This window comes from Dermacentor andersoni, chromosome 1 (genome assembly GCF_023375885.2).
Source record: "Dermacentor andersoni chromosome 1, qqDerAnde1_hic_scaffold, whole genome shotgun sequence".
NCBI lineage: Eukaryota > Metazoa > Arthropoda > Arachnida > Ixodida > Ixodidae > Dermacentor > Dermacentor andersoni.
Window position 1 is genome coordinate 191,838,954 of NC_092814.1, and position 72,089 is coordinate 191,911,042.

The window sequence follows — 72,089 nt, forward strand, 5'->3', positions numbered from 1 at the left end:
GCGCCGGCCCGGGCCGCTGTATCTTGAAAGCTATCTGTGACGGGGCCAGAGTACGCTGCGCGCTCTGTTTTCGCAGCTTAGTTCAAGTTGAAGCGATAGACACCACAAATATCATTTCGCGTGCTTCTGCTACAGCTCTTCCTCACTCTAGCGTTTTGACAACGAGTTTTCGCGGTCATCGAGTGAGATGTGGACATGCTTGGTCGTGCGCGGGTGACACCATTCTTGTTAATTTCATATGGCCGATAAAACCACTATCCTTACATCGTATAGCTGTCCACTGATTTGCTATCGCGATCGGTGCTTCGCCTTTCGCGTGAGACTGCGACTTTTTCTGTTTAACGTTGTTCAGTTCGTTTTGCCATTCCTATTGCGCTTCTGCAGAACAATAGGATCGAAGAAACAGAATCCTCGCAAAATAAAACGCTAGGGGCGGCGTTCTGTAGTGATTTCCTTTTCTTCGATTCTAATATTTTTTTTTATCGTTAGTGCCATCGAGTGGCCCATTATGTCAGAAATAGTGGCGGGTTCTTGAGATAAAAAAAATGAATAAGGGCAAAAATAATTAAAAATGAGAAGTATTGCAGTGTTTTATTTCAGTTTCCATTCATCCTTTCTTATGAAGCGCCGCGCCGAGCAGCGACTCCCAGAGACAACTGCTGCGCCGAGACCTACTTCTGCGCCACCCACGGGTCATCTTAGTCAATGACGGTGGCCGAATGGAATAGAAAATAAAAGTATATCTTTAAAAATGTGGCCTCCTGGTTCCAAGATCAGATACGTATTCTTTTCGAGAATAAATAATTGCGCTTTGCACATATTGCACTCGATGCAGCGTCCAAAATGGTGTGCTCATCAGTGCCAACTGGGGCATAAATGCATTTCGTCACCATATTTTGAGGACGCATTTCTCGATAAGTATGCAGGGCACATGATTTCAGATAAATTGATATTATTTGTCAGCTTCAATTCTTCAGTTGGGAATGGGCTCAATGCGATTAATTACAAAGCAAATTCCTGAAACTTTGTTAATTAACAAACATCATTGTGCAAGTTGCCTCGAAAATGGAATTTGCCTCTTCAAGTATGGTCTAGCTAATGAAGAGAAGTCGTAGTGCGGCCAAGCGCTTGCGCACCCCGAAATATTTCTTTTAGGCGAGTGTTTGTACTAAACACTACGTGCCTAACTGTCGCCTACTTTTTCATAGCCGTAATAATCCATAGCCAAAGCCGTTGTGCCAGGGAAATCAAACAGAACAGAATGTGCCCACGCGGGAATTGTCATGGCAGACACCGTACAGACGTAATCACGTGGTGTAAATAATGCTCTACCACAGAATACCTTTGATAAGCCTGTTTCGATTAACATCGACAATCAGGTAAGTAACGGTCCTACTTTCATTGCACAAATCTAATTACGTTCAAACCTGAACTGCCATAGAAGTTGTACGAGGTGCGATCTCCTCTAGCTAAGTATATAATAGGTGGAGTCAAAATTTCAGACTCGAGTGACGACTCCTCTGGGTAACAGAGACAAACCTTCCAGGTCTTGTTTTTGTGTGCGGCAGGCACCGGAAGCAAATGTGAGAGCCGGAAATCATCATTGCTGCCATGTTTTAGACATCACCTATTTCTTGCCGTCGCACTTTTACTGCCTTTTGTGAGACTTTTCCCGCAATAGCTTCTAGTCGACACACTCACACTCGTGGGCTTCTGGAAACCAATAAGCAGGTATACTAGCAACGGATCGGAATGTGCAACAATGCATCTTTTTACTGGGCGTTTCTGCATCACCCACCTCATCGGGCTTTCGAGGATCGACGTTGTTGGCCATGGTTCCATGGTCGCTTCGTCCAAGTAAGTGCTGTGTGCCATGAAAAAGCGATTTCTCGGAAATATGCAAAAGATTCTATTAAACAAACATTGTTCTTCCGTCTCCCGACAAGCCGCACCTTCCCTCGCAAGTAGAGGCTCGAGATGAACCTATCTGGGACATGTTATTCCCATGTCATTCGCACGAATTATTCTGATTTCGTAAGCCGAGTGCCCATTCGCACAGTGAAGAAAAACATTCAGCGGAGCGACCTGGATTCGCTACGCGCGAGCGAATTTACCTTACTCACGCTGACATTTTCGCTCTCGCGGTTTTCTCAGGGCAGCGTGCTTGTTTTCCGTGCCATCGATGCAATTCGATTGATATTCGTCGTGGGGACCTTCCGCGCCAACTATATTTATTTACTTACTCTCTTGAAGACATGCACTTATTATACTATAATCCTTAAATTAGCGTGCTATCTTTTCTGAATTCCTAACATTTCGCTTTTTCCGAAAGTGTTTAAGCGCCACTGTATACATGGTGCTCACTTTTACTCTCAAAGAGAGACTCGCTATATGAATGGAAGGGTTGGCTCCTCGATGAGCCAGTTCCTGCATACCGTTTACCTTTTATAATCAGATAGAGTATGTAAAAGAAATCGACGTTGAAAAGAAAAGGTTTTAATATGCTGCCCCGAGGGACGCCGAATTTCAGATAACGTTTAGATGAAAGAGAACTGTCGATGTTAAACTTTTTGTTCGTGGTATTTAAGATATGAACTAAAAATTTGAAGTGTCCTTCCCCTGACTCCGTACTTATTTAACTTATATAAGAGAATGTTATGGTCTAGACAATCGAAAGCCTCACTAAAATACACAAAGATTCCAAGTGTTAAGAGTTTGTTTTCAATATTCCGTAAAATAATTTTTTTTGCCTAATAAAGCTGATTCTGCAGAAAAACATTTACGGAAGCCGTAAAGGTTTTGTGTGTAAAGGTAAAGGTAAAGGTATTGTGTGTTGTTTGTCCTGTATCTATCGTTTTTTGAAAGAATATAGTCGTATGCCCCAAAAATTGTGCCCGAAATAACTGATATCAATGCTTCCATGTTTTTTTGTCTATCTAATAAGTGCAGAAAATATCATAGGAACTTTAGAACTATGTCAATCCGAAACCACCAACGCAGTGCATACCACTGATGTGAAAAATGTAAAGGCCATGAAATTAACAAGTTGAGGACAAATATTTTATTTACACATTGTCATTCAAGAACGTTGTTTACATTTTTGTACATATGCAACGGCCAGGGAAAAATCTCTATAACGCTGTCATTTATTCCAACGTATTACGCAGGAGCAGCTGTCACCGGTGTTGTATCGCGAGTCATTGCACCGAAATTATTGTTCCAACAGAGAGCACATATATAAAGCCGTTCTGCAACATATACGAGGGCGAGTCAAATGAAAGTGAGCCAATGCGAATATATGACAAACGGGGCACCTTATTTAAAAGTAGTATGCATGAGAATTTAGACATTCGTCCCGTTCACTAATGAGTCGGGTGATACCCGTCTCATAAATCTCCTTGGATTGTTGCTTCAAAAAATCTGCAACTGACTCTTTCACGTCATCGTCCGACACGAATCTGGTTCCCTTGAGCTGTTTTTCATTTGTCCCAAAATGTGGAAGTCGCAAGGCGACAGGTGTCAGTTGTATGGGGGATGTTGCAGCGTTTTCTATTTGAACTTTGCCAGTTTTGTATTAACCACATCAGCGACGTGGGCACGGGCATTGTCGTGAAACAATTAAAAATTAATTACGGGGTTGTACGCGCCAAAACCACTTTCAGATTATGAAGCGCGCCGTAGTGGAGGACTCAGGAAGTTTTGATCACATGGGGTTCTTTAACGTGCACCACGGGTGTTTTCGCATTTCGCCCCCATCGAAATGGGGCCGCCGTGGCCGGGATTCGATTCCGCGACCTCGTGCTCAACAGCCCAACACCATAGCCAGGTCGTGGAACAAGATGACCCCATTCGTCACTTTTCCACGTCGTTTGTTCTTGATTGCGACACGCAGACGATCTAGCGTTTCACAATGTCGGAAACGATTGATAGTCTCTCCGGCTTTAGCGAATTCTATCAGTAACGGCCCCTGACGATCGAAAAAAAGACACTCAACAACAACTTTCCGGCGGAAATTACGGTTTTGCTTCCTTTGGGGGTGGTGAATTCAAATATTTCCACTTTAAGCTTTGCCATCGTGTTTCAGGCTCGTAGTAGTGGCACCATAGTTCATCCCCGATCACAATTGAAAACAAGAAGTCGTCACCCTCATTGTGATACCGGATCAGATGAGTCAAGGCAGCGCAGAACCTTCTTCTGGCGGTGGTTCAACATCTTGGGCCTCCATTGCGCACACAAGAGTCGATAACCGAGATGTTCATAAATTACGGTGTGAACAGAAGCGTGGCTGATCTTCGCACGCTCTGCCGGTTCATCGATGATTATCCTCCGTTCTTGTCTCATCAGCTCATCAACCTTTGAAATTGTGTTAGGGGTGATTGCACGGTGACTTTGGCCTGGTCTTGGATCGTCTTTGCTACTTTCACGTCCTTCTTTGAACCGTTTGGTCCAACGCTGCACAGTGGCCAATGAAATGCAATGTTCAACGTACGCGGCAGCCCTACGGCAACTAATTTCTTTTAGGTAAGCACCTTCAGCTGTCAAATACCTCACAACACCAGGCTGCTCAACTTCTGCAGCGTCCATTACGTCACACAACCTTGTTAAACCCAATGTATGAGAGCATTAAAGAGCATTTATCCTCACACCTGCATGTCACTTTTGTAAATGGGAGATGCTTGTGGGCTACGCGCATGCCTCGCAGATAATGAACCGAACCATTATTGCGCGGGTGGGTTGGCTCACTTTCATTTCACTCGCCCTCGTACATTAGAAATGCGAAGATACAATGGAATGGTCACCTGGAACAACCAGGATGAAACGAAGCCACTCACAGGCATGCCCGAGCTCTTCTATACCGGGCGTCTCCCCCTGATGACCTTGAAGGGTGCTGCGACCTAACTGCTTTAGCAGTGTATGCTGACAATCTCGCACCATACAGAACAGCCAGGAAGGAGTACCCAACACCACATAAATCCCTCAATAAGTTAGAAGAGAACACTCTTAGGAGACTACAAACTAATACATACCCAACGCCAGCTAAGTTACTCCAGTGGTACCCTACACTATACTCCCCGCAATGCCCACAATGTGGAGAGGTAGCTAACCTCTACCACATGGTGTAGGCTTGCCAATTTAATCGCATAGTTGAACCCATTCCAAATCCCTCAGAAGAGCAGTGGGATGCTATTCTGCTCAGCGATGATCCTGACCGTCGGCACTGGCTGGTGGGGAGGGCCAGCGCAGCAGCAATAACCAGTGGACTACCGGACTAGGCGGCCCACCCACGAGTTCTACGAATATTCTGCAAATAAACATGTTTTCAATAGTCTCCAATAAATCTACGTATCTAAGCAAAAAGCCACTGTTATGATGTGTCAAACAAGGCAAATAAACATGTTTCGATATCACAGATTCACAGATCACATAATCCTAAGGCCCGCCCACCCTCCTTCCACTTCCCCCGATGTATAGCGCGCGACAAAAGGCGGCGTGCTTGCTCCCCCCTTTTCTCCTTTGAGCACACAAGACTGAGCCAACATCGTCGGCTCACCCATTCTAACCCCCCCCCCCCCCCTACGCTTTCCCTCGCACATACACCATGTGGCGCGATGTCACGATGTTATCCCCCTTGGACTTTATCCGAAACATGAGGGCGACGGCGACGGCAGGAATGCGCCTGGATTGTCCATATAACTGCTATCGCAATAATATAACAAGAGTATCCGGCAACTGAAGCGTCCCGTGGTCCATTACTTTCCGCAAAAGAAGTATCAAAATCGAACTTTCAGTATGCGACAATTCGCTGCGCCGCAACAATGTGTTCTTTTCTTCCTTTTGAGGGGCGTGGCCACCGAAATGAACAAACGCATAGTATGTTGGTCACAATCGAATGCCTACTTTGTGCACCTAATGTGGCTACCTTAGGAATATCGAAGAAAACGTGAGACGCTTGGTCCAGCGAGAGCCCATCCGTATCTTACACCGGCGAGACAATACTTCCCGGAGAGGTTGCGCTTAAACGAACGCGGTGCAATCCGTCGAGTCCCCACAGTGATGGCGGCGAGCGACCATTGTTTCTTTTTCTAGTCTGCTAGCCAGAAAGCGTCCAGAACTCTGGAAGGCGAAAATCCTCTCGGCCAGAGAAAACCGAACGCGCACCGAAGCGCGCCACGCGGTGGTCGGGGCAACAGCAGAAAAACACATGCGCTGTGGCTGGCTTTGGCAGCCCGCGGATAAGGTAGCGAGAAAAAAAAATTGGAGAGGCTCAATGTGTCCTCGCAAATAAAAGGCAAAGTAGAAAAAATAAATAAGAATGTAGTTACCTTGGCTGGTTGAGTGTCTTGACATGGATGCTTTGGCGTAGGTGAAAAAAATATTTTTTATTACGTGACATGACGGCACAAATGAACCACCACAACGTTTCGTCTCATCGGACCTCGCTGCGTGCTTTGTCAACTTGTCTGATAGTGGGCTGATTTGGCTTGTCTCGTTGCATGTTCTGATGTAAGATTTTAGAAAAGTCAATGAACCTTTGGTATCAAATGTTTATAACAACATTAAGCCCACAAAGTTCCGCAATTGAAAATCTAAAGCCCAACTTTGGAAAAATGTCAATGCACCTTTCACATCAAAAGTTTATGAGAAGTTTATACCCATGAAGTTTCAGAATTGACATTCATGCACTCCGTAGATTCCGCGACCTCCGCGATATGCCGCGACGAGCCCGCTAGCCATCAAAACGCCCTTGAAATTTTGTGCTCGGATAGGAATCCTTGGGTTATGTGACTCCAGGTGCATGGGCGTTGCCGCGAAATCCAGCCTGAGTTCGCAATGTTTGCGGTGAAATGTCTTTTCGAGCGTGAAAAAGACATTCTAGACAAAATCCAGAATGATTTCCGGCGCCGGGGGTTGCTTTGGTCGGCCGTGCATGGACAGCACGAAAAAATTTCGGGGGGGGGGGGGGGGGGGGGCTGAAGCCCCATAAACCCCCCCCCCCCCCTGGCTACGCCCCTGATATACATATAATATATATATATATATGTATATGTGTGTGTGTGTGTACATATATGTGCGTATATATGGACGTATACGCGCCACTTCTACGTGTGTTTGCGCGTGTACGCGTCGATATAACATGTCAGTGTACAATATAGTTTTGTATTGGTGAATGTATATGTACATTTTTTTCTTCTCGTTCTTCACAGCTTGGTGCGAGCTGTTTCTTTCTTTCTTTCTTTTTTTCTCGTGTTGCTTTTTTTTTTAATCGTACGGGTACGACATACACTGCTGTTTTGCCACTGTTGCCGCTGCCTAGGGCCTCAGGCCTCGTCAAGCTGTTCAATGAGCAGCTTTTTGTCTGGGGTCCATTTTTACTTGAGGAAAATAAAAACTGTTTCTGATTCTGATAGTGAAATGCGCGGGATATGAATCTAACGGGAGAAAAAAAAAACATTTCGATACACGATGCAAACAACACCGAGTGCGCGTGGTATGTGTGTGTCGTTCTTCTCTGTGTATTTCGTCTGAGCGCTGGCCTTAAAGATTTCAAACAGTGCGCGTTCAGTTCTGTGCGCAGAGAGAGAGAGAGAGAGAGAGAGGAGTATATTAACAAAGCTGAAGGCCCTTGGCTGCCCGGCGCTGAGGAAGAGGGAAGGAGTACTAAAAAATCAAATAGAGGTAAGAAGTTCGCAATATGTACGAAGCGCACGCAATCAAGTGTTCATCGTTCATTTAATCACGAGCGCTCATATATTATAGGATGGTGTATACCAAGAAGAGTAGAGCTTTTGTGGCTTTGTACGTTGTAAAGCCAGTACTTTCACTGTTCGTCTTTACTCTCATATAACTTCAAACTTCCCTTTGTGATGCGTGTTTTTTTCTTTTCTCCCGAAGTTTCCGCCGGAAATCGGTTTTCTGGTTTGCGGACCACGCCAATTCGATTAATTGAGGGCACCGATATTCTTTTATGCAAGCTGAGGGGACTTAGGACAACATGATTTAGGCTAAGAGCCATCGTCTACGGGGATGTTTTGCAATAATGAGATGTATGAAGCGCCGATACATTTAAGATAATAGTCTACGGGGATGTTTTGCAATAATAAGATGTATGAAGTGGCGATATATTTAAGATAATTGCCTTCCCTTTTTGCGCATCGATCTTGCACGCAGCAGCGCACAAACTTTTTCTTTGATTACTATTAACGCAAGCAAGAGCTCGTTTCAATTACAAACAAGCATCATAGGAAACTGACGATTTATCTGATAACATACTCGTTATTTCTGTAACATGTCTGTAGCGTTTGTCCGTTGTTTCACAACCGCGTCCAAGTATATGATTGCACCGAACGCCTCCGCATGCAATCAAAGCGCCGTGTACTGACTGTGAACTGGGTACCTGAGGGCTGGAGCTGCCGTGGAACAGTGGTGATGCGATGCAACTATTAGCAACATCAGAATTTTATTTTGTGTTTTCAGGTTTACGAAAACTATTTTTTAGTGTCATTTCACATATGCGGCAAGTAGCTTTTGTGAAGAAAAGAGCTCTTAAATTGGAAACGCAATCTTGGAGATCAATAAACAGGGTCAATCAATTTTATTTTTTTAAAGAAGGTAAACAGTTCCAAACTAGGTCGTCGTGTTGACCGCGTGGTCGTCTTCGTCCAGTCAAGGGCGCTATAACGTAAAACTATTCCAATATGTTTTTATTCCAACCTCCTGACGTCAAATTTTCATAACCGTCGATGCAAGCATCGGGCAGTGACCCGCAGCGTTGTCTTAACAGCCCAATCAAACGCTCTCCTAGTTTATATATATATATATATATATATATAGGAGGTCACTTTTGTTCACTTTGAATATGAATAACATTGTCTACATTGAGTGGTTTTTCGTTTGTAATTGGCTGCCAGGAGGCGAGGAGCCCGCTCAAGTGAAGAGGGTTTCGATGGGGCCGATCTAGTGTGCTCAAAATATATAACCGGACGAAGAGGGTGGTGCCGGCGTCTGCCATTGGTCCGCTCTCCCTTACTTAGCTTGAGGTGGTTGGTCGAAAATCGCGGCGGCGTGCAACGGAAGGTTACTGAGGCCGCTAAAACGGATCCTCAGTAAAGAAGAGTTGGCAGAGAGAGGTCGTAAGTGTGCCGAAAGTGCTCGAAAACACTACACGGTCACGCAGAAAGTTTTATTATACACAAATTAACCCATGCTCTCCGGCAGGTGCGAGTAGCCAATGCCTCAGCGATCGGCGCCAGCCATTTTTATTCCTGTCATAACGGGGCAGCCTGCAACTATTCAGAAGAAAATTCAGTTTTGTTCGGCATATTAATGCTTCTTTAACACGTACTCGTCACTTTGACGCGATGAGTTTTCGCGGTTTTGTGACGTCGCGTGATAGGCAGGTGAATTGGGTGCAGCCTCACATTTTTTACCATTAGCAGAGGGCTAATTGCGAAAAGGCGTCGAATCAGAAATATTTTTTTTTCAGTAAAATCATGCATAATCAGTGTGTACACGTCATATCAGATGGGGAGCTATCGCGGTTTTCGTTACGTTATGGGACCGACAGGCAAAGTGGGGGTGGTCCAAAAAAGGTTTAGAACAACCACGGAAGGCTGATTGCAGAATTGGAATAGAAAAGTTTGGAATAGCTTTACGTTATAGCGCCCCAAGTGTGCCATGCAGGGTGCCCCAAGTTTTTCACCCACCTGAGTTTGGTCGACGGCAGTCAGTGAACAAAGGTAGCGTCAAACGCGCGAAAGCAGCAGAAACTAAAATGTCGAGATAACGCCACGTATATACGAGCGCACTTTGCGTGCGCCGCTTCCTCGTTTCAAACACAGCAGACTGGGAAATGTTACGCGCCAGCTCCACTTATTGTTATCAAGGCAATATCGCAATATCACGACCGCCCTGCTATCTATGTACAAACTCGGTGCAAGCCGCTTGCCACGCATTTCTGGGTCGGGTCCATAGGCGTATCTCCTGCCTCGGACATTATCTGTCTCTCCACCATCGAATGCAAACAGTGCAGACGTGGTGCATTCTCACGCCAACCCTTTTCTTTCTTTCAAATGCGGTAAAAGGCAACAACATTTTTTCTATAGCTTCATTACACGGGTAATGCACTGGGTGGAACAAAATTTCGGGCCGAACCATTCATATGGTGGCGTATTAGCCAGCGAAGCTGTCGATCGCAGACCGAGCAACTATGGCCAAATTCCGCGTCCAGAAAAATTGTCTTGAATTTGGAATTCGCACCGGGGAAACTCGGAGGAGGTCGTAACTCACACTTCTGGCGCTTGGACGCAGACTCGCACGACCTAGATTGATGCTTACGAGCGGCCTCCAGTTCGCGATCTTCATCGGTAGCCTGCGCTCGACGCCGACGATTACACTCGATCGCACCTGCTCTTGCTGACGCTCTTCCGAGGGAAAGACATTGGCTGCATCATCCTCTTTCGCACGGGCACGTTGTCTATTGTTATAGTCGCGTCTCTGCTGTCGACGCTTCTCCTCGTACTCGGCTTGTTCTTCAGCCGTGCGCACAATGAGTGACATTCCCACTTTTCCCATTTTTGTTGGAATTGCAATGATCTACCTGTTCAATGCGCTCCCGGCTCATACACACCGCGGCGGCTACCGTGGCGCACATCCCCATGTTTTCTCGCCACAACTGCCGCGCCGTTGTATTGAGTGTAGACGACAGCAAACGCAGCCGGCAGCAACGCGGCCAGCGCGGGTGAACTCCCCCACTACGCAGGTACGGCGCGCGGTGAAATCACGTGTCCTTTCTTTATTCTGCGCCGTATTATCGTTCGTTATATTTTTTTTTTCACTTTACAGACGTTAGCCAGCATTAGCCAACCCAGATCCCCCCCTCCCCCCCCCAACCCCGAGACCACGCATAGGGCTCATTCATACAGGTCCCTCAGGAAAACAGCTTCGCTGTAAAAGCAAATTAAAGCAAGCACCGACATTCTGACCACGTGAGTTCTTCTTTTTGGGCCGCCCAAGAGGTACAGCCTAAGTAATGGTAGCCCAAGAGCGAATCTATAGATAAGCCACTGAAACTGCAGGTGTGTCGTGGGTTGAATTATATGTATTGATACCATCAGCTCATTCATCTGAGGACATCGCCAGAGCTCGCGGAGATCCCGAACTTTGCCAAACACGGGCCTTTCTTCATAGCACGCCCGCTCGTTCACCCTCATCATAGACTGCTGACAAAATTTTGCCCACCACCGCCACTGGAGACTGAACGCACACGAACCTATAAGGCAATGCGAAATTGGAAGATGTATACGGGTGTACGGGCGCTAACTACTGAGGTGACACACGGCGTTTCTGTGCAAGAATCTGTGCAAGGTTTTGGGAGCCACACTGACTCGGAGACAGCGATGCCTGGGCATGTATTTAGGAGGTCACAAAAGGCAGGCAACACTTTTGCGGACGCAGACGACGTTGTGCACATAGCAAAAAACTTCTTGAGAAAATGGCGGTGTCCACTCGCGCTACAGTGCTGCAAGAAGCGGGGTTAGCTCGGTGTGGCTTGCTTGGCTGACAATTGTTCCACCTAGGCATATTTTGCGTCCTTAACATATATGATCTCATTTGATTGGAAATATACGTACTCGCGCAGACTCGCTGATGTGATGAATTGCTTTATTTGAATATGTCTCAAAGAAATAATATTGCATTTTAAAGTTTGCGCCAGCACGTCTCTCCCTTCTCGCCAAGGAACTAGTTTCATTGTTTCACCAAACATTGCTCAACTCGGTATCTCTGAGGAAGGCAATCAACAGGCTTTCATATCCTTTACTGTTCACTCTATATGCCCTACAGAGAACACTACGGTTTGGAAGCTCGCGCGAGGAAGCGGCTTCCTCTGGTGGGTGTGAAGCAGCGTTTTTCATTCGATGTCGAAGCGTGGGCACATACAGAGCAAATGTTCAACATCACCCGTTCCATTGTGTTATGCCACTTGACATCCCAAGCGAAAAAAAAAAGTCACAAAGTGGGGAAGCTGATCGCGTGGTTTTAAATGACCACTCCTGTGATGTGGAGCCAGTTCGAACGCGATAGAAATGGGTAGCCGTTTGGCGTGTAAGTCCTTTGAAACTACGGAGTGGATCTCTATGGTTTGTCGGGCGTCCTAAAATGGTTGTCGATTGCTTCGTTTGTGTGCAGCACATTATTCGGGGCTCTCGGTTTTGGGGATACATGACAGGGTTTTGCGTGGAAGAGCTTGTCTTGACCTTTCTTGTTTCCTTCAATTTCAAAGTGAGACGGAACCCCCTGAAAATTCTCTTTGAAATTTTCTCCTTTGGAGTCTTAAAACAGCACTAAAAATTGCTCAGAAATCTTTTAACGAGATAGTGGCTGTAGCGCTGACTGAATATTTCAGTACATGGACATCACGGCATCTTGCGCGACCATTCTTCAATTTTCTCAGGCGAGTGGCGATTGCAGCACTTGTTTACACTTTGTTTTTGTTTTTTTAACTAAGCGATCCATCCGGCCAGACCACGGCATACCAAATAAAGTCCTTCAGAACGCACCTGCTCATCTGTAAGCGTCTACGCTCACCCACCAGTCTGTATAGACCTGCACCTTGTTTCGATTCGCTGTACTCAAGTGCTCCAATGAAAACTTCGCTTTGACATTTGTTTTCGTTCGCCCAGGTTGCCATTCGGCGTAAAATAAATAAATGTATGTAGGCTTTCTTTGTAAATAAGCCAAATAAGTGGCCTGGGGGACATATTGTCCCCGATTACTTGCTCGTACTATGTAGGCTTGTCTGTCCGTATATCGCGGTACCCCTAAGCACATTGTCTCGTGCGAGCTTCGTCCCTAAACACAGCCAAAACAGATGGCAAACATGAGCCGCTGGCGCGGGGCACAACACGTTAGCAATTTCATAAGGATCTTCAGGTGCTGGACTATAGGCCCAGGTTATAGAAGTTGTAGGGGCCGCCACGGCGCGAACAATGCGGAGAGAGAGGTTTCCTCCAACCGAATGAAGGTTACGAAAAAGGGTGCAAACACCCAGGCACAGTTTACGGAGCGTGTTTCCCGTCGGAGAATAGGCTTCTGGCTGCAAAGGTGAGGGAGTGACCTTGCCAGTTGCTTTATTATACGGGTCTTGATCATACCTACGCACCTACTGGTCTATGATGAATTGGAACGACGCGTAAATTCTTTGAATCTTATCACAGATACCCATTGCTCTTGTAACTTTCTTTTTTCGGCTGCTCCACAACGTTCAGCGATATGGTATACACGTGAACTACATCCATTTTGATGAAGGTGCGAACGCATGTGATTTCATAGCGTATGGCCCATATAGCTCAAGTAATGAAAGATCTGTTATCTCTGCTACGTAGCTGCGAGCAGCATGAATACCGAGGGTGTGTCGGGCTGATGAAGGCGGCCCGCCGTCCATTCTTGTGAACAGCTTTATCTATGTAAATCACACAGTTACCATGATAGGGGCACTGACCTTTAGTGCAGGATGTGGCTTGTCACTTATGCAAAGCCTTATTGCCCTATTGGTGCTAACAGAAATAAAGCGTCATGGCGGGAGGTCATCCAATGTCATGTTCGTCAAGCAGATCCCTATATAGAAATGGGAACGGAAAGCCACGACTGATGGAATCAATTGTCGTCAATAGAGAAGCCATAAGAGCCCTAAAGGCACTGTCACGCCTATACTTAAATCCACACGTTGCTAATAAGGTATTGATCTGAGAAACATGGAATTGCAAATCTATGGTAGCCTTCATCACATAATTACACAAACATGGGAACGAAAAAAAACGAGAAAGAAAAACATGTAGACAGAGCCCTGCATTTAAGTTGTTCCGGTTTTTCGTTCCCCTGTTTTGTGTAATTTGCACCGAAAGCTACCATGGACCCTACACTCCGACTGCATGCAAGACGTGCTCAAAAGATTCCGTTATGGTCATTCGAAATCTAAGATTTCGAAGGTGTACAGCACCGCATGAAAATGAAAAGGAACTCTTGTACAAGTCGCCGGAGAATCATCTTGGCGACGGAAGTCCAGCCTAGCCGTTAAAGTTCAATTAACGAGGCTTGAGAAACCAGTAGGTGGAAAGGGAGATATTGCGAAAGAGGTTCGTGGGCCCAGGGGCTCAGCACACAGTGAGAAAGACGTGGAGAACCGACATTGCCTTTATCAGCTGTATATGAAGGCACGCATGGCATTTAAGAGCACACGAAACACTGACATACATGCCCACTTAACCAAGTCTAGAGCCGGCTTCGCGGTGTGCCTCCAATCGTCCGTGGCTACGCGATTGAGTTCGCTGTCTTGCAGTGTCCGTTCTCACTGGACAGGCGACTTACCCACGCGCAGCACCACGGCGGGCTCCCCTCTGTATGTCGAATGACCGCGGCCGCGTAGTCACGTGAAGCTGCCGTGCCCCGGCACCGCGGAAGGGAGAGACGCTCGCCGCTCTTGGCTCGTGTGAAGGCGGTGAGTTCGGCTGGCTCCGGCTCACGTACAGGGCCGTCAGCACTGCTGGCAGCCATGCGAGCTGCAACGCAGCTGGTCGGTCGCGGCGGCGGCTTTCAGGTGGGACCACAGGCACGGCCAACAGGGCGGGCCAACAGGGCGGGCCATCAGCCGCCGGAGCCGTTCCCTGGTCCCGGTGAGCCTCGGGCAGTTGCCCGAGCGGACCAGTAGCCGCTCGTGCGTTGACCCAGTTGCGTTCCAAGAACAGGCGCCAAGGCGGACCGGTAGCCGTCTCGACTGCCACTGGGACCCGTCTTACCCGAGTCGTCACCGGCTGGTCTGATTCCGAACCGCAGCGCGCGCTCTCTTCGCGTGCCACGCCGCCGCGCACCATCGCGCACACTTGTACTTCGTCGTGCGGCTGCGGCGCATTGTAAATTTTCCAGTCCACTCGTCATAAAGCCTCATTTGCAACCTGCAGGTTGGAACGGTGGGGGTAGAGAAGTGTCTCTACATCACACCACCTGCCGCATATTTATAATCACCACGAGGTCGCTTTTGCGCACTGACAGGATAGCTAGTAGCGCGTTATGAACAGGCTGAAGACACGGCTATATACAGAAACTGCATTTCCAACGCTATACAGTATCTCGAATAACACATGTGTACCATATATTGCTCGAGACATACGACTTAAGATGGCCTCAGAAATTAGGCGCCTTATTCCTGCCAATTCCCTTACTGCCCTTAGAGACTCTGAGGTGTACTTTAAACGAGTGCTGTAGATGTTTGCATAGTCATGCTACTCCAGATGAGAAATGTCATGCTTGAAGAGACCGGCTTATAAGAAGGAAAGCAAGTAAATAAAGTAAATAGCCCTTAGTCAAGGGAAGAATAAATGGGTGGGGATGAGCACAGAACTTAACCTGGCATAGAGGAGAAAGAAATTCATTTGATACCGGTAGTTTCGCAGTCATTATTCTATGAAACATAGTTTTCAGAAACCTAAATATAGTATTGCAAGAAAGAAATACCAAAGTTTATATTTCATAAAGGTCTAGGAAAGAACATCGTGGACTAAGGCTCATCTGGTATATTCTAAATCTTCAAAGTGTGCTTGCGTCTTTCTTTTGAGAAATACGGGTGGTGTGAGTGGTCATCTTAGGTACTCTAAGTTGAGCTAGTGACGTTCGCTGCGCTAGTCAATATTACCCGCCTTCTTTGCGACTGTTCACACCTTAGTACACAAAGAAAAGGGCTGCCCCCGCCATAGACGGCGAGTGAAGCCACCCGTTATGGAAAGACGGGGTTCTAGAACATCATTCGTCTTTCGCAACGTATGCAAGAGGTGCTTTGTACGTGATGCAAGGCTTTTTAAGGGAATTTATATTGCGTGACAGACTACGACTGCTCTACGCTCTGCCCCCTTGTGTGCGGTCTTTTTATTTTATTTCTTCTACTACCTTTCCCTCATTTCACAATCTCGGTATCCCCCTATACGCCCATTACTGGACAGTCAACCGTAACCTGTTCACGTTAACTGCCCTGCCTTTCTCTTGCACTACTCTTTCAACAATGAAGCTTCAGCGTGTTGGACCTGTAAGCCGCAGAAGAGGACCACTCAGACCGGTCGACCCTAGGCAGTTGAACTGCCACGAGAAACAAAGAGATATATTCTTTACGACTCCTCTTCGGAAACACATTTTTTGTCCCTCTACTCCTACACTTTTTATATTTTCTTTTATCTGGCCTATGTATGCTTGTATAAGTTTTTAGAACGAGCTTATAAACTGAAAAATCTACATTCACATCATGTAATGAATATAATAAATATATCCTAGGCTCCATAGCTCTTTGGTTTTGCAAACTTCTTCTCGCAAAAAAAAAAAAAAAAATGCGGGTTAGACCGACAGATCACGTAGGTCTACTTGAGTACCCTTGAAGTGCTACTGGGAACAGCACACACTTCGAATATAAGGGTGTAAATCAAACACGACGCGGCGTTTAGGGCCAAATAAAGCTTACCACACGCTAGTTTAGTCGCCGTACGTAAGTTTGCTACCTCCACCGGCATATTCTGATTAGTTGGAGCGTATTATAATCCCCCGAAGGCAGGACGTCATGCGCATAATCATTGCCCATTCATCGACCAGGAGCTATTCCACCCTTTAGTCTATTCTCCCTTAACGGCACACAGATCGAGAGCTCATATCTTCTATTCAGCATTATTGACGGTTTCTTGACAGCAAGTTGCACACGCCTCCGGGGGAACAAACAGAGCGGGAATGATTACTTTCGTTCGATTGCAAGACTGTACACTTCATGATCTACGGCGCCTTTAGAGCCAAACCAGCTATTTTCCGCATCGACGGAGACGATCTAGGGAACCTTCACTGAACGGTTACCGTTCCTGGGCTCGTTATGCTTCACGAAGAACACGAAAGCATACGTAGCGTTGGGTTGGATGCATTGTGTAGTGAAACTACAACAAACACTGCACTCAAGATCAAGTCCTCGATACCTTACTCGAAACATAAACAATGGAGAGTACCGTTTTCTTGACGGCCTCTCTCGTAAGAACAGCGTTATCGCCGGAATAGAATGCCGCTGCGGCCACCTATTTCAGTAAACGCAACACATAGCTGTGTTCTTTTTAACGCGAGAGCGTCGACTGCCCCGTGTCGCAGGAAATCTGGTGTTGGCGTCAGCGGGGTTGTCCGGGAGAGAAAAATCATGCCGAACCATGCATTGCGAACCACGCAGGCCCTCCGCGTGGTGCTTAGGTGTTGCTGAACTAATTGAATTTCTCAAAGTAATATGCGTCAGAAAATCTGTAGGTTGTGTGTGTCACTCACACACAACCTACAGACATGATAGCGTCGGACTGTAATTTTAATATACGAGAAAACATAATTCTCTTACGCGGAGACTCAAACACAAACCCCTTATGCAGCTGCCGTACGAGGTTTGGCGCGGCTGTGCACAAACTCCGGGATCGGCCCACGCAAGAGGCCGCGTTTCTAACAAAGCTCACCTGCGTGCATGGCGTTAGCCACCAGCGTTTCCCGGTAAACATTACAGTTACACAAGCTGCAGTTGCTGGGAAGCGTGAGAAGCAGTCGGTGGATCTTTGAGTGCTATCACGTTTCACTCTTAAAGGCGAAGCAAGTGTCCTCCAATGTTTTTTTGTTTGTTTGTTTTTTTGCGTGAAATAAAGAAAAAAAATTGCCCGGCAATTACGATATTCCTTAATGCGACATTTGAGCTCAGCTGTATAGGCCTTTTAATTTCACGATATATTGAAGCAAATAATTTGAGACCGACATCACCGCAACGACTGGCAACGAGCCAGTGCCGTCAGCGCCTTCTCAGAGGGAGGCGAAATACGGGAACGCTGGCATGATGATTTGGTTTGGTTTTGCACCCGCGGATATGGCTCGACCCACTACAGGGGTTCGGCCATGAATCTGGCGGCAGTAGGTATAAAGGGAAGACTACTTAAATATAATTTTTTAAAATTTAAGAATGATATTAAATCAATACTAATCGTTAATATCAATTTTCAGGCTATATTATCTTAAATTTTGAAGTTAATATTTTTGTATTCATATTGAGTAAAGAAAAAGGGTCAAACTAACATGACCGTGTCTTTTTTTCACTGGCAAAATTAAATATGGTATCTCATACGTTCGTATTGCAGTGTCCTAGTGCCGGCGCCCAAAGAGACAGTGTCACATAAAGCGCAATTACCAATCCAAATTGGCGAAGGGAACATTCTAGACGTCGTTTTCTGCGCACGTCGAGCCTGCGACACCCTGTAAAGAAATGTTCCATAGTTTCAGGTTCGTTGCAATAAAAACATTGAGGGGAAGGTGCCAAACCAGACCTGTGGGAATAAAAATTGAGCATTGGTATTCGGCAACGCATTCTCCTGAATGAAATTTCACATTTTCTTGCAAAACACCATCTGCTGTGCCAAGGGAACTCAAGGTGCTGAAAATCGGTGTTATTTATTCACCATGATATGGCATGTTCTTATTGGACACAATTATTTTTAAATCTTGCAACCCTGACGTATACCGGAGGATTTAGGATCCTCAGTACCGGGTCTTTAAGAGATGGCGCCGCTAGTGCGTCTGCTGACTCGTTTAAAGCGAGTTCCATGTGTACTGGTACCCATACCGAATGGATGAGGCGTAAATCTTTGGGAATAGATTAACAAAATTATTGAAAAATTGTAGATGAATTTGGCACAGATAGATCAGAACAAACGTATAAGGAGGCGGTTACGATTACGGCTGAATAAATAGATCAGGGAAGTTTTCGTAGAGCTAGAATTATAGTAAAAAACTATGCCTGAAATATTGATGTAATGTTGTGCAGTCGCAGAGAGAAAGACCAATTTAATGATGCAGAAAAAATTCCCACACCTGTCTTTTCTTCACTGACAAAAGCGTGTGTGGCTATTATTGTATCTATATGGAGGTTCTCAAGGTGGTTATCTAACAAACATTTCCGGTGTTTATTAGGCAGAAGCTTAGCGTTATTAGGAAATGTGCCGTCGAATTCAACGCATACTGTCGCAGCAGCTAAATTTGGGAAAACCACATCACGGATTGATACTTGTAATGGGGCGCTATAACGTAAAGCTATTCCAAACTTTTCTATTCCAATTCTGCAATCAGCCCTCCGCGATTGGTGAAAAACTTTTTTTTGCCACCCCCACTTCGCCTGTGTGTCACGCGACGTCACGAAAACCGCGATAGCTCCCCATCTGATATGACGTGTACACACTGATTATGCATGATTAGTTGCATGATTATGCACTGATTATGCATGATTATTGAATATTATGCATGAATAGTTATTTCCCATTCGACGCCTTTTCGCCATTAGCCATGCATGATCATGCATGATTATGCACTGATTATACATGATTATTGCTGATTATGCATGAATAGTTATTTGTGATTCGACGCCTTTTCGCCATTAGCCCTCGGCTATTAGTCAAAAGTTTTCGGGTTGCATCTACTTCACCTGCCTGTCCCACAACGTCACAAAACCACAAAAACTCACCGCGTCAAAGTGACGTCCACGCGTTAAAGATGCATTATTATGCAAAACAAAACTGCATTTTCTTCTGAATAGCAGCAGGCTGCCCCGTTCCGAAAGGAATAAAAGATGGCTGCCGCCGATCATTCAGGCACTGGCTACTCGCACCGGCCGGAGAGCATGGGTTTATTTGCGTATAATAAAACTTTTTGCGTGGCCGTGTAACGTTTTCGAGCCCTTTCGGGACGTTTACGACCGCTTTCTGCCAAATCTTCTTTGCTGAGGATCCGCTTTAGCATCATTCTTAAGCTTTCGTTGCATGCCGCCGCGATTTTCGACCAGTCACTGCAAGCTAAGTAAGGGAAAGCGGACCAATCGCAGACGCCAGCACCGTCCTCTTCATCAGCTTATCGATTTTCAGTGCACTGGCTCGGCCCCATCGAATCCCTCTCCACTTGAGCGTGCTCCTCGCCTCTTGTCAGCCAGTTAGATAGGACAAGCCGCTCAGTGTAGGCAATGTTATTCGTTTTTCAAACAAACAAAAGTGACCTCCTATGAACGAGGAAAGTGTTTGGTTGGTCTGTTCAGACAACCCTGCGGGTCACCTTCCGATGCTTGCGTCTGCGGTTACGCAAATTTGACGTCAGGATATTGGAATAAAAACATATTGGAATAGTTTTACGTTATGAGCCCATGATTCTAATAGCTTCTGCTCAAAAATTACCTGGGGACGATGCAGTCGAGACCATTGCTTCGCAAAATATGTAGACGGCTCTCGAATGAACATACAGGAGGAGCGTCTCTGGGGAGAAGCATAGATATTCAGTAAGTGTTGGACTATCAGTATCCGAAGTCGAAATTAAATAGAAGGCAGGGGAGTTTGATGATACAGAATATTATTCGCTGCAAATTTTGGAAGGCCGAGGCATAGACGTAATGATTCACGTTCTAAAATAACGAGAGAGCGTAATTTATAAGCAGCACTTCCAGAAAATAACACGCAACCAAACTGTAAAATGGGATATCTTATTTTGTTATAGCGCAAGCTTGACAAGGACAACAGGAGGCACATCTGACACACACAGCGCATATCTTACCCACAGCGTACGGCATATCTTATAACAAGATAAGATATGCCGTACCAACAAGCCCCTATTGCTATCCTCATCGGCTATCCTCATTGTAAAATGGGGCTGACACACGTACAATAAATCATCACCAGAGTCTCCCTGCGCCTTCCAAAACGACTGCTGCAGACTCTTCGTAATAAACTAACAGCATGTGTACCTTTACATGTGAGGTATTCTAAGTGTACCCGCCAATTAGGCTTTTCTGTGTAAAGGATTCCCAGATATTTTAGTGATTGTACCAGTGGAAGCATCTTCTCGTCATACATGAGTGTTATCCGGATACGAAAAATAAAGGGGAAAACAATGATTGCACTTTTGTTGACATTTAGCGACCTTTGTATTCCTTTAAGTCACATTTCAATCTGATTCAAATACGACTGCAATGCTATATAAAGGCTATGTATATCATTTGACACCGAATGAAATGCGATATCACCAGAGTATACGTATACCTATATATCATGGTGTGTATGAAGGTGACTTAGTAAAATAATTAAAAAACGGGGGCGAGTACTGCTCCTTGACGAGCACCCCTTGCCTGTTTGTACCATTAAGAAGCACCGTTTTGATAGCAATCAAATGTGCGTCCACTCAGGAAATTATGAATCCATGCAATTATATACTGTGGGAGACTCACACTTTCAAGTTTGTTGATCAAGATGGTATGCTCGACACTGTCATGCGCCTACGCTATATTTAATCTCACTAAGGCCGCGTGCTGGTTGTTGCGGCGAGCAAGCTGAATTCGACTCTTCAAGTCAACATGAGCACGCAAAATTGAGCACCCAGGCCTGAATCCTATTTGAGTGTTCCTTAATATTTGGTTGTCGCCTATTGTCACAAAGTGCGTGTACTCCTCGGCGTCACCCCATCGCCGCCAAGAGTTCCCGCCCCGGCGTGACCGGCGCGGGGAGCGCTCTCCCTAGATCCCGCCGGCAGCGAGACGGCTTCCTCACGTGACAGCCGGCGCGCGGCGAGAGAGAGGAAGGGAGAGAGGAGAGGGAGACGAGCGTGGAGTGATCTGCGAGAGGCGGGCAGAGTTGCTGGACCGGCGAGGCAAGTGGCACGTGAATTGGACGTCAGGCAGGCGTGAGGACGGCGGCCTGAGTTCCCGTAGCCGTAGCCTCCCTAGACGCGGCCCCGAGTCCGTTCCGATCTTCGGCAGCGACGTGCGGTTACGACGGACCCAGCAGCCCGGCGCCTCCCCAGCTCGGACGCCCTACTCGACACTCCGCAGATAAGCCCACGCCACGTGTTCAACATCTCTCAGAACTTTCCGCCGGACTGTATTTTTTTAATCGCGTTTCATCTTTCATTTATTTACCCATCACGTGTTAATTATTGTATGTTCTTTTAGTTTAGTCTTTGCCGCGTTCATTGTCACGTGTATTTTTCATTTTTGTCGCGTATTTTTTGTTATTTCGCGAGTCTTAGGAGCTCCCACGTGGTGGGCTTAGTGTCGCGCGAGTGGCGTCAGGGCGTGTGCTGTGTGACCCGCACGCCTTCCGCGAACTAAGCCCCACGGCTTGTAATTTGTATGTTCTTTTTCTTTTATTATGTTTTGCCCATGATTTTATTTTATTAAATTGAATGTGTTAGTGGTACGTCGCCTCCCGTCTCATGCCTCTGGTTCACGGTCGATCAGGCATGGACCTTATCGCCGGTCAGCAGTCGAACCCTCACTAAACGCACGCGGGGTGGGTTTGTTGTCGCCCCATCCCCTCCGGTCCGGAGAGTGCGATTACCCCACCAATCAATCTTTGACAACTGGCGTCCGCACGACAGGACTCGCTGACCACGATCTGCCGTGAACACGAGGCATAGAGGGCAGAACAAACGCATTCTGTCAAAAAGCGCAAAAGGGCCGAAATATGGCCGAGGAAGCGGAACGATTTGTTGCGGTCGGGAAGCAGCTGGGCCTGGAAGGGACAGCACTTCAGCAATTTCTGCGCGAGGAACGGGCGGTGCAGCGCGAGCGCCTTAAAGAACAGGAGCAGCGAAAACGCGAAGACGATGAGCGCGACAAGGCGCGGAGCGACCGGCGTCTCCTCGAAATAGAAAAAGAGCTGGAGCTACTTCGCGCAAAGAGTGATTGCGCAAGCAGTAGTGGCGGCTCAGAAAGCCTGCCCAATGGGAGCCCAGTGAGAGCGCAGTTCGCGGGGGTCAGCCCCCAAAGATTACTGGCACCCTTTAATGAGAATGCGGACGACCTGGATGCATACCTGACGCGCTTTGAGCGAGTGGCCGAAGCCCACGGATGGGCGAGCGAACAATGGGCCACCGCCCTCAGTACGTGCCTGACGGGGGAAGCGCTTAGCGTGTTCGGCCGCATGCCGGCGTCGGAGGCGTTGTCTTACGACAAGGTGAAACGGGCCCTCCTGCGTAGCTTCCGTCTGACAGAAGAGGGCTTCCGGAAGAAGTTCAGGACGGAGGCGCCCCAGGACAACGAAGCGCCATCGCAGTTCTTCGCCCGGCTGGAAAATTACTGGGAGAGATGGGTCCACCTCTCAGAGGTCCCGAAGTCCTACGAGGGAGTCAAAGACCTCCTCCTAGCCGAACAGTTTCTCGAGAACTGCAAGCCCGCGCTGGCGATGTTCCTCAGGGAAAAAAAGAGCCGGGACATCCTGGATATGCTCCAGAGAGCCGACGAATATGTGAGCGCCCGAGATTCAGTCAACTTCGGCAGGCGTGAGGCGAAACAAGGAGGCCAAGCCGGGGACTGTCCCGATGCGGGCCGAGGCAGGCGACAGTCCAACAGTGGAACAGGGCTCCGTTGCTACCTATGCTCCCGACCGGGACATGTCGCGTCACAATGCACGAGTACCAATAAGCAGCCGGAGCACTCGAACAGGGAACAGCCAGCTGCTGGGAATGTCTTGGCCTGCCTTGAGGAGGATGGCTACCTCGAATTAAAGGACGGCCAGCGCTTGCCCGTTGTAAATCTGGGCACTTCACCGGCCGCGGGTGATCTCCCTGTAGTCGAAGGCCGCGTTGCCGGGAAGACCGTGAAGGTCCTGAGGGACAGTGGATGCAACATCGTTATCGTCAACCGGGACCTTGTCCAGCCATCGGATTTGACAGGCCGATGCCGAGCCGTCTACCTCGTAGACCGTTCAGTGAGAACTTTGCCCGAGGCTCGGATCGGGATAGACACGCCCTACTACCGAGGGGAGGTCTTGGCGGCATGCATGAAGGACCCACTCTTCGACCTCATCCTGGGGAACATCGAAGGTGCCCGAGCTCCGGCAGAGCCAGACGATACGTGGGGTGAAGCCTCCGAGCGGGATGAAGATAACTGGGCGGGGCCATCGATAGCCGAAATCCAGCCTCCGCCCGTAGCTGCTGTTACCACACGCCGGCAGACCCAACAGCAGAACTCCCAGGCCTTCCGGAGATTGCCGGTGCCGTCCACCCTAGCTGAAGTCACTCCCGAACAAATGAAGGAGGACCAGCAGCGAGACACGACCCTGCGACAGCTCTTTCAGCTACACAGAGAGCAACGCAGCGTGAAATGCAAGGGGGGCGGATCATTCAACATCCAACTGAGGGACGGTCTGCTGTACCGTGAATACGTGCCAGACTCGGGATCTGGCACGGTGCAGCTGATAGTACCGAGACAACATCGCGACAAAGTCCTCCACCTGGCACACTGCGGGCTAATGGCGGGTCACCTTGGACAGAAGAAGACCACGGACCGCATACTGGCCGACTTCTTTTGGCCGGGAGTGCATGGAGATACGCACGCGTTTGTCGCTTCGTGCGACATTTGTCAGAAGACGGCCAGCCGGGGGTCCGTAAGGAAAGTACCACTCGAGAAGATGCCGCTGGTCGACACGCCGTTTCGCAAGGTCGCGATTGATATCCTGGGGCCGTTGAAACCAGCGACCCGAAAAAGCAATAGATACATCTTGACGCTGGTCGACTATGCAACCCGCTTTCCCGAAGCGATTGCCCTGCCGAGCATAGAAACCGAGCGAGTGGCCGAGGCACTGCTACAAATCTTCTCCCGGGTAGGCGTACCAGAAGAGATGCTGAGTGATAGGGGATCCAACTTCACCTCTGAACTCATGGCAGAGGTAGGACGCCTACTTTCGTTGCGTCTTCAGACGACGACCCCGTATCACCCCATGGCCAACGGCCTCGTGGAGAAGCTGAATGGGACATTGAAGAAGATGCTGCGGCGCATGTGTACTGAACAGCCCAAGGACTGGGACAGGTTCATCGAGCCGCTACTATTCGCCTACAGGGAAGTCCCGCAGGCCAGCACCGGGTTCTCCCCATTTGAGCTATTGTATGGGCGGAACGTGCGGGGTCCTCTGGCCATACTCAAGGAGCTTTGGACCGGAGCGAGACTAGAGGAGGAAGTCAAGACGGCATACCAGTACGTCGTCGACTTGAGAGAAAGGCTCGAAACGACATGTCAGATGGCACATGAGGCCCTCGATGAGGCAGGAGAGCGCTACAAGCGATACTATGATCGCGGAGCAAAGGCGAGGATTATGCGCCCGGGTGACCAAGTACTCCTGCTGCTGCCTACCGAGCATAACAAGCTCGCTATGAGGTGGAAGGGGCCGTACGTCATAAAGGAAAGGAAAGGCGAGGTGGACTACGTGGTGGAAAGCAATGGCGCTGTGAAAACGTTTCATGCGAACATGCTAAAGAAGTACCACACCAGGGAACCGGCAGCTGAGACACCCGTCATGACCGTGGTAGCAAGTGCCAGCGACCGAGGGATGCCAATGTGGCCCTGGGGGGAGCGAGGCGACTACCGCGACGTCGCTGTTTCCGACAAACTCCACTCGCAGCAAGCGAAGGAGTTGCGAGCCATAATCGCCCTACACCATGATGTGTTTTCAGAGCAGCCAGGGTACACCGACTGGGCTGTGTGCAAGCTAGCCACAACGACGCAAGAACCTGTACATGTAAAACAGTACCCGCTTCCCTTCGCAGTAAGGCAAGAAGTGGAAGCCGAAGTCTCCACGATGCTTCAGATGGGCGTGGTAGAAAGGTCTCACTCACCATACAACGCCCCGACCGTACTGATAAAAAAACCCGATGGCACGAACCGTTTCTGCGTGGATTTCCGACGGCTCAACGAGGTTCTGATTGCCGACTCGGAGCCGATCCCTAGAGCGGACTGTCTGATCGCTGAGGTGGGAGGTCGGAAAATATTTTCGAAGATGGATCTCTCAAAGGGGTATTGGCAAGTGCCTCTAGACGAACAATCCAAGGAGAGGACAGCGTTCTCTGCGCCCAGTGGGCTTTATCAATTCAAGAAGATGCCGTTTGGCATAAAAACTGCTCCTGCTGTTTTCGCGAAACTCATGCGGAAACTTCTCGACGGCATCGCCAACGTCTACCATTACTACGACGACCTGTTGATCGCGACAAATAATTGGCAGGACCACTTGGATGCCTTGGGGGAAGTACTGGCGAGGCTACGAGAGGCGGGGATGACTGTCCACCCCAAGAAATGCGAACTGGGTTTCGATCAGCTGTCTTTCCTGGGACACAAGATTGGAGGAGGGAAATTGGGCCCCATGGAGTCCACTTTGGATAGAATACGGAACGCTGCCCCGCCGAAGACCAAGCGCCAAGTTAGGGCCTTCCTGGGACTGGCCGGATACTATCGCGAATTTATCCAAAATTATGCCACCATCGCAGCGCCCTTGACGGACCTGACGAAGAAGCGGGCGCCGAATCAGATACCCTGGGGAGATACCGAGCAGGAGGCATTCGATAAACTGCGAAGGCTGCTCTCCGAGGCCCCCATTCTACAGATCCCCGACTTTTCCCAGCCATTCGTGCTACGCACCGACGCCTCCGACCAGGGGCTCGGCGCTGTCTTACTACAAGATAAGGGGGGAGTGCTTCACCCGGTTGCATACGCCAGCCGAAAGCTCCTGCCGAGAGAACAGGCCTATGCGGCCATTGAGAAGGAATGTCTGGCCATTGTCTGGGCAGTAAAGCGCTTCAATTTTTACCTTTACGGTAAAAGATTCACGGTCCAGACGGATCACCAACCCCTCAGATACCTCAAGGAGGCCCAGTTCACGAACTCGCGGGTGCTTCGGTGGGCCCTGCTCCTACAGGAGTATGACTTTAACGTCCTTAGCATCAAGGGTGCGGAGAACGTGGGCGCTGACTACCTTAGCCGGGTCTGAATTGGCATGGATGGGTAGATGAGTTCGGACAGACTTTAGTTGTCTCCATGTTGTTCTTTTTTTTTCCACTAAGACTACTCCGTACATCGTGTTGCTTCGTAGCCTCGTTGAGGTATGCCTTGTATTTTATCTTTTTCATTGTTTGTCATGTGATCATACCAGTGCGAGGACAATGCGGAGGTGTTGTGCAGTGGTTTGTGCGCGAGTGTTCGCGCAACTCAAGAACGCTCATCGACACGGTGGTGCGGGTAACCGTCAGCAGCGATCAGTCTCCTTTCAGTGCGCTTACACGACTTTGTGTAGTGTTCTGAATGTTATTCTATAACATTCTTGTCGCCGGGGTGGTAGTTGTCAAAGATTGATTGGTGGGGTAATCGCACTCTCCGGACCGGAGGGGATGGGGCGACAACAAACCCACCCCGCGTGCGTTTAGTGAGGGTTCGACTGCTGACCGGCGATAAGGTCCATGCCTGATCGACCGTGAACCAGAGGCATGAGACGGGAGGCGACGTACCACTAACACATTCAATTTAATAAAATAAAATCATGGGCAAAACATAATAAAAGAAAAAGAACATACAAATTACAAGCCGTGGGGCTTAGTTCGCGGAAGGCGTGCGGGTCACACAGCACACGCCCTGACGCCACTCGCGCGACACTAAGCCCACCACGTGGGAGCTCCTAAGACTCGCGAAATAACAAAAAATACGCGACAAAAATGAAAAATACACGTGACAATGAACGCGGCAAAGACTAAACTAAAAGAACATACAATAATTAACACGTGATGGGTAAATAAATGAAAGATGAAACGCGATTAAAAAAATACAGTCCGGCGGAAGGTTCTGAGAGATGTTGAACACGTGGCGTGGGCTTATCTGCGGAGTGTCGAGTAGGGCGTCCGAGCTGGGGAGGCGCCGGGCTGCTGGGTCCGTCGTAACCGCACGTCGCTGCCGAAGATCGGAACGGACTCGGGGCCGCGTCTAGGGAGGCTACGGCTACGGGAACTCAGGCCGCCGTCCTCACGCCTGCCTGACGTCCAATTCACGTGCCACTTGCCTCGCCGGTCCAGCAACTCTGCCCGCCTCTCGCAGATCACTCCATGCTCGTCTCCCTCTCCTCTCTCCCTTCCTCTCTCTCGCCGCGCGCCGGCTGTCACGTGAGGAAGCCGTCTCGCTGCCGGCGGGATCTAGGGAGAGCGCTCCCCGCGCCGGTCACGCCGGGGCGGGAACTCTTGGCGGCGATGGGGTGACGCCGAGGAGTACACGCACTTTGTGACACCTATCCACCTTTCGATATAACCATAATCTCTCGATTAATTTCACAAGAATCGAAGTCATAGAAAATAGAAATAATTGTAATGTTGTGTATGGTATACCCGTCGCCCTGCTTTTTAAGTAGCGGTATTACTTTGGCAACTTTTCAATCTGGATAAATCCATGCAGTCTTAATTGAAAAATTTATAAATTTAAGCAAATCCTGGGGAGACAATTAGAATATTATTTTTATCATTACTGTAGTTATACCATCAGGACCTAGAGCTGAAGCTGGCAGCGCTTTTACCACTTTCATTAATTCTTCTAATGTGACTGCTCTGAATTCATCAGCTTGTTCAGGTGCCGTCATATGATAGGGTAGAAGTGACGTAAATCGACCCACTATGCCTTTTGCGATCTTCTCCAGTGACTGTATCAATTCCGTGGAAGTTAAACTAACAAGTTATACATTTGTTATGCTGAAACAATCTTTGTAGACCGTATAAACCTAAATAACGCTTTTTCATTACTAGACTATGATAGATAACTGTAATGCTTGGAGTTATAATTCTCTTTCGCTTTGTCAACTGTCTGCCTGAACGTAGCTGCAACAAATTTATAGGCATTCCAATTACGTGGACATTTATTGTACATTAACTTTCTCCACGCTGTTTTTCTTCTTCTATATTCGCGTTCACAGTCAGGATTCCAACTGGGGGAATAAGTACCACCTTTAATTGATGACATACTCAACCTGGAGTTTTCATAACTGTCACTTATCACGTCACACAAATTAAGTGCCTTTACTTCGTCACCTAGACCTACCTATTTATTTAAAACTGATCGCTATGAATCTTGAAATCTGCTATAATTAGCATAGACTGCGGACATGCTTATTAACCAAATTAATTTGGCAGGCAACTTCAAAAATTATTGGAAGATGGTCGCTATTTGTGGCTGTGGTGATAGCAGACGACAACCAAATGACACAACCAGAACTGGATAAAGCTTGGTCTAGCACCGAACGCGATTTTCCGGTACATAAGTTGGGGTTCTCGAATTTACACAATTAGGGTCATTTGACGAAGTCCAATCTAACAATAGTTTGCCACAAGAATCAGGCTGATAGCCCCATGATACATGCTGAGAATGGAAATCCCCAGCTGTGATTACATCCCTTATGCATGCTGCAACCGCCGGCATGGAAAACGCTAAACCCCCTCTGCAAGAAGGGCGATGCAGACGAAAACTGCGATAATAATTTTAATGAAAACTCTTTTCTGTAGATAACCACGTTTCTTGCAAAATAATCAGATCAGGAGAAAGTTCTTCACAAAGATATAAGAAATCAGTGGCTGCAGCAAAAATGGAACGCCAGTTCCAGTGAAGCATATTCAAGGTCCCTATGCTGATGATATACCGGCACTATTAACTGCAGTCAGTAGAATGCTACTTTTTAGGAAATCATTCTTTGATAGGTTGTCATTTTGACTCCTTTTAGCCTTTAGTTTATGAAAGATAGCAGTTGTCGGGGAGTATGGAGAAACACGACGCTTATACGTTCGAGCATCAAAGTCGATGTTCTCAATGTTTTCTGAACTGATTTCGCGACTGTTACCACCCTTGCGTTCGACGTGAGATGCGGAAGGTTCAGTGTCGTCAGGACTGCGGGGTGAGGCCTCTGCCGATAGGCATTTGTCTATATTCTCATGAGAAACTGTAATCCCAGAAACAATACTTCGTTGCACAGCAACCTGCGAAAGTTGTGACAAACTTGCAGAATGGTCTCTTAAAGGTTAGACAAAAGACAGCCAAGGTCATTTTCCGTAGCTTTCTCCCCAGCAGCAGCTACAACATCAGGAAGAGATGCACCCATAGCTTTTGAGTCACGTGCAACAGCTTCATCGTACCCACATGATTTTGCTAATGCAATAGCACGAGCCTCACGACGCGAACATCGCTATCGTTCTATAACTTCTAGAATTTGAAGCTTTTGGTCTCTCGAAAGACATTTCGAACAGTCCGCAGGGTGGAAACCTTCGCCCAAACAGCATCGCTCGCTCTGAGAGGGACATGTCTTTGCATCATGGCCCTCTCCGCAAATGCGACACCTAAGATCTGGTCTACATCCCTTAATGCTATGGCCATGTCGCCAACACTGAACATATTGCAGTGGGTGGAGTGGGCTTCAACCCAGTATGTTAAAGGACATGTTTTGATCTTTTACGGATTAGTTGTGCCTACAAAAGTGACACTGACGGACTCTGTGGGGACTCTGATTCTCAGAAACTTGTGAACATCGGTAGACGGATATGGCATCTGCCGTGGAAAACATCTGCAGCACCTCGGAAACACACAGATTCGCGTCGACTACCCGAACTAGTCCCTTAGCGCAAGCTAGATGAGTAGGAATAAAAGGGCTCACCGGGTGATTCGCGAAAATTCCACACTTTAGGAAGTTGGAAACACAGGTCGGTTTCGGCGAACATAGAATGCCCTATCTGCCAAATTGTCGGACATCGCTTACGCTCTGGAAGTGCGGCGTAGCTTTCCGCAGCTCTTCTTGAATTGCCTTTGGATTCTTCACGCGGATGAATCCTCCATTGGTCGGCACTAGGGCAACTGTAACGCTGTAAATGCCCCTGGGGGAAGCGAAGCCGTCCAGAAGAAAGAGGGCTGGCTGAAAGAAGAAAAAGACATTAGGAACACACAATGAGATCAACCAGATTATAGAGGAAAATACTAAACAAGTCTAAGAAAAAATAAACCACCCGAAACTTGACCAATACCCCGTAACACGAGGCCTGGGGAGAGCGTCCGTAGAACACGAAACCAAACGCTATATGCCGCATGATGAACGGCATCGCAGCCAGCTGTGAAAGAAGACGACCACGAACGCGCGAGCAGTGGCACGAGCGCGTTCGCGCGGTAACGCCGACTGGCGTTAATGAGGACGCTGTGGAAGAAGACGACGACGAATGCTCATGTAGTGGCATGAGCACGTTCGTGCGGTTAGGCCGAGGGCGGCGACGCTCAACCCAGGATCGGCCGCCTAAGAGCTGCGCTCTAATATAATTCAACAGCTATGCCAAAAACCACTAATCGTAAGCTATCACTGGCAGGAATGGCGAGATATAAAACACTTACATCGACTACAGGCGTCAACGCGAAGTTTTACCGATTTGAAAGCAATCGAAGTGTGATATGTTTTCGGAGGATATGCAGCACTGAGGCAACGCAAACAGTGCAATGCGATGGCAGACTGGGCGCCTGAGACACGTTTGGTATTGACAGCTCGACTTGCTGACCTACCGCGCTCGCTGAAACTTACGTCTTATAGCTAGAACAAATATTCTAGATCTTGTTCGACGCGATGCCTCGCGCCTCGCTGCGGTTTGACTATTCTCTGATATGCCGCATGCTGCTATTTTGAAAGACGTGGTTCTGCGGTTGGGATTTTGCAATCGTCAGTCATTTTTTTCTTTTGGGTGGAAACAGTAGTTCTTGCAATGGCTCGCAAGTCTCATTAGCTTGCAAAATTTGACGAGCACGTTACTGTGGGCGACGTCGTTCGGTGACATAATCGTCAGCGATTAGGCACAACTAGCCAGTCTATGTGGCGCACAGAAACGAGGAAAAGGAGCGATAAAATTTTGGTCAAGTGCATGAATTTCAGGTTGGCTATTTCTTTGCTCCTAGCAGGAAGAGGAAAAGTGTGAGCAACGTGGTGTTGTTTTCATGGCTAGAAAGAGTTGTTACGTTGGTGTCAGCTGTTTTAAATATGGGTGTCCAATTTTCTAAAGACAACTCGACCTCGTTGAAGACCAAAACTAATGTTGCTCCACGGGCTAAGTTTCGTTATTTTCTATTCTCTTTCTTGGTATTCGCTGGAGTCTACTAACTTTATTGAGAGGATGGACACCCCAGGCAAATTTTCGCCGTTGCCGTTGGCCTCGCCAAGAGTTTCCGTGTGAATTCCAATTGCGATAAGGTCCCATCGCGCCCAGCACGGCGTATGCTGCGGGTGCGAGGGGAAGCGTGCAAGGTTGAGCGGATAAAGACAATGGCTTGATGCGCGCCGTCTTTTTGCGCGTGCGAGGAGAGGGGGGCGCGCGGTACCGCGATCAAGAGCGCGTCAAGGAGGCAAGGGGGGCGGCAGGCGAGCGCACGCCTGCTCCTCTAGCATAGCCGTGTGCCACTGCGCACCTATCTTGGAGGTAATCGCCGTCAGGGGCAAAGTCGTCCGAGCTGAGATGGCTAGTGGTTGCATGTGCAGTGTCTTCGCACGCGCCCAGTGCAGCAAGTCGCGTAAGATCACGTTTCGGACACGCGATGAAGGGACAGGCAGCAGAAGCGTTCACTGCACTTGATTTGCACTCTTAATCCCGCCGGTGGGCATATAGTAATATTAGGTAATGCTGTTTCAGTAGTAAGCGAAACTTTATGCAATAATGCGCCGGATAAAACTGTGAACATTAGTTCGTGCATTTCGGTAATAGTTTACCATCGCTGTCAATAATTATCGTCGTAGGTGAAACAGCAACTTTTTTCATATTATTCTCTTCATCAGACGGGAGCGTTTGCCTGGCGATTGGTGGCTATCTTACAAAGAAAGTAGATCCCATGTTAATTTCCAGGAAGGTCAGTTGGATACTTTTTTTCGATATTACTGATTACATTATAAATGAAATTATGACCGCCAAATCTGCTGTAATTATGTAACCAATACATTTCTCTCACTAATATGCCTCTTTGTAAATTATACTTTCTTTAATTATAGTTTGTTTAATCATTACCGGTATAATTTCCACTTTTCTTTGCCTTATTTTCTCCTATAAGTTTGCTTCCACCGCTGCCTCTAACGACCGACATGTTGTCCAATTCATCGTAGAGGGAAAGCGACATGTTTTCGGGAGAAAACAAGCAAAAACGACCGCTATCACCATCATACCTGCAAGAGAACGCCACGTGTCGAGGAAGAAGTGCGCGAGTGCACGAGCTGCATGCGCAGAGGCGCTCGCGGACGCTGCTCGAACGGTCGGACTTCCACGGACGAGCGGCTGCCCAGTGTTCTTCGGAGACCAGCACGACGTCCCCTTGGTTGACGACAGCACAGCGTGGACCCTGTCGCCTAGCCTGGGTTGAACAGTTGTGAAGGTTGTCCGTCGGCACACCGAGCAGTGAAGAAGGTCGATACAAGGCGCTACCCCCAAAGAGAACCAAGATGCCGTCGGGACGATTCAAGACGCCGACGCAGGTGAGCGTTCCATCAACCTCGCGTATGCTCACGCGGAGTCAGGCAAAAAAACTCGCGCTGATGGAGGCCAGCGTAAAGGCGACGTCATCTACCGGGCTGGCGCCACCGAGTGAGTCTGCCGTTCGCATGCCCCAAGCCAGGAGGACTGGGAGGCGACCTGTTCAGGACGCATTTACCCCGTCCAAAAGTGAGACCAACGCAAGGGCACCTGGTCCCTCTTCGTCACGCAAAGGGAGAGAGCAAAGTGCCAGAAAGCGACGTCGACCGATTAACGAGCCCTCGGTCAACAGCGACGGCGAAATGAAGAACGCTACGGGTGTAAAGGCAAGGCGTCCCTGCGACAACGGCGGGAGCAAAGCTAGGTCCACGACGCCCCAATCGCCGACCATCACGTCGCCGCGCCTCGAGACTGACATATTCTGCACCAAGAGAGAAAGCCTTCGACAGTCAACATCACGTGCCACTCAAAGCGAAAAGAAAAAGGTGGAAAACTATGGAACACCCAAAAGCAAGCGGCTTTCCCTACACTTCGACTTGGTTGGGACTGAGTCTCGTGGAAGCCCAATATTTGGCATGAGAAAGTCAAACGTTCGATGTTGCTTGCGCACAAGCACGCCCGTCAGTCAGGGCAAGAAAACTCCACAGGCTTCGACAAACAGGAAGACCACAGAAAACAACCCAGGTGTGAAAGAAAGGTTCCAAGGTACTCCATCTGGATCTGCTAGAACGCCGAGAAACCCGAAGAGTACAGAAAGAAAGCAAAAAAGGTGCAGGAGGAGAATCTTCACGGAACCTAACTCAGACAACGGGATTAGTACTTCAAGCCATTCCACAACTTCCGATGCCGAGCCATGTTCTCCTTCGATTGGTTCTTCGCAGGAGTCGGGCTTGCGCTGTGTGCTGATGTAGTACGGTTGTGGCCAAGTACGGTTGTGTGTCAAGCTGTGCTCCGCTAACGTGTCTACACTGTTCGAATAAAGCTTCGTCTCTTCTTCGAGATAAAGTGTCTTCTAATCAATATAGTAGAGGTTCAGGCAGCGCGAGTTCTGTTATGGTGCAATCCACGAGTGCACCTTGGCCGGTATTTTGTAGCGATGCCGTTTCCGATTTTATGCTTTTTCAGACTTTTTGCGCTTGGCCAGTGGTCAGAGCGACGGTTTGCCCACATTATGAACGGGATCAGGCGGCCGTGTGTGGTGGATGATAAGAATAGCATAGAATAAGGCATAAGGCATCGCTACAAAATAGCGGCCTTGTATTATATGTTTAGGCGTAATGACTTCTGTCTTTACACAACGGGTCCCATTTATGACACATGCGCAGAGCAACCGCAAGGCTTTGATATAGTAGAGAGTCCCGCCCACTTTTACGTGAGTGCTCGCGGGACGACCTACCTGCATAGACACATGAGAATGTCTCAAGTGTTATGTGCTGCAGCGTGTAGTAATTACGTGCGAACTATTCTAAGCAATTTTGATTCACGCACTGAGTCCAATGATGCCTCAGAGTTCACAACCGAGGACACGCCGTGGTGGCTTAGAGGCTACGGCGTTGCACTTCTAAGCATAATATCGCGAGATCAAACGCTGGACGTGGCGGCCGCGTTTTGATAGGGGTGACATGCAAAAGTGCCCGTAGACCTTGCATTGGGTGCACGTTAAAGATGTAGATGTATGCAAATGTAGATCCTTGTGATCTGCTGGCACGTACCCACTCTGGGGGACTGGCCAAGAATCGGATAGGTTATTAGTAATGTGTAAAATAAGTCAAAATTTTATAATAGGTAGGTTATAATCGAAAGATAGAGATCGCAGAGCCTGCATTATTTGATGAAACTGAAAATTCTACCATGACCATAAAGTAAAACAATTCAACTTCAATTTTGGTGAAAGAAAAGGAGGCTAAAAAAATTTGTATTCAGAATTTAAATCTCATTGGTCATAAAAGACAATCTTGGATGACAGCACTAACCTTCCTGTTGCTACGCCCAAGAGGCATCCAAAGAAGGCACATTTTGAACAGTTAAATCCAACCCAAGAAGGCGGAGTGGTGTTTCTAGTGTTCGTTTTCTTAAGTTAATAATTCATGGACTAGTAATTAAAAAATGATGTATGATCACGTCTTCCCTACGCACATGACAAATCTGTCAGTGTGCCAGACCAGGCCTGTATAAAAAAAATTAAAGAAGGTATGCGACAGCGAAGACTACTAGTAGTTACTTCAATTTTTCTCGATTGGCAAAGAGCGCTTTTCCCTGCAGCGGTACAATAAGTGTTTAAAATCCGAGAAGTTTGTTATAGTTAGTACAAAGAATTCTCACATCATTTGCCTGCGAATTTGACCAGATGGGGATTAAAGATCCCCAGGTGGTCAAATTTATTCTGGAGTCGTCATCGTCGTCCCCTCCACCCCGCACCTTATAGCGTGCCTCATAATCAGATCGTGTTTTTGGCAAGTAAAACACCGTAATTTTTTTTTTCCCAGCAGAGGATTTCTTACAGAAGATACAGATGAGCGGCAGCCCCCTAAGGTAAGCAGAAGTTTAGACGCATTTTATGCCTCATTTCCTTAGTCGCATTGCTTGCATAAATATTAATAAAGTTTATGCCGCCACATACCAGCATAACAGAAGCGTCAGTACTCAGAATTCCAAAGTTTCTTTATAATTTGTATTTGAAGTTTGTCTTGTATTTGAGAAATATTAGGTCACTTGTTTTATGATCCCAAAGCTAGCTTCGCCGCAAAAAGGATTGCCAAGCTAACTTCTGCAGAGTCACTGTTGCACTTAGCATGCATGTGCGAAATTTCTGTTTTATTGAGATGGAAAACATAGTCATGGCTTTCATGATAATATCCCGCCTAACAAAAGAGTCCGAAGCAGTATGTGTAGCTCCTGATTCGTCTTCATTTGAGCAATAACTGGCACAAGCATGATGACAAAGTGCGTAATGCGAGAAAACGCACATCCGCGTTGGGAAAAGTGTCAATTTAAATATTGATGTTTCGCGATATGGCGGAATGTTTCACTCGATATAGATTCATGGCTGGTTTAAGGGGTTGTTATGTCTCAAAACGGCAAAAGCATTCCTGAGGTGCTTACCACGAGGCAGCCCCCTTCCGCAGCGCCCGTCCAGGCTTCAACGCAGCCCTGGCGCCCACTGTTGATAGGTCAACAAAGAAGCTCCTCTCAAGGTGACAACGACCACCGGATTCTGTAGACGTGGTAGCAACCGTGAAGGCCAGGCTTCCCGGGGCAAGCTGACCGTCACGGAGAGGCCACTAATTGGGGTCAACGTCGAGAACTCCCGTGCGATTGCATCGACTTTACGTTCCTGAATTGCCACGTGGTTGCCTTGTGTGCGGGGGCACTCGCGCCACATCTGAGGCGGAGTGAGGCGAATAAGATGACGTAGAGGGCGTGGCATACGTGGACACCGCGGAATATAGAGGATGCAAGGGGACATAGCGGTAGACGTGGACGGAAAACTCCTCGCGAACGGAACCGTGAAAACGGACAACCCCGAAGTTGCGGAGGAAGCAGTCATAGCATTAGCGGTTGCCTCCACCAAAGCTAGGATTGTCATAAGCGACTAAAAGATTGCAGTTCATAATTTCGAGAATGAACGAATGTCGCCAGTGGCGCTCAAGACTCTAAACAAAAATTCAGAGGGTCTATTATGTTAGCGCTATGATGACTTGAAGGCGAAAGTCGAAGTGCTGATGCATTACAGACGGACACATGAAGTACACATCCCCCTTCTAAAAGAATTCCACTTGTCGAAACGTTGGCTCCCGCTTTTACCTTGTTCTCGTTTTGATCAAAATCGCCCTTAATTCGCTTAGTCTACTACGCTTAGTGTCCTTCTTAATTCGCTTACTCATCCTCTTAATTCGGTTGGTCATCACCCTTAATTCACTTAGCGTACTTCGCTTACTCATCCTCTTAATTCGGTTGGTCATCACCCTTAATTCACTTAGCGTACTTCGCTTACTCATGCCTCTTAATTCCAAAGGTCGAGGGTTCGACTCCCACCCAAGCTCGTGGGTTCAAGTGCCTTAATTAACTCCATCTTAATTAGACGTACGTTAATTAACTTGGCCTTCATTAACACCAGAGGTCGCGGGTTCGACTCCCACCTAAGATTGTGGGTTCGAGTGTCCTAATTGTCTTCATCTTAATTACATCTGATTCAATTAACTTCGCCTTAATTACCACCAAGAGTAGCGCGTTGGACTTCTACGCAAGGCCGACGGCTCGACTCCGACCAAAGATTGTGGGTTCGAGTGCCTTAATTCTGTGGTAATTAACTCTGCCTGAATTAACATCGCCTTCATTAACACCAAAAGTCATGGGTTCGGGAGCCGAGGCAGACGCTGAGACACAAGGGATTTCGGCCGTCTGCTATGCGGAGAAAGGCTGCGTCCGGCCACGTGATTGCTGGCATTAACTCTATCTTAACTTCGCCTTCATTAACACCAAAGATCATTGGTTCGACTCCCAAAAATGGCACTGGTTCGACTCCCAGCAATGGTCGAGGGTTTGCAAGCAAAATTTTGCGAACCCTCGACCTTTGCTGGGAGTCGAACCACGACCATTTGTGAGAGTACCTTTCGTGTCGTCGACGCGTTTTCGCTCAAGATCGACTGACCGCTGAGGCATATAAGGCTTTCCCCTTAATAACAGTGCCCACGATCGCGGGATGATCCAAATTATTTGGGCGTCCGCGCACTCCTCTCTCCCCGGCAACCAGGCGGCTCACAGCGTAATTCAAAGACTTACTCGCCGAACAAATTTCATTTCATTTCACTTATTATACCCTCAAGGCTTGTGAAGGCTTTACAGAGGGGAGTGGGTTACAGGTAAATTCTAACAGTAAGTATTACAAGAGAAAAGAATACAACATAAAAATACAATCTGACTAATGATTCAGTGGGAATATGATGAGCACTTACAAAAGCTATTACAAAAGATGAGCTGGGGCCCTATAACGTAAAACTATTCCAATATGTTTCTATTACAATCTCCTGACGTCAAATTTGCGTAACCACCGACGCAAGCACTGGGCGGTCACCCACAGAGTTGTCTGTACAGACCAATCAAACACTATCCTCGTTCATAGGAGGTCACTTTTGTTTGCTTGAAAAACGAATAACATTGCCTACACTGAGCGGCTTGTCGTATCTAACTGGCTGACGAGAGGCGAGGAGAACGCTCAAGTGGAGAGGGATCCGCTGGGGCAGAGCCAGTGCGCTGAAAATCGATAACCGGATGAAGAGGGTTGTGCCGACGTCTGGGATTGGTCCGCTTGCCCTTACTTAGCTTGCGGTGGCTGGTCAAAAATCGCGGTGGCATGCAACGGAAGCTTAAGAATGACGCTAAAACGTATCCAAAGCAAAGAAGAGTTGGCAGAATGAGGTGGTAAACGTGCCGAAAGTGCTCGAAAACGTTACACGGCCATGCAAGAAGTTTTATTATACGCAAATACACCCATGCTCTCCGGCAGGTGCGAATAGCCAGCGTCTCAGCGATCGGCGGCAGCCATCTTTTATTCCTTTCGGAATGGGGTAGTCAGCGGCTATTCCGAAGAAAATTCAGTTTTGTTCGGCATATTAATGCATCTTTATCGCGTACACGTCACTTTTACACGGTGAGTTTGTGCGGTTTTGTGACGTCGCGTGACAGGCAGGTGAAGTGGGTGCAGCCCGAAAACTTTTTACCAATAGCCGAGGGCTAATGGCGAAAAGGGGTCAAATCAGAAATAACTGTTTTTCTTTTTTCTGTCAAATCATGCATAATCAGTGTGTACACATCATATCAGATGGGGAGCTATCGCGGTTTTCGTGACGTCGCGTGACAGACAGGTGAAGTGGGGGTGGTGGAAAAAAGTTTTTGACCAACCGTGGAGGGCTGATAGCAAAATTGGAATAGAAAAGTTTGGAATAGTTTTACGTTATAGCGCCCCTGGCCCATATCTGGGATCGAGAAGAGACCGCATCGTCTGCCACAAAGAAATTACCGATTGCTATCGACCGGGGCGGGCCCGATACCCACCAGCTCATCCCGAGCCAACCAAGAAACCGGTGGTGGCCTGGCAAACATGTATGCTAACGTGGTGGCCTGCCGCAGGTTCTATCTAGGGCGATCCTATAAATTATGTAAATTATGTAAATATGTAATGTGAAATATGTAAGGGTGGGGCGGATCTGCCATATATTTTATGAGCATGCTCCTAGACGTCTCCTTTCCAGGGCCGCGAAATTCAAAACCGGCAACCCTGCTGCTCAGCTCAGACCAGCGAGACCAGGGGCGGCTTGCACGAACATTTAATAACGGAAATAATAAATTCGTAGACATGTTCCATAGACAACGCCTAGACCGCACAAGAGCGCGCGTTCTTAAGTTCGTTATTATTTTCGTTACTAAATGTTCATGCAAGCCGCCCAAGTCTGGGCAGGTCGGCTAACCGAGGCAGACGCTGAGACACCATGGATCTCGGCCATCTGCTAGGCGCGGAAGGAGGATGCGTCCGCCCCCGTGATTGCTGGCATCAATAAAAGTGGACTCTCTTTCTCTCTCTCTTTCTCTCTCTCTCGATTGGCAAGTGGCGATTATTTTAACATTTTAGGCGACTGGCTGTTGAGAGAAGAAAAAAATTTAGCTTTTAGATGGGGTCCCATAAAGTTCTTACAGACGCTTTCCTTCGAGTACTTTGCAGAAATGAAACCATGCAGGCGATGCCACCAGTCGCACGTGCACGTTCGTCCATTAGCGGCCTTGCATGAAGCCAAAATCTGGAGTTCGAAACATATCATGTGACGGAAAATTCGGAAGCGTGCTCACGAGCACGTTAATGCAGGCCAAGAAGTCAGCCCTAAAATTACCAACACAACGGCAGTTGCGCATTCTGTACATTATGTAGAATTCGCGTACCATCAACTCAGTCGTGATGCGATTACAGGCGCTTCGGAATATTATAGCTCTTTCCACCGCCCTACCGCCCGCCTTTCCAAGCACACGGCCGGTTATGGTGGTGCGCCCGCGCGATCAAACATGACCGCGAACATGCCGCAGCGCTGCGAAGTGTCTATACACAGGAAGCTGTAAAGCACTCTCCATGGATGTGTTGTCCTTTTTCAGCGCAAGATGTTTTTCGAAAAATTATAATATCCTAGTAAGAAGCGAATCAAGTGCGGCGATGTGGTGGAGCGAGGAGGCACGAGGTGGCGCGCTACCCTCCTAGCAGCAGAGGCACTATGCCATAACCTCAACCAGCGTATGCAAGCGCGTTTCTCTCGCATCATGTCCGAAGCCGGCGTCACGTTTACGTCTTGAGCCCCACTTCCTTCCCGTATTCGCATTTCCGGCGGCATTCTGGTGCACTCTTCACATCATGTAGATTCCCGTATTGTCCGCATTGCTGGTGGCTATTTGTGCCTTACACCGGGTGTCACTATGTCTGATGTTGCGGGCGGGACCTGTGGCATGATAGGGCGAAACGAGTAACGTCTATTGCCTTGATGGCGTGGAGACTGGCTGCTCTGAGAAGAAAAAAAAGCACGCGGCTTATTGTTTGACTATTTCAACGTGCTACTAGAAGACGATGGTGTTGATTGGATTTAGGGGGACGTACCCATAAGCGGCTACTGCTTATGTGATGGCGATGACGGGCCTTGCTTGACGCTCTGGTTTCCATGCTGGCCAGTGCTTGCTCCCCTTGTAAATATGCACTCTGTAAATAGTTTCGCTGCTGTTCTTTCACGTAACATTTATTTGGTGGAGGTGATAGGTATTTCTGACGGCGGAGCTTTGCAGCGGACGTCATCTCGAATCTACCGCCATGCCTCCAGGTGATGACACGTCGCCGCCAGCTACGCCTGTGACCACTACCCAGTTTATCGCTCTCGCAGAGCTCCGCGCTCACGGGTCTTTCTCCGGGGTGAACAGCGTTGACGTGGATGAGTGGTTCAGCATGAACGAGTGACTCAGCAAAAAGAATGGCTGGGATACAGTTATAATGCTGGCAAACATCATATTTTACCTATAGGCGGCACCTCTCGCGTCTCGTTTCGGACCCACGAGGACGATATCACCAGACGGGACACGTTCAAGCAGCAGCTCCGCGACGTTTTCGGAAACCCTTTTGGTCGACAGCTTGCCGCCAAGAACCAACTGGCAGTACGTACCCAGACGTCAACTGAGCCTTACTTGTGCATACAGGACGTGCTGGCCTTTTTTCTACAAGCTGACCAGAAGATGTCCGAAGCTGACAAGATCACCCACCTTTTGAAGGATATTGCAGACAACGCGTTCAATCTAGACAGCTTGATTAAAGAGTGCCGTCGTCTAGAGCAAACGAAATGCCGGCGCATCTCACCTAAGTCCGAACGTCTGCCGAATACCGCTGCAGCGTCGTCCTGCGAGGCAACTCCGTGTGGACCATGCACATCCGACGACATGATGCGCATCGTCCACCGAGAACTTGAGGCTGCCAATCCGGCTTCTTATAAACCCATGGTATCCGACACCTCGACGCCGGCTGTTTCATTGATCCAGGCCGTTGTTCACCAGCAATTTGCGAACCTTGGCCTCTGCTCTACTGTCCGCAGCATGAACAACACTCCTGGCGCCGCCCTAGTCTCCGCGGCAGGCCACGTCGCGGACCGTACGCCCGTCATCGTTCTAGAATCCCGTCGGAATGGAGAACAGCCGATAATAAACCTGTATGTTTCCGCTGCAGCCGAGCTGGTTAAATTGCTCGCTATTGCCGCAGCCAGTGGCCCTCTTAGTCCCCTAGCCTATTTCCCGCTTACTCTGGTCTCTTCCGTACTGCAACAAGCCGCTGTCCCCCTCGCACCGAATCCTCAGTACTCATTGTCCCTGAGGAAGGTACCCGCTACACCCAGCCGACTCTGCCGCATCGCCGTCCATCTCATTCACTGACTCACCGCTGCTCTCCTTTGCGGTACTTTAGCCGTCGCTTGTGGAGGTGAAGCTGCACTGTCGACCTTGACCCAAAATCCTCAGCTGCCCTTACGTACCCACCGGAACATTCTCAAAGTCCACATCGGCGGCGTCCCTGTCAGAGCTTTGGTTGATACTGGGGCGCATGTCTCTGTCATGAGTGCAAGTTTTCATCGTCGCATGAAGATCCTCCCACCTCCCACGACCCGAGCCGTACGTGTCGCTGAAGGTGTGACGGTGGCTGTTGTTGAGATGTGCACAGCTCGAGTTACAGTTGCTGGTCACCTGATGGTTGTTATTTTTACGGTCCTTGCGCAGTGCCCTCGCGACCTCACGCTTGGGCTTGATTCCGCTGTGATTGATTGCCCCGTAGCTATTCTCCGCTTTGAACTGCTTCGCCTCTGTGAAACCAGTGACCAACTTTTTCCCTCTCGCTTACATTGCAGCAATTTTCCTTGCCTACCATCTGAAACCGTGATGTATGTTGAATCGTCATGTTCGCCAGCTGTTCCAGGTGGCGACTACTACGTGACGCTTTTTACTGACGTCCGGTTCACTCACGATATCGCTGCATCCTACACGGTCCTGAGCATTACGGCAAATAGAACCCGCCTTCCACTTGTGAATTTTGGTTTCATCAAGCAAGTATTTTCAGAGGGGCATTCCATAGCCCACCTTTGGCCCCTGCAAGACATTCAGCTAAAAGCTTTGGCCATGAATACTATATGCCCTCAGAAGAGCACTCCTATGCCGACAGCTTGTGACAGCCGCTAAATTTGCAGCATGATCGTCAATGACCTTCCGCCTGAGCACATTGACTCCCTCAGGTCTATTGTCGAGTCGTATCGAGACATTTTCGACTTCGGTAATCGGCCTTTGGGCAAGACGTCCGTTGTCGCGCATCGCATACAAACAGGTTGATGTCAACCCTGTTGACCGACGCCCCTATCGAGTATCTGCGCGTCTGCGTATAAGCGAAGCGTCATCGAGCAGAAAGTCAACAAGATGCTTGCGAAGGACATTATCGAGCCATCATCCAGTCCCTGGGCGTCCCCTGTTGTTTTAGTGAAAAAGGATGATGGATCGTGGCGCTTTTGTGTGGACCATCGACCCCTCAACAACATTACGAAGAAAGACGCTTACCTGTTGCCACGCATTGATGATGCCCTTGTTGGTCGGTATGGTGCCACTTACTTATCTTCTATCGACCTGCGATTTGGATATTGAAAGATAGCTGCGGACCCCATGGACCGAGAGAAAACGGCTTTTGCAACTCCTGATGGGGTTTAGCATTTCAAGGTCATCCTTTTCGGTCTGTGTAATGCTCCAGCCACATTCGAACGAATAATGGACTCTCTGCTCCATGGGTTCAAGTGGTATACATGTTTGTGTTATTTAGACGACATAACTGTGTTTTCACCTAGGTTTGACACACACCTCGAACGCCTCTCAGCGAGCTTATGCGTGTTCTGCCGTGCCCGACTTCAGCTGAATTCATCAAAGTTCCGCTTTGGCCGTCGCCGCATTACGCTCCTTGGCCATATTGTGGATGTTCTCGGAATGCAACTTGACCCAGAGAAAATTCGAGCGGTTAAAGACTTCCCTGCGCCAAATCCTGCCAAAGATGTTCGCAGCCTTGTGGGGCTCTGCTCCTATTTTCGCCGGATTGTGATGAATTTAGCAGTGATTGCGAAACCACTCACAGGTCTTCTTAAACAAGACACCCCCTTTACCTGGGGCCCTGCACAAGCCGAGGCTTTCTCCGGGTTAAGCACACTCCTCACAATGCCTTCCATTTTGGCCCACTTCGGCCCCTCAGCCCAAACCGAAGCCCGCACTGACACAAGTGGTTACGGAATAGGCGCTATCTTGGCCCAACGTCAACGTGGAGCGAACTGCGTCATCGCTTATGGCCAGCATCAGAGCGAAATTACTCAATTACAGAACATGAGCGCCCCAATCTTGTATCGGCAGTTGCGAAATTTCGCACTCATCTATTTGGCCGACCGTTCACAGTAGTTTCCGGCCACTATCCCTCTGTTGGCTCGTCTCCTTAAAAGACCCTACAGGCAGACTCGCTCGATGGGCACTGCGCGTGCAAGAGTACACCTACACGGTCGTATAGAAGACAGGGAGCCTGTATAAGGATGCAGATTGTTTGTCCCATTACCCCATGGCTGACTCTGACTTCGGGCACTGACTCCCTCAATTCCGTCTTTTAATTCCGTGAGCCAGTTGCTTAACATCGACGACGAACAGCGTCAGGATGCCTACTTAAGAGGAATAATCGAGCGCCTGGAATCATCTCCTAGCGACGTCTCTTTGCGTATGTTCACCCTGAAGGATGGTACATTATATCGGCGTAACGGTACCTTGACGGTCCTGACCTCCTCCTCGTTATACCATCACACCTGCGCTCCACAGTTATTCGTGAACTTCACGACGCCCCAACCGCTGGCGTCCTTGCTGTTACGTGAGCACATAACCGCGTGCGCCGTCGCTTCTATTGGCCTGACCTAGCCTGCTCAGTGCAGCGTTATCTGAGCGCTGGCGAGCTCTGTCAACGCCGAAAGAAACCGTCTACGCTCCCTGCTGGATATTGGAATAGAAAAGTTTGGAATTGTTTTACGCTTTAGAGCCCCTATTCCAAACTTTCTATTCAATTCTGCAATCAGCCATCCGCGATTGGTCAATATTTTTTATGGACCATCCCCCCTTCGCCTGTTTCTCATGCGACGTCACGAAAACCGCGATAGCTCCTAATCTGACATGACGTGTACACACTGATTACGTATGATTCAACCGAACAAATGAAAATAATTATTTCTGATTCGACGCCTTTCCCCATTGCGCTCTGCTATTGGTCGAAATGTTTCGGGCTGCACCCACTTCCCCTGCCTGTTACTCGACGTCACAAAACCTCGAAAACTCATTGCGTCAAAGGACGTGTACGCGTTAAAGATTCATTAATATGCCGAACAAAACTGGATCTTTTTCTGAATAACTGGAGACTGCCCTGTTCCGAAAGGAATAGAAGATGGCTACCGCTCATCGCTTAGGCACTGGCTACTCGCACCTGCCGAAGAGGATGGGTTTATTTGCGTATAACAAAACTTTTTCGTGGCCGTATAACGTTATTGAGCCCTTTCGACACGTATACGACATCGCTCTGCCAACACTTCTTTGCTGAGGATCCATTTTGGTGGCATATTTAACTGTCCGCTGTACGCCGCCGTGACTTTAGACAAGCCAATGCCAGCTAAGGGAAAGTGGACCAATCGCAGACGCTGGCATTTCCCTCTTCATTCGGTTATCTATATTCAGTGCGCTGGCTCGGCCACATCAAAACCTTCTCCACTTGAGCGTATTCCTTGCCTGTTCTCAGCGAACTGGATAAGAAAAACCACCGAATGTAGGCAATGTTATTTGTTTTTAAAGCGAAGAAAGTGACCTTCCATAACCGAGGTGAGCGTTTGATTGGGTTGTTCAGGCAACGCTGCGGGTCACCGCCCGATGCTTGCGTCATCGGTTCCGTAAATTTGATGTCAGGAGATTGGAATAAAAACATATTGTAATAGTTTTACGTTATAGGGCCCCTGCTTCACGTAACAATGTTCTTTCTGTTCTTGCGTCGTACATTGGCGCAATATATGGTTGACATGGTCGTCAGCGAGTCGTCTATAGGAGCAGGCTTGTTTGCTTAACTTCAATGCCGAAACTTGGTGAAGGGCCCTATCAGCTCCGCACTTCGCCAACATTCCTTATTCAGTTTCTGAACCTTACCCCATAAAGAACAGAATCTATATAACAAGGAAACTGTGACTATAAAGAAGAAGAAATTATGTAGTAATTAATCCCTGGATGATAATATGGGCTGTGCAGAGCAAGATTACAAAAATGTGGCTCCATTTATGACCTTTTTCTCTCTTTCTTCTTTACTTTTTTCACAGCTCATTTTTGTGCTGCCCAAACGCCATTGCAGTAACCTAAGAAGCACCGCCATAGTTTGACGAGAGAGTACAGTTTGCTCCCACAATTTTATCAGGAAACTGAATTATATTGCTTTACTTTCCACGTCTGGCGCGTGTTCAATACACCCTGCTATCAGAGCAGCTACCCTTGTTGCAGTGATGCATAATTTTGTTTCTTTCCTATTGGATTTGTCTCTCGTCTTTTCATTACTTTAAAGATCATCTTCAGTCATCCTTTCTTTAATATCCATTGTTGACAGGGTAATCTCGGAAGGAAAACGAAGAAACGAAGCACCGAAGGAAGTTCGTTGTGCTTCTTTTTTTTTTTTATTCTTAATCTTGCAGTAAGCGCTTTTTCAGTGCCCCGAAGAAATAAAACTACTATCAACTTTACAAAATATGTAAAAAATTAAGTCGTTAATTAAGGCGGTGTGCCAGTTACCTGTGCCAGTAGCCGGTGCAAACGAGCCGCACGAATTTCGCGGCGCGAAGTTGAGCGCACAGCTGGTATAAACGGCGAAGCTGCCTCGAAAAAGGTGCCGCGATCCCAATAGCAGTAAATCTAACAAGATCAACGAGCACGCATACCATGGCACGCGTACCACCCGCTCCCTTGGCGGGTGCAAGCATATTAAGCAGCGCAGCAACTGATTGATATGCCGTGTTCGTAAATGTGGCTCGCACCCTCCAAGTGATTTAGGTGGCCTTAGAGGAAAATAAGTGCGGAGCGTAACTGACGTCAAGGCACCGCATCCTTGACACCGCTTGCGTAATTGTAATTTACCCCGCAACTCAGGCAGCCAACGTGGGCACGTTCCTCGGCATCCCGCAGGAATCCGGGGAATGGGCAATGAACGGCGAATAGAAGCAAATCGTGAGAACTCTGTGGTCCTCAGTCTAGTTGCCTTGGGTGGCCCCATGTAGGAACGTGCGAAGCATTGGTCTTTTCTGGTGCTTTCTTGATTATTAGCTGCGACAGTATGAGGGATTCGCCTAATATAGAGCTTGTTATCATATAGAGACTCTAGTAGCCATCTAGTGCATAACTTATCAAGTCGCGCACGATAAGCGAAAGATACAAGCACGTAAAAAGAAAAATTGGAGGAAACAAACAGGGTGCGTTGCTCCAGTTCTCGGTCATGTTTCTTTTTTTTCTTTTTTGCAATGGTTGTTTCTTTACAATTATCCAAAGCAACTATGCATGACGTAAGGTCGGTGAAAACACGGTGTTCTACGAAAATGCGAAACTGCACTCGCTGTTGATCATATTGTAGACATGCTATGAGCAACATGCTCTAGCGAAGCGTCTGGGGTGGCATGGTAGGTGCATCTGAAGGTTGCGTTCTTTTTCACAAGGTGCAAAAAGCGGCGTGTGTAGACCTCGTCCAGTCGCAAAGGTCTGCTCCAAAGAGCAAAGACGTCTTGTGTGTCAATATTGTCAATGCCAAGACGTACACGCTACGTATCAAGAACGACACCCGCTATGCGCTCCTTGTAAGTTTCCAACGAGATGTCTCAGTGCATTGCTACATTGCCTGTTGTGCGTTTGTTAGCACTTGTGACCATCTTCTATCAAACACCCAGTTAGGCACAGCAAATTAGTTTGGTATACACCTGCAACTGACTTAGAACATTTTCTGATGTCCTCATTGTATAAACGGCGGAAAGGTATTTTTGCTCGAGGTGATCCTTAGATTTCAGCAACCGTCGTTACATGTTTCAGCGGAACACTGTAAGACGGTATATCTTAACCGCGCTTGTAATTCATGGTAACAGTGAACACAACAGGCAAGAAGACGGAGAAACAAGGCATCAGCAACAAGGTGTCACGCATGTGGTCTCATTCCTCCTCCTCCTCCTCCTCTAGCGCATTGTATCCATGCACTGTCACAATGAGGACAAAACAACCACCATACCTGTGCCTTGGTATGCCCTACTTTATCTGTAATATTTTACCGCTACAAGAGGCGTATGTGCGACAATCGCGGTCGCATAAACGCATACGGTATGCAGGTACGCCACCACGGGACCGAAACGAAAATAAAAAAAAGAAATACCTAAGAAAATGGCACCACCAATCACGAAGCTTGGTTGTATCCGTGCGCATTCGCCAGTGCTAATGCAACCACCGAATTCCATTCGCGCCTCCAGTCTCTTCAGTTCTTATCTCGTAGTTGCGTCACGAGTGATGTCGCACGCCCGGATTAAGTTTTGTATATGGGAGCCGCTTCTATGGCAAGGCGCCCGGACGAAAGAACTCGCTTGATCCTCCTTGCGAAACGGACGGCTGCTTCGAACAGCGCGAGGAAGACGAGACTGCGGGCATCGTACACTCATCCCGCGATGGATAAGAAAGACGCTTCGTGCGTGCGTTGTTCGGGGTTGCTGTGTAGGCTTGTTTCCGAGCATCGCTCGTTGGGCAGGGTTTACACAGGCGACCTTTAGCCCGTGAGTCGTTACTATCGAGCGAGCATGGCACGCGCGTGTGAGCCGACAAACGCAGAACTGTATCCGTGAGGGGGAACGCTCGCGTATAGTATGCAGCTCGTCTTTAGTGGTGGGGCATGCCTTTGTGTCTAACTACATGGTGGAGAAGGGGCAGCCCTCGCAGGGTAGCTTAGCTTGTTTCGCTCTGAGCCGGTCACCAGTCGCGTTGAAGGTTTCCCGTGGCGCAATATGGCTCTTGTTTGCGGTGCCTTTTCAGAGGATACTTTTCCTAACTAATCGATGTCCTTTAGCTAACCACGCACATTGTCTGATGACATAACATCTCCGCTCTTTTCGAGCAACGTGCCCATACAAACAAGCAGCTAACTCGGATGACGTTATAGCCTTCCAGGCTGACCTTACATCTTATACATGGGTTAGTGCCAAGTTTAGCAGATGGCGGATGAACGTGTAACGTGAATATGAAATTCAACATTTTGCCCTTTCTACACGCTTAGCAATAACTGAGCCAATGCATGCGCAGTAAGTGATAACAAGATTAAAGAACTGTAGTCTTTTAAACACATCAGTTGACATTTATCGCTTGACATACATTGAAATTGGCACGCAGAATACATTATACAAAAATAGGGTTAAAAAACTGAACTCCACTAAGCGCTTTCTTTTTTTGCTGCCAACACTAAAACCAAATTTCACAGGTATACATAGTTTATAAATTTGCGCTAGAGGAAGACAGAGATCAGAAGAAAAGACACCGAGTTTAGCGTCCGCAAGGAGCAGCTGTTTCTCGCATTTGTGCAGTGGCATGGACCCCGGTTAGATGTTAATTGAGCTTGGGAACGTGAAAACGTTATCTTCCTTATTATGATATTTATTATCATTTCTTAAATATTTTATTGCCGTTTAACAAAAAGATGGATCAGTCGGGGTTATCTTCTACCTGAGTCTCTTGAGGGGAAACCATTTATGCCAGGACAAAGCAGTTCTCTGTAAATACCTTGAATCTTCAGAATCGGGTGGGAGTTAGTATACCCGTCATACTTCCCATGTCACATCTTGGTAACGTTGAAGCGAGCCTTTATTCTTTCTATCCTTAGACATAGGAGATCATTTCGCGGCTATACTTCTTTTCAGTCGTCGTATTGCTGCAACAAAGGTTTCACGGCAGGTTAAACTGTTCCAATGCACTAGATTTCATTTTGCAGACATCATCGAAAAGCACATGCCGTTTTTTCACAAATATCGCAAGATTAAAACTCTTCTCTCGTAATTTTGGCCAAACGAGTGAAATGCTTTCATAGGAAGCGTACAGTTACTCCGTTGCATTCATTCTTTCAAAAGAAAGGTATATTCCTATATCTTCGTCAATAGATTAATTTACGATTGCTGTTTTGCGTTCCGTAGCTGCATTTCTTTCTCCGATTTCATTGCGGTTTCTTGTAAGCTAAAGCGAGTGCTATAGCTTCGTGTAAAATGTCTTTGTTTTACCGAAAGCTCTTTTTAAAAGATTTACCTAAATTTGTATTAGGAACAATTTGTTCACAACCACTGATTTCACCTTAATTCTACCTATGCAATTACAAATACTTGTATGGCCGCACTATTTGTCTTCGGCAGCGCTGCCTGCTAAGTATTAAAAGCAGTATAGTATGCTGGCTGCAACTTCATTGCAATAGCTCCCCATCAAGCAGCCTCGATCTACGTGGAGGTGTCCCCTGTGGATGAGGCGCTATCGCTCTAATGTATTTAATGCTACATAACCTTTTGTGTCACCTTGGCACAGCCATCCTGGGGGATTGGCCAAGGGCGGGCACATACGCAATTCCTAATTTGAAATTAAATACAATTTATTAACTTCAAATCCGCTATCTTTTCGTAAAGCACACGTTTTCTTCCAAGGAAAAAAATCATTGTCTCAAAAATTATTCTGTCTATGTCAACTTTTTGTATAATTTCAAATTTACCCTGACATATGCGTTGTCTCTCAAACTATTTTCCCAATCCCCACCCCCACCCCACCCCATCCTTATAACAGACGGCTTCTTGGCCAATCCTCCGTAGGGGATACACACAGTAATATGGGGAGCAAGCAAGCAAGCAAACATACACGTACCACATACACAGTGCCGAAGTTGTGCGTTCGTTCACATACCCAGTGGCACCTACCCTGACACCAAAGTTGTCTACTTGGCAAGACAGCAGCAATCACATACCTGTGGCCCAAGGTAGTAGACAACTTGGGTCACCAGGTGCGTGAAAGAGTTTAGGTACATATCGCCTACTGGGTGAAGTTCCCAAAGGATGCTAGTTGCATTAAATGTATTAGAAACACAAGAGAAATGCAGACTTCTTCCAGGAGGGCTTAGAATATATCAAGTGCACACGTTTACTGGAAAGCGTATTTCATAATGAAAAGTCGCGAGTACGTTGTTAGTTGTAGGTGCCACTTAGCTTTGCGAGGCTAGGTCAGCTCCGTCTTTTATTGATTACACCATGAGCTGCCTCTTGAGTGTAACGGGAAGTTAAACCTATGGTTACACGTCTCCTTTTTAGATGAGTACAGCACACAAAGCCGAAGGAAGCACAAAGAAAAAGTGCGCACATCATAAGTCTGTCCCGGCTACCAGGAACCGAGTGTATTGATCTATTGATGTTCAATTCCATGGGCTTGGCGCAGATGTTCTAGTTTAGCAAAGGTCAGCTGCACATCTCGACATCCGTGATGTGGAAGTCACATAAGAAAATAACACCACTTTTTCAGGCGTATACCACTTATTGCTTTTTCAGGCGATCAGTTCTTCCTCAGAAGAAAGCCTTGCCAAAATAAACAAAAGGATACTGCGTCCTCTGATACCTGCATTCTTAGCATAATGAAAACTGCTAAGGCGGTATGGAGTCAAGATAAAAGCCGCACCCACACATATATGGAAAAAGAGTTACTGTTGTTATCCGGAAATCTGGAAATCTGCCGACAATGTCTACAGACAAAACGTGAAGGAGCTCAAGTGAACACTGATGTCTTTTATATGCTCGTGGAAGGACGACGACGAAGTGATCCTATTGCTGAGTGTTTGTTCTCCGTCACCAGTATTTTGTGGTAATTTTCGCTTTCTTCCGGGGAACACTGTTCCCTGCCCGACGGGAATGGAAGTGGAGCCACCCGCACTCCGACCTGATGTAGCGGCGCCCGCGTCGGCAGCCTCAAGGAAGCGGAACAGCCTCTCGAGCGACAGCGAGGCTACCCTGATAGACTCGACCGAGAGCGACGACAGCTCCGACGACGACTACGTGACTGTCCTGAGTAAGAAAGCAAAGCGGCGGATGCTTGGGGCCTCTGTGGACACATCTACTATGAGGACTCCGCAAAGTTCGCCAAAGTACACCATCCTTTTCTTACCTGTGCTACCCTCCGACAACATGAGGTTCCTCAACAGGCAAGTTGCATCGGTTGAACTCGAGAGACTGTTGCCAAATGGCATTGAGGACGTACGAGTCAACCCTCGGAAGAATATTGTCGCGGTAGACGTCGCCCAAGCGTCGGCGTTAGATTCTCTGCGAGCTGTCACTGTTCTCGGTGGCATGAACGTCCGTACGATCATCCCGATGGGAAAAGAGACTACTACAGGCGTCATATATGACATTGATGCGGCCATTTCAGGCGAGGATTTACCACTTTTGATAAAGCCTGCCAATCATGGGACCCACATACTACAGGTGGCCCGTCTCGGAACTTCCAGATGCGTGAAAATTGTCTTTAAAGGTGACTGCCTTCCATCGCATGTGAAGGTAGGTCATTTTCGACATGCTGTCCGGCCCTTTGTTCCCAAGCCGCTTCAGTGCAGAAACTGTCAGAAATTCGGCCACGTGAGCGCCGTCTGTGGAAAGTCTGCCATATGTTCCCGCTGTGCAGCACAACACTCTGCAGGCAACTGCCAGGCAAAAACTTATAAGTGTCCGAACTGTCAAGGGCCCCACGATGCCTCATCAAAAGATTGTCCTAGAGTTAGGCGAGAACTCTCCATCTTGAAGAAAATGGTTAGGGACCGGTCGACCCATCGTGAAGCAGCTGCTGACGTCAGGCGACGTCGTTCTCGTCGCAGACGCACATCAAGGAATTCTGCTCTCCGCACAAAGAATACGCGTGCCGCACAGCCTCTTGCTGTTGAATCTGCTCCGACCTCAGTGCAGAATGTTTCCAAACCGTGTATAGATAACGGAGCATCTGAAAAGACTGCTGTGAATGAGGAATGGCCACCACTGCCAAGGATAAGCCCTGTGGAAAAACCCCAACAAGGAAAGGCACCACAATGCTCCACCCCTCACTCAGATGAGCTGACAGAGCATGACCGCCGAATTGTAACAATGCTCAAGTCTTTGATAAATGCGATTCGCACGCTTGTGGGCAACTCGAATACGCCAACAGCTCGAAGCGCAGTTCAAGTGTTGGATGCCCTGAGCCCAGTGCTTGCAAATCTTGCATAAGCACAATGGCTCTTCCACTGCCTTCACTCCGTGATGAAGTGCGTAGCGCGACAATTTTCCAGTGGAATGCCAGAGGACTTAAATCACGGATTTCATGTTTCCGCCAATACGTTTTCACGATCCGATTTCCTGTAGTGGTAATATGTGAACCGAACGTGTCGAAAGCGCTAAGACTCTCTGGATACGAAGCCTTCATGGCGTCAACGTGCGGGCAACCCAGCAAAGTAATTGTTTACATCCGTACAGAACTTACTTACATCCCCCACTCAGTGCAGCCTCATGATGGAAACCAATACGTGTGTCTCCGCATTACAAAGAATAAAGTGGCCTTCACCCTTATCGGCGCCTACATATCCCCATATAGTCGGTTCGACGTCGACCGATTGCGAGACATCCTGACGGCAACTACTGGACCCTGGATTATCACAGGAGATTTTAATGCTCATCACTTGGCTTGGGGAAGCTCCAGAATAGATTCCAGGGGCCGGAAACTTGTGGAATTTGCTTCCGACCATGAACTTTGCATTATGAACGATGGCAGTCCGACGTACTTGCGTGGTGCGAACTATAGCAGTTGCCTAGACTTGACCTTGGTGTCACGGCAACTTGGTCAAAATGTTCGATGGTTCTCTGACATCGAGACTCATGGTAGTGACCATATTCCCACCTACTTAATTATCAATGGATTTGGAAGCTTCTCCTCTTGTACTTCCCGACAAGCATATATAAGGTGGTCAACGTATAAGACAAAGGTGGAAGAGGCATGCAAAGAAGGATTTACCGGCACCATTAAAAACCTTATTACAAGTGTACTGGAATCGTCTAAGTACACATTTACATCTGCGAAAAAACGTACGGATTTTGACATGGAACTTGAGCGACTTCGAACGATTCGCAGAAGAGCCGAGAGGCGATACAGGCGCACGAAGTCAATTAATGACCTTAGAGTCGCTCGACGTATACAGAAGAAAATCCAACGTCGTATGGACAGGTTGGAGGAACAACGGTGGAAGACGTTCTGCGAATCACTTGACCCCCGCAAGCCTCTGTCTATCATATGGAGGACGGTGCGCGGCCTTGGCTCGTCTCCACAGCAACGACACCCATTCTCAGCCCTAGCCCTCCATCAAGGCCGCTCACAGGTCGATATAGCCGAAGATTTCTGTGTGAAGATTGCGGGCAGTGTGGTCACCAACAATAGTGAAATTCTGGGTGAAGTTCCTGCGACACGCTTCCCAGAATTGAATGTCTCCTTCTCACTTGAGGAATTGGACGCTGCTCTGGCCTCATGCAGGCGCTCATCGTCGCCAGGACCAGATGGCATCACCTACGCTGCTTTATGCCACCTAGGTGAAGATGGCCGAAGCAGACTGCTGGAATGTTATAACCAGTCATGGAATGATGGCGTCGTTCCTGAGCGGTGGAAGTCCAGCCGCTTGATACCACTCCTGAAGCCTGGAAAGTCGCCACTTGGCCTAGCGTCCTACCGACCCATTGCGCTCTCCAGCTGTGTTGGGAAGGTCATGGAAAGAATGATTCTCACCCGCCTAGAATGGTATCTTGAGCGCCACAACGTATACCCCGATGCCATGGCTGGTTTTAGAAGAGGCCGTTCCTCTATTGACAACGTCATCGACCTAGTCTCGTCTGTACAACAGGAAAAACACCACAAGCGTATATCGGTTGCACTATTCCTCGACGTGAAAAGCGCCTATGATAATGTAACGCATGAAGCCATCCTTGATGCCCTGGAAAATAATGGAATAGGTGGACGCATGTTTCGGTGGATTCGGAGCTATCTATTCAAAAGATCCTTCTTTGTGCACAGTGCAGATGGCCGAACTGCTGACCATTACACTTACCGTGGCGTCCCTCAGGGTGGGGTTCTTAGCCCCACTTTGTTCAACCTTGCAATCCTTGGCCTTGCCGACGTTCTACCACATACAGTAAACCTTTCTATATATGCTGACGACATATGCATATGGGCCTCGGCAGTTACACGTCTCCAGGTGCGTGCACGGCTCCAAAAAGCAGTGACCCTAACATCATCGTACCTGCGTGCGCAAGGCCTCAGCATTTCGACCGAGAAGTGCGCCTTAGTCGCCTTTACCCACAAGCCCATGACCTGGTACCCCATTTCTATTGACCACCAACCAATTTCCTACGCAAAAACTCACCGATTCCTAGGCGTTATTATAGACAGAGACCTTTCATGGAGCCCCCACATCACATATTTGAAGAAGAGGCTTACTTCTATCTCCCACATACTAAGGTTTCTCGCCGGTAAAACGTGGGGCACATCCGTGGCATCTATGCTTCAACTATACAGGACGCTCTTCCTGGGATACTTGCGATACAGCACACCAGTGCTGTCCAATGCTAACAAAACTAACATCCATGTCCTACAGAGCATTCAAGGCCAAGCCCTTCGAACATGTCTGGGGCTACCTCGAAGTGCTTCAACCGTGGCAACAATTGCCACCGCTAGAGACCACCCAATAAGGACCTATATAGATATCGACGCGCTCCGGGTGCATGTTCGCCATATATCCCGAGTCCCTGACCACCATCTCGCTCGATTGCCTGAGAAAAGACCCAGGGCAGCGTTCTCCAGATCAATTGCGGCTAACCGGCACTCTTTGTCTTTGAGGCACTCACCCGCAACAAGAACGCCATCCCCTATGTGGTGCTTGAAGAAGCCTCCTGTGTACCTTGCTGTTCCAGGAATAGTGAAGAAAGCTAGCCTGACCACCGCGGCTCTCAAGCAGATCACACTGGAACTTCTGCATTGTTCATACTCTAACCGAATTCATGTTTACACGGATGGTTCCGTCTCGGAAAATTCTACGGGCGCCGTTGTTCTACCATCTCAATCGGTCGTCATCAAGTTTACGACATCACACGTAACGACATCTACAGGCTCTGAACTGGCCGCTCTTCGCGCTGCTGTCGAATACATTGAAAAAGAACCGCCCAACAAATGGGCAATATTTTTTGACTCGAAAGCAGCCCTCCAGAGCTTGAGAAGTTTACGACGTGGCAATTATGAACAGCTGGTGTCACAAATCCACGAAACCTGCCATTGCGCTTCTGAAAGAGGACATAATATCATATTTCAGTGGCTGCCGGGACATTGTGGCATCGTTGGTAATCACCTCGCCGATGACGCTGCCCGACGTGCCCAGGCTGGCTCACCGACACTCCTTATACCTTTATCCAGAGTCGACGCTGCAAGAGAGCTTCGCAGTCTCGCTCGTGCAATCACGTTAGGTTGCTGGCATACACCTCAGAACTCTAAGTGTCGTTTACACAGCCTCGACCCATCACTGAAACTTACATTACCAGCGAACCTTCCACGACGTGACGCAACACTGCTGTGTCGGCTGTGGGTAGGAGTAGCATTCACCAACTCCTACAGCTATCGTATTGGAATGGCGGATTCACCAATGTGCGCGAAGTGCAAGTGTGAAGAGACTATCAGTCACCTTCTGTGCCACTGTTCTCGCTTCGATAATCAACGCGAGACTCTCCAGTGTGCCTTAAATAGACTGGATGACAGGCCATTTACGGAAGCGAAGATCTTGGGGGCCTGGCCTCATAGTTCAATGGCCCAGAAAGCAGTTCGAGCGCTTTTTCGCTACCTGAGGGAAACAGACTTGAGTGCCAGACTGTAGACATCCTATACCTAAGTTCTCTCTCTCCCTCTTTCACTCCCCATTCCCCTCCCCACGTGTAGGGTAGCAAACTGGACTCAGTCTAGTTAACCTCCCTGCCTTTCTGTCTTCCCTTCTCTCTCTCTCTCTCTCTCTTTATATGCTCGTACTGTCAGGCGTTTCTAGTGGCTAAAGCAAACAGCGAACTTCAAAGCGACATTTTTACCGTCTATTCACTTTAAGAGTTGAAACAACAACTCACCTTGAGTTCATCGGGGGCTCGTCACTGGAAAACAAAATAATGCTCTACACTTCCCGGTGAGCGCATCTCTCTGAAGCCTCTCATCATCCCTTTAACAAAACTGTTCGACTGTTATCGGTTAACTGTTTAATTATCTGCAACGTTTTTTTTTTTTCACTCCATATTTACTCAGCGGTTGATCTTGAGCCCTTTTCTTGAAGTGTTGCTCGTGATACATGATATGTCTATTTAAAGTTTCATTTACGATCGTAATACAAATAGTAGTCTCAGTTTCGAAGCGGTTTCGATTCCATACGATGGCTTGCCGTGCGCAAGTACTCAGTAAAGCATGCTTTCTCTTTAGATGAAGTTTCACGTCAGAAAAGAGCGTGTCCTTCAGAAATAACTGGCGCTACTAACATTTTCATACTATGGCCATTACGCTGAATGAGGCCTTGTCGAGCCCTGCGCTTGTAGCAATTGTGCAGATTTATTCTTCTTTATTAAAGGGGTGGGGGAACGGGGGAGGATGTCTGTAACGACAGCAGCAAGGCGATGACGACGGTGAAGAGGAAAGCATGATGGCGAGTCCAAGTGACATGGCGACTGGTTTTTGTTGCGTTCTGGCGAAGAAATGCTACGGTGTTGTTGCCGAACAGGTCATAGTATTAATATCATGCAGTGTTTACGTTTATGCAACCCACCATTCACAGGCTATGCCTAAATGCAAACTTCAAATTAGGCGGATGCACAGTTTTAGACATTGATGCAATGGTATCATAACGACGTAGGCAATGTATACAGCTTGTGTAACAGCTGGAAATATACTCACTTTAGAGGATTGACCATGAATGGGCACATATCCTGTGGCACATTCATAGCTAGCCCAAGATATAGGCAGGCATAAGAAATTTGAGAAAATCAACGAAGCCGTTGAATACCATGCGATATTCTTTCGAAAGGCCTGTGTGATACCTATGATCCGAGATTATAATATGGTCTATGTCATATGTTCTCCTTCTCGCGATATATTATTAGAACATGTCATATCTGTATCTGTTCTAAGTCATGATGATTTCTTAGCAAAACTAAATGACTATTTTAACGTACACACGTAGGATTTTCTTATTCATTCGTTCTAGACGTCAGTGTCTTCTTGTGCTCTTCTTCTTTTTTTTTATCTTCCTTGCGCAAATGGCTTTGTTTTAGGTTAGCATCGAGTTCCTCGTACTGCATATTTTTTTTCTGTTTGTGTTCCTTAATTGTTACATGCAGTATCTGCTGGTAGGTGTACCTATTTTAACAAGCATTTTTCTTGTATCAAGTAGCTAAGTAACCTTGATTTTGTGCAGCACCGATTGTAATGGCTATGGGTGTCTTCAACGCTGCGGACCTGTCGTTGTAGCGCTCTTAATTTTTTTTTTCCTGTTTTTCCGCTCGTGTTCTTGTTTTTATATTAACCTGCATTATCTGCTTGAATGCGTGTACTGTGTCTATCACTGATTTATTGTAACACTCCTACCTAATGCCCTTATGGGCATTTAGGGTACTTGAATAAAAATAAAGGACAAATATGTACAGGTTTTCTGTCATGATTTAGTGTTTGATTACGCAGAACAGTGTTCCGATCAGTGTAACTACTTTATCAGTCGAAATTAAATCACGTTATTCGACCCGACTTAGGAAGAAACCCAGGCATCGATGCCAACAGTGATTAGCATTCATAGGGAGCCGGAATAAAAAGTGATGCGGGTGCGCACATAACACCGTTTATTGCACCTTCAAAGACATGCACGCCAACCTGCAATATGCATACCTCGACTTATGGCTGTAGAGAAAGAGAGAGACATTCTTTATTGTGTACTGGAGAAATTTGTCTGGCCCATGTGCCAAAACTCTAAAAAGAAAAAAAGTTATGCAGCGCCAACCCACACCTTGGAACCTATATTTTCAATTTTCAAAAATTGAAGTATGAGCCATTCACCAAGGCAGCTCAAGTACCCAGCAGCAGCCAAAGTGAGGAAAATCCTGGAGGGTTTGCCCTAAAGAAGGCGCCACCTTAAAGAAAGGCAGTTTATCCCGAAAAGTGAAGCATTCATCGCGACAGCTAGGTATAGCGTTTTGCTTGAACACTTCGAACGGTATCCAAAGTCCTTGCCTTCTATACTAGATGACTGCCAAATCAGCGAAAAACCAGGTGCGAAACCCTTTCCTTTTACTTCTTTCTACTAGTGTGGGTCACGAGGGCTACATGTGGCTAGCGGAACAACTGGGTGCTACCTCGCATAGCTCGCGAAATGCCCTGCGTGCACACCGCACGCAGGGCATTTTTCGCCTCGACGTTGCTCCCTGTGGTTCGATAATTGTTTCGCGTTTAACTGTGCTATGCACAGATAAAAAATCAGGCTTTGCGGGAGCCAGCATTTTCTTGTAAGCGGTCATGTCTGCATGCTGGTCTACGGGTAGTTGCGGCTGCTTGAACGTGCTCCCTTTAGGGTAGCAGATAAATGTACGTGTTTCCGTTCCTCTGAATGGCTAAAATAGAAATGTAACACAAAACTATTGCCATGTGCACCGATCTCAAAAATAAAATGAAGCTTTAATATTTACTACAAGACGTTCCTTTTGCGGAATGAATCCTCGCAGCTTGGGCAAAGGCGAAAGCAGGATGGAAGATGTCTTATAAAAACTGGTCGGATGATTATCGCAGCACCTAAATAATTTCACTTACCTGTCACTTCGTGAACGTATATGGGTTTCTTTGTCTTGGAAACGAGCCATCGGCGTTGCACGGTATCAGATCACCTCGCCGAACGCCGCTGACACAAAACCAGAAACTGGCGGCTGTCGTCTGCTAGAATCTCCGCTGTTTGTTTAGCATCCACGTCGCGCAGAAGTGCGGCTGCGCATTGTTGCGAGTGCCGTGCCGAAGCGTGATTAGTCTGTCACACTTAAAAACTGCACACTGGTGTGTAGTACCCATGGTGTGCAGTTAGCCCACCACGGGTAATGCGGCGTGCAGTTTGGCTTATCTGATAACGCCGCTTCATGAAGCTCTCACACCACGGGTATACTGCGAAAACACTAGTGCACCGTGCATTATGTGCTAGCGAACTCAGAGTTGTCAAAAGTAATTCCGAGCTTTCCACTGCAGCGTCCTTCATAATCAACTGTGTCGCTTCGGGATCTCAAACAGCACAATTTTGAATACGTGGAAGGTGAATGACCACGAAATTTCCGCGAACCGAGTGGTTTGAAGAGGCGAGGCTGATGGTGTTGTTACGAATCAGGTACAGGTATATATATGACCGCCGCTTTTGGTAAACCGATGCTGGAAGCGGACTAGACCAGCGGAGACGTCAGAAGACGAGATAGTAACATTAATGACATTTTTATTTCGATAAACTACCCTGCTTGTTCGATTTATTCTGTATCCTGTATTTGTAATTCGTTGGTATCTTATTTTATTTTGTTCTTCCTGCAATAATCGACATCGGGGTGCGCAGTATTTTAAAATAAATATACATGAATATGAATAGTACGGCCCGACGGCGTGACCGATGTTCTGATGAAACGCCATGGTAGTCTGCATGGAACTTTTGCGCAAAACTTAAAGAAGCCACTATAGCATTGTTGCATAGTTCGATGAAGTGTAGAATGGCCACCAGCTGGTTTCAAGCGCGCAATTACATGCGTTATGCGAACAGTTTATTTTTTTTTTACTACAAGTGCGGCTTTCCGTTTCAGTGTATCAACCGAGAAACGCGTTGCGAAACAAAATGCTGGCACCTTCATGAATCTTTTGGAAAGGCTTGCTTTAATCTGCCTATCTGTTCAGGCCTGCGGATGGTAGTTGTTATGGTAGATGTCTATGAAAGGACAATTCGAGAAAAAAAGTCTGCTGCCAACTAAACACCTGCAGTAAGAGCCAACAAAAAAAAAAGCAACTATTATCGGAAACTGCAATCAGGGGTTTCATTCGCCTCGCTCTAAGTGCCCAGCAAAACCAAAGAAAAAAAAAAAGAAACAAAGGAAAAATAGAAAATAGAAATAGAAGGAAAGAATAAATAACGTCAAAACAGGTTTGCAGTATGCTATAGTCATTTTTTAGAAAAAGAAACAAAAGCTAAATTATTGCATGCATTCTTTCTTGAGCGCCTCAAGCAAAAAGAAAGCACTTAAGCGTGGTGCTCACCTATATAGCCTCTCCCATGAGCCTGCATGTTATCAGTCTTGATGAAAGGGTACCCTCCACGACGCCTCGGAAAATTTTTGCTCGTACCATATTCACCCGAGAAAACTTCGCGCACAAAAGCAAAGTTGAAAAAGAAAAAAAAAACGACGCAAGAATAAAAGTTGCTCAGATGTGGCGTTCCACCAGCCCGCAGCTCTCACGGTAGATCATGGCTGATTCCAAAAGCTGGTCGAGCATCTCTTTTCTTGCCCCCCTCTCCCCACGCATCCCTCCATTCACCCCCCCCCCCCCCTCTTGTTTTTTAAATGTACCTTTACTGCGTGTAGACCCTATTGCGAAGAAGACGCTGATAAACGAGGCGTGTACATGAATCGATCATCGCTATATACCATATAAGGCGAGGTATACATTTTCACCGAGAGCAGTCACGGTCACGGATCCTCGGCGCACGCGACTGCGGCACAAAAAATGTCTGCGAGATGATAAAGGCACGCTGGGAGCGAACAAGAGAAACATGCCTAAGCTAAAGCGCACCAGAGCGAGAACACAATGGGTACTTTTGTGTAGCAAAAAGACGACTTCCGTACATTTCGACTAGCAGGAAAATATGGGCACGGACGGAAAGAGACCCGTGAAAAGAGACGCGGGAACACAGCCTCGTTAAGATCAGTGTTCCACGTGAACATTTTGAAAGAACGAGGGGGTACAGCGTGCATTCGCTGTTATAATTAGCAGATCAAGGATGAAAACATTTGGTGTTACATGCGTCCGCCTTGCGTAATTACTACGTCTCCGTGCGTTACTTTATTGAAGACGCTGAAGCAAAACAATTTTGACGCCATTTTATTGCTCTTTTCTTCACCGTCGAATGTGGTAGCGCAATTATTCTCGCGGGAATCCAAAGTGCTTGGGGTCAGCAGCCGAAACGGGTACAGCGGAAACCCGACTACGGAGTATAGAAGAGACCCCCGCACTCCCCCACTGTTTACTGCCTCTCTTCTGTCTCACCAGTTAATTTGATTGCCCTGCTCCTTACACCATGTGCCCACAGATACAGTGGAATTATATAAAAAAAATATTACTCTGACTTTGTGAAGGTAAACAGAGAAGATTGCCACTTGCCGACAGAGCCAACCGAACCCTATAAGGCCCCTTATTAACACACACACGCGCGCACACGCACACAAACACAAACACAAACACACACACACACACACACACACACACACACACACACATGACAGCATGGAAACGTGAGTAAAAAAAGGAAAAAAGATTGAGGCTTGCAAAAGCCTAACACAACTTGCAGCGCAATTGTGCACTTTTTACAACGCTTTGCACAATGACTGGAAGTCATTAAGCGTTGGAGACAGCCTGTATAAAAAAATTATTACCGAGAATTTTACAATAAGAACGAGTCGCTTTATTATTTTTAACGCAGCCGTAACATGTTCCATTTTTTTAACATTTATATAAATGAGAGGTTTATGCCTCGAAATTATGCGAAAGAACCGCAGGCAAACAAAAGAAGTAATTAAAAAGAGATAGACAGTAGTAATAAAAGGCCGTTTTTTTTGTTCTTGATTTTCTTTGCATTCTAAAAATTACTGCATCTCTTTATTTTCTTCATTATCTTTTTTTTTCTTTTTTCTTTTGTAGGGCTTGGTAAAACCAACTAGAAGTGCCGTAGCAGTAGCCTATAAGGTACCTTCTCTTCTATTTTTTGATTGCGTTCGCAGTTTACAACATGTGGCATCTATTTTGTAGACTTCTTAGTATGCACTGCAAGAAATTACGCAACGGTGCCGAAATCTGCAATGTCTGCAGGACCGAATTCCTCCCGCTGCATGACTCAGAGCGCCTTATTCTCCCATAGGCAGGCACTTCAGTTTACTCCCGCCGCTTTCCACTGCTAACATATTCATCATGCAGCAGGCTTCGCCGTCACAACATCATGGAGAGAATCACTTCATGTGAGGGCATTTCTTGACGAAAATGCTTGCTGCTCCGCATGTCTGCGTGGAAGAGCATTGCCTTTTTTGTTATGATGGAATCGAGTTACCACTTTGCCCTTTGCCAACAAGGGCAATAGCGCTGCAGTCAGTCTATCCTTAGATTCTGTTCCGAGCAGAGCCTGAATTTCCTTTACGCAACATAATTCAGGTGCCAACAGCTGAGAAAACCAGAGAGATTTCACATTTAAGGAGCACACCACTGACATTACTTCACCAAGTTTGTATTCAGGGGTAATGGGAGCTTGCGAGTGCAGTTTCTAACGTAAACGTTTCATAAATATGCGTGAAAGATAAGATTTACCGTTATAAGTATCACTTCGAGTACCTACTCGCGTAACTGACTTAGCGAGGGGGAAGAAACTCTGACGGCATAAAATATTACCGTAATATTTCTTCATATCTAACAAAATCCGTGCAAGTAAAATGGCGCATTTGCTGGCCAGTAAATGCCCGCGCCATCGTTTTGGTGCTGTTTCGCGGAAATTACGGGGCTTAGTCACCTTCAGGGTCTCTTTTCGTCGTTTTTAAGGAACATCGATGATATGAGGTGTGATTAAGACAAGAGTCGTTTCTTCAGCTGCACCTTGAGCAGTTATCGTGAGGCCGTATTCGTTGGTCGTTTTTATTTTATAACATTCGCGCTGATCACTACACGATCAATGACAGCGCATACACCGTCATTTACAATTTTTTTGCACCATAGCACCACATAGCAGCTCTACAGTAGCTATTTTCACGTCTGGACCCGTGTTTGCAAAAGTATCTCACGATAGAATTGTTCGTAAGAGCAAATGCCAGTCAAGCCTGATGCTGGGCACTTATTAGCAGAGGCAGCCGGTCAATGACAAAATCACTTACGAAGGATAAGCTTTATGACTTGGCCCTCGCTTACGGGGCTTCCCCAAAAGGTACTCGTAATGCCGGATGATATGATATCCGACCAGAATATTATAATAAGATTATCGCTAGAACTCTATTTGGTGAAATCTCTAAGGGGTAGGGAGACAGTGCTAAATACAGCTCAATATGGAATCTAAGCACTATAGTCAGCTAAGTGTGTGATGTCAGCCGGACCAAGTCCTTGAAGGACAACATTGTTTTCGCAATGGCAGGCTTGCGCCCTATTCACAACTACAAAACGAAAGAGATGACAAACTCCGGCGTGATCTCAAAAGCTTGCGAAGTGCAGGCTGTTCAAGGTAAACACACATTGAATCAGGTTAGCCCGGTAGACAACGCATTCTAGTCGTTAAGCTGACTGAACCATTATTAGCAGAACACGTCCACAAACAGGACTTTTCTTGTTTAGTGCCGCCTTAAGCACCACTCTTCTATAAACAGTCAAGATGCAATTAGTTCTTGGAAAGTGTATTGCAACTTGCATTATGAACTTTGTGTGAAATACATCTGCCACAGAAATTCGTAAGTTCCCTTTGCCATTGGCCAGCCAGGTTCGCTAATAATATGCCTAATATAGAAACCGGATTAAATTTTCTCTTACGAACAATTATAGCGTAAAAGCTTATTGCGAATGCGGGCCTTGATGATTAAAATACATTATAACGAGTCAACATCCGCAAAGCTACCCCAACAGGGTCCGAAGGAACGCAGCAGTGGGAAGTTCGCAATCTCTATAGCTCAATCAATTTAAGACGACAAGAGAATTCGCAAGAAACTTGCCTACGCATGAAGTACGGGGGATTTCTGGACGAGTGGTGCGCCAAGAGCCGCCAGAATTTACAGCTGCTCGAAGGAAAGCAGGGCCTAGTATGTTTCTCGTTCTCTCTTTCACTTTTTATCTGCGTTGTTCTAGTTTTCATATCCATGCACAACACATCACAAAAACCCTTACAATCCGACGTCTTTCTCTTTCAGACTCCGGAACACTTTTGGCGCGCCAGAATCGGTAATTAGTGGGTATCTCACTTAATTGCGCATATTACAACCACCGCGCACCCAACTCGTCGGCACCGCTAAGATAGTGCGATCAGCCCCGCCGCAAGCTGGTCTCCGTGCAAGAGCGTGAGATGCGTTTCTGATGACCCATCTCTGCATTGCATGAACGTGCGTCAGCCGCCTCAACAGCGTGCCGCGGGCTCGCATGTCTCGAAAGGGAGCGCCGGCTCAGCACCGACGTGCCGCTTGCATACTTTGACAGACGTGTTCTCCTCAAACTGCTTTGCCTGCGGCCCGCTTCTCCTCAACGAGCCCACCACCCACTTGCTATGCGCGTGCGGCCTGCTGGCGATTTAGTGAATGGGAAATGAAGCCGCAGCGACATTCGCTGAGCAGTTCCCGATTCGCGAGATTGCCGGCACGCTGATGAGTGCGCTGCGCACTTCGTGCCCGCATACTGCACCTATATATATAAATATGGCTTGCAGCAGGCCCCCAGCCTCCTTGAGTCGTTTCACTTTGCATACCCGCTTCGGGCTGGGAAGCACAGCGGCAAAGATCACAGAAATAAGAAAAGAAAGAACGAAAGGCGAAGCAGAATAAGTTCGAGCCGGCCGAATAGAGAACGATTTCTATGGTGGTGTTTCTTGTTAGCTTCGCCTATGTGTATCCCTCCGACTAGTCAACTCGTTCTTTTCAAATAAGGGCTTTTTATATCAGATGAGGCTTCACTGCCAAGGCTTTTCTTAAAATCTGTCGATTTGCCGCTTGCGCGCCACATTCACTCTTTTGATCGGCAAACTTCCGCAGTGCGGCCAAACCATATTTACGCGCCGGTCAATGGTGATGACAGGATGGCGTGCGCTATACCTTCACTCATGCTTGGGCCACTCGCTCGGCATTTCCCGTTTCATTTGACGCCGATAGTACTCATCGTTGCATAATTTGCTATAAATAGGATGCACTGAGCAATATATTCACTATCCTCATACGTAATATGCACCTCCAGGTTCCCCTGATATAATTGCAGTCAGTGTGATTAGATCTAATCTGAATTTCGCTGAATGTGATCCTCCCGCCCACGCGAATAGCAGCATAGGAGGAGTGTTAGGCAAATCACTAGTATTGTTTCAATACGGTAAGGCCTACACACGTTCAGAAAGTGGAGCTCGGTTGCATAGATTGCTGACAAGGCTATAAGTACCGATTATAGTTATCAGCCGGCTAGTACTTCTCCAGAGACTTCGTTTTGCATATTCAATTGCACCGACACCTGTGACCAAAGCTATTATGGCTGCTTTTCAGTTTCGGCTCTTATTTACTAACCTTACGACGTCCATAGAAAGGTAAGCAGCTAAAATACCGGCTACGTAGTTTTGCAGCAGCACAGTTAGAGATTCGAATGAAGCAGGGTGGCAGAGTGGAGTAAATTTCTTCAACAAACCACTGCTCCAATATCAAAATTGCCGATTGCGCATTTTCCCGTCAGCATTTTGTACTTGATTCGGCTGATGATCGCAAACAAGCGCCTTTGCTTCGTACATCCACTTAAAGCTGCACCTTCCGCCAAGTTTCACACGGCGTGTCGGACTCTCGTATGTCGTCTATGGCTTGGATTAGAGTTCACGAATGCCTACTCCTTTCTCGTCCGCTTTGCCGATAATCCTGAATGTGAAGTCTGTGGGTGCAATGAGGCAGCCGGCGCGCCTTCTGAAGTGTTCTCGTTCTGTTGCGCAAAATAATAGCGCCATACCCCACGCTCGACAACTCGACAACCATCCCCTCAAGAAAAAATTGGAGGACGCTTAAGCTTCGCCTAGAGTGGAACGCGATAGCGTTATCGCACCCCGTTCGCACCGCCTACTCAAACGCGCTACGCCAGCCAAACGTCACGATCGGCACAGATAGCCGGGACCCCACGCGCCATGAAGGCGGACGCGATCATGGGGCGAGTGGCGCGCCACGTGTCGGGGCAGCGCCGTACATTGTGAGGAGGGGGTCTTCTCTGTTTGCCGCAAGATGGCTCTGCGTGTGCGCAGAGCGCAGAAGAAATGTAGCGAAAACGTACTGTGCTACTCATGAAACTGCGACTTCTGTAAGTTACATGATCATAATTACCCATATACACCGCAGTATAACTTTCTACGGCACGTTGCTAAGGCAATACCGCATTCACTAGAGGCGATTTTGTCCCGTTTTGTAGGAACGAACTCGTAGCTCTGTGGTAGCGTCTCCGTCTCACACTCCGAAGACGCTGGTTCGATTCCCACCAGCCCATCGTACAAGGTGTTTTTTTATTTATGAAGTGCCTTCTGGGATTTATCGCTCACGGCCAACGCCGCTGACGACGCCGGCTTTTCTGCGACAAGAGCTCCTTAACGCTGTCGCGTTAAAAGAGAATCCTTGGACCCTAGTCCTAGTCAGCGTTAGCCTGAGGTTGATTTAAAAGCTCTGGTGTGCTTCGAAAAGCAACGGGACGGAATGGAATACAGTTATCTTTGTCAGGTGCCTTTCCCCTTCACTCCTCGAGCCAGCCGGACAGACCTTTTGGTTGAAATCTCTCCATTTCATATCTTTGTTTCATTTTCTCTATCCCTCTAGCCATTCATGCTTCCTCTAGTGATAATTTTAAACGAGCGCTCTCCGTTATGGGCATTTCTCTGTGCAAGCTCTTGAACTTGCGGACATTTATGGCTTCTCTGATATCTACGATCGACAGAGCGAGTAACCCTGTAGACCAAAGCCTGTAGTGGCCTGTTCATTTCGTTATATCTACACTGCAGCGCACACACTGCCGTATGTTTGCAAATAAATAAAATAGATAAGCACAGCCTGTCAACCCGCTCTGAAATGAGGTGGAATGCCCCGCTGGCTCGAATGCATACCGTTCGTTCCAAAAACAAGTTATTTGTTATTTTTTTCTTATGTCATGTGCCATACACAAACGAAAAATTGCACCCTCAACTCCCCTTTCGCCGCCGCGGCTTTAGACGCATAGTCTTCTCTGTATCCTGCACATTAATCAGAGAAAAAAATTATTCTGTTCACATGTCAAATTCCTTGTCGGTATACGGCTTCTCGGTGCATGGCTTCTTCGTTTTGAACCCATCGTCGTTTTTCCTTTATAATCTTTCTTTTTTTCACTATCTCCACATGTCCCACCAACCTTGGTGGCTACCGTTGCCATAGATTACTAGAATGCCAAACTTCGTTCAGTGCCTGGGCGTCTTCGGCGTATAAGGCACTCATAAGCGCAGCTGGGCTTCCAGGAACTATAGCGTATAGCAGAGCGCATTGCAGACGTGACTCAGCCAGCATGTTGCTTTGCTTATTTCTCCGAAACAATTTCGTGAAAACTTCCACCAGTATTATATGGTATAGCTATTTCTGGTCTTTCACAATTTTAAATAGTGTATTGTGTATTTGCGTGTTCTGTTCATCCAGAATATTATCACGTGCAACGGCAGCGCAGATGCACATAGAAGATTTTACACATAGATTATAGCTAGACAAACAGTTACAAGGTATTTTAATTATCGACTAAGCACCACCTCGACGTTTATTTCCAGAAATTCTGAGCATCAATCACCAAAGCACCTTCGTACGATGATCTTCAAATAGCTGCTGCAAAATTTCACGAATAATAAAGCACACATGCAACGAAGAAAATTTTTATAAACAAATATATAGCTTACGAATGCTGATGCTGGCGCGATGATCGATGCTATTTTTTATGCCTGGATTCACCTTTCAGCAAGAATGGGACGTAGAAATTATACGGAAATGAAAGAAATTCGGACTTGTCGCTTGAGGAAAACAAGGCTTGCGGAAAATCCCGCACATATATTCAAATATACAGTTACCACGTACGCTTCAGGGCCCGCATTCACAAAAAATGTTCGTGAGCGCAAATACCAGCCAGTACTGATGCTGGATATACTATCAGTGAAGGCGGCCGGCCATTGACACATAGCACTTGCGTACGGAACACTTAATGAATTTGACACATATTGTCCACAGCGCAATGTACTTCGCCATGTTATCCATCAATTTACATACTTGCAACCGATTTTCTTTGTGAAAATCGGTTGTGAAATTCGCTTGTGACAACCCTTAGAGCACATAAGCGAGCTCGTGACTAATACTCCACGACCACAAAAAGGCTACAAAAAAAAAGACCTGTCCTTAATCACCGCTATCTGTGTTTTTTTTTTTCGTCTTGTTTCTGTCCAGAAAAACTGTAGACAGTCGTAATCCTTTTTACTCGAATCAGAGCCAAGCCTGAAGGGAATGTAAGAGGCATACACGTGGTGCCTGCGCTGGGGGAGAAAGGCTCGTAAGAAGACCGCCTGCCCGTCTCGAGCATTTAGTTCACCTGGCTCACCGTTGGTTGCCCCGAAGCCGGTCAGGATGAGCGCTGGTGCCATTACGCGGGCTCATGGGTGCGGAACGTGTCGCGGCCTACGCGAATGGCCATCGCCCCTGGCTTTGAGAAGAGCGGTGTGCTGCCGCTCGCCGAGGCCAGCGTTGTGGTGGTGCGTGGCACAGGTGGTTTGCTTTTGTCGTAGATCATTACTTTTTTGTTTGTTTATACCCTCCTATCTAAACCTTTCCCCCTTTTTATTAGTTTCCTCATTCTTATTTATTTATTTATTTATTTATTTGTACTCACTAATGTTTAGTTCTGGTTTTCGGGATACGTCCACGTGCAACCGGCAGCGGGAGAACGGACGAAGAAGCAAATTTTTTTTTTATCAGAGGCTAGCAGCAATAATCATGTGAATAATTATTAACAAATATTAAATTATTATTTTTATTGTTTTTGCTACCTCACGAACAGGAAGGAATGTGTATTGTTGAATTCATTTTTGTCTAGCGCACATATCATTGAAAGAGGTGACCCCGCCGTGGTGTTGGACGGCTGAGCACGAGGTCGCGGGATCGGCGGCCGCATTTCGAGGGGGGCGAAATGCGAAAACACCTGTCTACTTAGATTTAGGTGCCTGTTAAAGAACCGCAGGTAGTCGAAATTTTCGGAATCCTCCACTACGGCGTGCCTCATAATCAGAAAGTGGTTTTGGCACGTGAAACCCCATAATTTAGTTAATTGAAAGAGCCTCGAGGGTTCATATAAGAGTCAATACTGTTTTTACCGTACATGAATTGCATATGCAGTTTTCATTGCGCAGAAAAAAATATTCTTTACGCCGATGACAATAATGTAAAGTGTTATCTGCTGCACTTGTATTTTGTCGCTGCCAGCGGAGCACATAATATCTTGCATAGGAGTCAGAACCCCAGTCAGGTGCTTAGCGCCGTTAGTCCTGGACCCTTTGGTGTTCCTGTGATGCAAGATATCCGAGAATTGTATTAAATAATTTTTTTTTAATTTCCATCTTCCTGGTGTCTGCTTACACATGTCTAATTCGCAAAAGATGAATGAAAAGCCTATTTATTTATTTATTTATTTATTTATTTATTTATTTATTATACCTCGAAGGCCCTAGAGATGGGGTTTACATGAGGGATGGGCTTAGTTTAACAAAACAGTGATTCGAGAGCAGCCTTGAAGTGATGAGCGTCGGAGTGGTACGGGACGTCGGCAGACAGACCGATCCAGTCCCTTGCGGTTTTCACAAAAGATGATCGTAGATGGGAGGTAGTCTGCGCCGGGGGAGGATACACGGCTTTTCTGTGGTTAATGAGGCTGGATTGGCGATGAGCTGGTAATATAGCTGAAATCTGGAGTGGTGAATGATAGAATTTGTGAAAAAGACACTGTCTAGAAATATGACGTCGTGATTCTAGATTAGTAAGACCGACATGGGTTTTTAGTTCAGACACGCTTGCATGATAGGAATATTCAGAGTAAATAAACTGGGCAGCACGGTTTTGAACTGATACAAGTGTATTAGATAGGTTATGTTGATGAGGATCCCAGACAAAGCATGCATATTCTAACTTAGGGCGGACATATGTAACATAAGCTAATAATTTTACTGGTGGGGGAGCAAGTCTTAGGTTCCCGCGGAGAAAACCGAGGGTTCGATTCGCGGCATTGGCTAAGTTAATGACATGATGTGACCAAGTTAGGGTAGTTTAAAAGGTTATGCCGAGGTATTTATATGAGTCAACGGATGAGAATTTGGAGCCGTATATGGTGTATTTCCCTGATTGGTGATGCTCTCTGCGATGTAAAAAACTAGTGAGGTTTTTTTTAGTATTTAAGGACATCAACCATTCATTACACCATAATTCAATGCATTTTAGGTCATTTTGAAGCAAATCCATGTCTGAAGTGTTAGTTATGCGTCGATAAACTACACAATCGACTGCGAACAATCGAATATTAGAAGAGATCTCAGTAGGAAGGTCATTAATGTAAATTAGAAAGAGTAGTTGTCCGAGAACTGTGCCTTGTGGTACGCCCGAAAGTACAGAAGATCGTTTAGATGTCTGCGCGTTAGCAAATATGAACTGCTGTCGGTTAGTGAGAAAGCTACGTATCCAGTCTACTACAAATGGATTAATCTTGAGAGAGGAAAGTTTTAGGAGTAGCCGTTGATGTGGAACTTTGTCAAATGCCTTTTCAAAGTCTAAGAAAATGGCATATACAGGTACGTTCAAGTCGAGGTTAGAACTTAGATCCTGAAGAAATAAAGCTAGTTGGGTGTCACATGAAAGACCTTTACGGAAGCCATGTTTAGCAGGATAAAATAGATTATTTGATACTAAAAAGGTTACTATCTGAGGGTAAATAACACACTCCATTAGTTTGCAACAAACACTGGTGAGTGAAATGGGACGATAACTACAGCATAGCGATGGAGGACCTTTTTTGGGGACTGGAACAATCTTGCCTACTCTCCAGTCTTCCGGCACCGCTCCTGATGG

At 47.3% G+C, this 72,089-nt stretch overlaps 1 protein-coding gene across 1 annotated transcript; it reads left to right on the plus strand.

Annotated features, from left to right (window-relative positions):
* Positions 1 to 22,526: 22,526 nt before the first annotated feature.
* LOC126526720 (uncharacterized) lies at positions 22,527 to 26,819 on the plus strand. Its single transcript, XM_050174575.2, has one exon. The coding sequence runs from the start codon at positions 22,527 to 22,529 to the stop codon at positions 26,817 to 26,819; it is 4,293 nt and encodes a 1,430-aa protein (XP_050030532.2).
* Positions 26,820 to 72,089: the final 45,270 nt, after the last annotated feature.

Bases quoted from the DNA above. Each gene is read 5' to 3' on its own strand.
- LOC126526720 (XM_050174575.2), top strand. From the start codon at position 22,527: ATGGCCGAGGAAGCGGAACGATTTGTTGCGGTCGGGAAGCAGCTGGGC.